General features: G+C 42.9%; 1 protein-coding gene, 1 long non-coding RNA gene and 1 pseudogene across 5 annotated transcripts; all 3 read left to right on the plus strand.

Moving 5' to 3' along the window:
* The first annotated feature begins 5,473 nt into the window (after nucleotides 1-5,473).
* LOC139761703 (fumarate hydratase, mitochondrial-like) lies at nucleotides 5,474-34,553 on the plus strand. 4 transcript variants are annotated; one of them, XM_071686067.1, is made up of 12 exons: nucleotides 5,487-5,642; nucleotides 18,083-18,115; nucleotides 20,285-20,419; nucleotides 20,655-20,819; nucleotides 21,436-21,561; nucleotides 23,062-23,217; nucleotides 26,204-26,380; nucleotides 28,964-29,183; nucleotides 31,268-31,412; nucleotides 32,219-32,366; nucleotides 33,668-33,829; nucleotides 34,060-34,553. In XM_071686067.1, the coding sequence occupies exons 1-11, from the start codon at nucleotides 5,547-5,549 to the stop codon at nucleotides 33,797-33,799; spliced, it is 1,533 nt and encodes a 510-aa protein (XP_071542168.1). In that variant the 5' UTR covers nucleotides 5,487-5,546; the 3' UTR covers nucleotides 33,800-33,829; nucleotides 34,060-34,553. The 4 variants fall into 4 exon arrangements, with proteins under 4 accessions (XP_071542169.1, XP_071542170.1, XP_071542168.1 ...); XM_071686066.1 differs by having other exon boundaries at nucleotides 5,488-5,642; nucleotides 34,078-34,553; XM_071686068.1 differs by lacking the exon at nucleotides 18,083-18,115 and having other exon boundaries at nucleotides 5,474-5,642; nucleotides 34,078-34,553.
* Nucleotides 5,762-6,500, plus strand: LOC139761704 (uncharacterized). The gene is made up of 2 exons (XR_011715597.1): nucleotides 5,762-5,892; nucleotides 6,328-6,500. It is a non-coding gene; the product is annotated as an uncharacterized lncRNA (long non-coding RNA).
* Nucleotides 34,554-37,715: 3,162 nt separating the features above from the next.
* LOC139761705 (uncharacterized) overlaps nucleotides 37,716-71,168 on the plus strand; it is a 311,982-nt pseudogene continuing 278,529 nt past the window's right edge.

The following is a 71,168-nucleotide window of genomic DNA, read 5'->3' on the forward strand; positions in this document are numbered from 1 at the left end:
ATGCATATATATACATCTGCTGAAGTTCAGATGTTACCTGGTGTTACCCGGGACCTCTTTCTAAAATCTTTTAAAACCCAAGGTTACGCTACGTCCAGTAGCAGGGAAATGAGGACTTCCTTTGAGAAAGTTCTTTGGAGAGACTTGAACTCCTAATGATATAAACTTTTCACAAGCAATATAACCTTGAGCATGCGGAGTCTGGCAACACCTCGATGATGTTATACAACAGTCTGCTAGCGAACAGAAACGAGGGCTGGGCAGACCAATCAGAGCGCAGGAAATTTGAAATCGTGCTTACGTATCTCGGAGAACATCTAAAGCGTCATAGGCTACCTAAACATCCGCCTCAAAGACAACTCTTACCCACATTGCTGACGTATACAAGTGTAGTCCACGCCATCATTATTAGGTGGCATATACAGTGTTACCTCGGTGTCGGGCGGAAGGCTCTCGTCCCTTCTGCAGAATCGGCTGGTCTCATACACTGTTTCCGTCGGGCGTCGAACACGCTCCACCCTTGGACCTATACTCGGACAAGCCACTAAATCTCCGACTACTGACGGGACTCCAGCACCGCCTTCTTCAGCAGAAATGATATGTGACTCCTGTTTATCCTTCCTCTTGCTCGAGCTCCGTGGGACTAAATAGCCACTTCCCTAGTGCAGCAAAACCACATACCACTAGCATCGCCTCTCCCTCCTGCAGCGCTGCACGGCCTCCTTCCTACAGTGGCTGCACGAAACCTCAACAAATTACCACACTAGTCAGTGAGATCAGTCTGTAGGTGGCGGATCTTCCGGGGTCTTCTTTAAACATTTGCCCTCTTTCAAAACATCACCACTTTGCCTTAACCCAGCGACATCTTGACGCAAGATTTCACGTGGTTTTGTCAAGTGTATGTAAACATACCTTCAGCACATCTGGAGATATATATCATCAGGACCATGGATCGTGTAAGACCCTTTGGTATCACGTTTCTCTTTCGTAGGTATTTTAGTGCTTTCCATTACCTCCAGAGGCCTCTTCCCATCTGACTGGTGTTGTGGCTACAGTACTTTACACTACAAAGACACTTGCAAACTTGTCATCCAGTTCCTCGCATATCCTTACACCCACCATTAGAATCTTCCTTTTGAATTCCTAAGCCTGATTAGCTGCTCTTTAACTAGCAATTTACTCCTTATGAATCTGCTAGAATTTTGCACTATCTTCTGCTTTTTCTTCATTGTTTTATCTCAAGGTTTTTCTGTACCTCCATTCATATCTTTCTGTTCTCGTTCCTTGTTCCTCACTTGTACCTCACAAATACTGGCTAGATAGGATGCCACCTACATCTTTTCCACATCTGGATATTCCATTGCTTTATGACATCTTTTTATCGAGCCATTCCTACCTCATTCTTAAACTTCCCTCTGTGATTACGCCTAAAAGCTCCCATGTTCCTTTTTCTTCGTTTGTACATTTCATCGGACCTTTCACCACTTTTGCCCTAATCCTTAAATACTAAACTTCATAACCAAGTCTATCACAAAAACTGAGTTTAGTTTCTACGAAAATGTCTTCTCTTTGAATCTTGTCACATCTCTGTTCTATTTTTCGTCCATCCTTATTTACCAGATGATTAAACTCAAGCATTACAGGATCTCTACAATTGGTGATGTATGGTATTCTTGATTCCCTGTCATTATGAGTGAAGACAAGATCTAGTCATGAGGATATTTCAGTCCCTGTGATTCAAGAGTGTTGATAGGCTTGGTGGTATAGGACATTTTTTCTTGTGTACGAGGAGCTTGCGTCTCCACAAGGTTCCAAAGTGCCACTTCTTTCTCCCTACAGTTTAAAATCTCGCATTATTTGTGCTTTACCATCTCTAAGAATTACGTCTTTTACTGCATCACCTTCCATCTTGATTGTTCCCTCCTTCTTATCTGTGAATGTTTATTGCGGTTGAAATTCTCTGGAGGCTTTACCTACTACTACTATTATCAACACCACAACAAACTTCTTTCCTCCCGTTCTCCTTCCCGTTTTTTTTTTTTTATTGAAAATGGGTCATCCTCCAATATTCCCTCAAATTTGAGGCTGTCGCTTATCAGGAAGGACAGTTCTCCTTACTCTTCTTTTCCCCTCCTTGGTATGATGTACCCCTCTGGACAGACCAAGTGCCATCTCAGGTCTTTCTTCAGCTTTATCACCAAAACTCCAACAGTAGCTGGTCCATATTCCATAGACCTGTCCTTGAATTCCAGTGCTTTTACCATCCACCACCACTCCATCTGCACTTGTATATATATTACTTTCTGTCCGAACGTTTCCACCACAATATTCATGACCTCTCCGTGCTGTTGGTGTGCGCCTATTCCAGTCTATACTTAACCTGATGTCTCCCGTTCTTGGCTCTCTCTCTCTCTCTCTCTCTCTCTCTCTCTCTCTCTCTCTCTCTCTCTCTCTCTCTCTCTCTCTCTCTCTCTCTCTCTCGACTCCTAGAGGTCACAGACATGCCAAGTGCCATTTTTGTCGAGAGAGAAACGAGGAGCATTGGCAGCTATAGTCAAGACAATAAAGGAACGACAAGTCGACAAATAATGATGGATGGTTAGGTTCGACTTGTTGCCATGTCACCTGGCAGTACCGGATCTCAAGCTAGGCTTCGAAACTTCAAGACTTTTAGAGGATTCCAGGAAGGTTCTCAACAGACGTGCCCCGGGGAAAAAGCGAGAGTTCTTCATACGTACGACAAGATTTTTGCCAGAAGGCCCGACTAACTGGAGGAACTCAACTCGGGGGGGAAATCGCGAGTTACAAGGGACGGGGTCGTGCGAGTTACATGATGTCGTGTTGTGCGTGAGACACGGAGACTGTGTTGTGGATGAGGCAGAGAAAGAAGACAGCAGTCTGGACCACAAGAGGTGATACTTGATATCAGTGAGCCACTGGTTCAGTTGTGTTTTTCGACAAGTCCCACATAATACAACAACCATTTTTAGCCTTTCCTTTTTATGTAGAGGCTAGTGGTTAAAAAAAAAGAATTGGCACAAATCTCTTTGATTTCAATCAGTTTGATGAAATAATGATAAGAGGTGAACATTCCTCACGATAGGTTAGTTCCAAAATATTTTTGTCGTTGAAGTTGTCCTTTTCTTTGCAGTGGTAATCTTCCTTGCTTTTTGTCAGCATTTGTCTATAAACTTTTAAGTATAACTAAGTTTTCTTGCAATATCATAACTACGATCAACTTCGTCTTTTAAGAATGATTGCATATGCTGAAGACCCTAAGAAAGATACTGGTAAAGCCAAAATTTTGACAAAAATCGTGATGGTCTCAGAAATGAAGAATGAATGCCTGAACCTGGGTAGATTAGCTATAGATTTTGAACCTAAAACCCTTACCTGATTTAGCATCAGTCTAAAAAGGGCAAGGAATTACCGACTTCCTCTTCCATTTTGAAAGTTGCAGAGGGAACCAAGTTATTGTTTTTTCGAAAAGTATCCTAGTAACGACACTGGTAGGCCATATATATAAGATATCATCTACATATCTATATTATGATAAACTAAAGGTGCAGGTTTGAGGAAATAACCAAGTTTCAAATAATCCCATAATACAAGATTGAAATAATACGTGGGAGGGAATTATCCATTGCATGTCCAAATATTTGTTTGTAAAATTTGTCATTAACTTTGAAAACGTTGTCCTTTATACACAATCATTGAAGTCTAAAGAATTATTCTAAGACTAGCTGGAAGCTTTGATCAACATAGCTCCCCTATGTCATAATTTAGCAAATTACGTATAGGGACTGTCGTGTAAAGAGAATTAACATCGAAATAAAAAAAATTGAACAAGGAATATAAGATGTCTATTCGTTCCATGTAATTTCTGTAATCATATGTATATTGTCCAAACGTGTAAATATTTAAAGGAGAGGATTTAACACTATAGATATCCTGTTAGTACAGCCTTGGATTCACAGTATCAAAGACTGTATTTAAACCAAAGACTCTGGCTATAGGGTCTTCGATTTAAACGTATGAAAGATCATTCACGTTCAAGGAATTGGGGCGAGTCAAACATTTCCAAGTGGTTGTTCTTATTAGTTTATTAGAATGGTGTAACCTAGATTGTGATACAGCGGTGCTCTATTGGTTAAGGTGAAATAATCCAGGGGCAATGAGCTGCTGACGGCGCAGGATTATAAAAGGAAAGGAGAGGCCAATTGCAGCAGGTTGGCGTTACAGATGAGACACCATAAAGAAATCCTGCCGGGAAGATAAGCGTCAGGAGTTATGCAAGGGACTTCTACTGACGGATGAGGCGCCCTTAGGCGATTTGAGTATTCGAGTCACAGGCCCAAGACTTGAGGCACCGAAGTGCTTGACTGCCCGCCCTCCTCCTTGGACGTAGGAAGCAGGAAGGTCAGGTCAAAGAGAATATTGGAGACTTCGCAGTCAAATGTCGCAAGGTCTGACCTCTCCATGTTGTTGAATTGAGGTTATGTTCGTAAGAAGGGCTCTTGCCATCCAAAGAGTCTAGTCATCAATTCAATGGAATAATTACAGCAGTAGCTTTTGACCTGCTACCCCAGAACATCAAGTAGTAGGTCAGATGAGGTCACACGCCGTGATCTGCCTCCAAAAGTCGAGGCGCAGTCACTAAGTTGACACCGTGAGGCGATATCGGGAACCCAGTATTGCTTCAGTGGTTTAACCTTGTTTGTCACCGATAGAGAGGCTTATTATTGAATCCTCTCTTATCAAACTTAACAGAATCATAAACATGATTGAAGGAATGTAAGAAATAGATGATATTTTAATGTAATCATTGTGAAATGTGGCAAAATCAAGAAAGCAGTAGCTGAATTGACGTCCTTTGCCCGTTAAGAGGGATGGGTCACTTTCCCGTTCTTGTGAACTGTTCTTTCTTGTAGATCAACTGTTCCTTATTCCCTAGTCTCTGGTGAAGTCTGGTTTTGTATATATTCTCTTGTCTATCCATCTATCCTTGAAAATGGCTTGAAATACAGTCGAAAGCTGTGTATATATTTTTCCAGAGTGTTTAACCCGTTCCATTACATCACAAATGAGGTATTGTAAGGTCTGAGTTGGAAGAGTTACATAAACATCACGAATGAACTATAAACGAAAATGTAAAACCGTAGTATGATGGAGAATTGAAAAGAAGGGGTTTATAGTGGTAGCATTCCTTTACCCGTATCGTGTAAATATACTTGACATTATATATTTAGATGTTGAAGAAACCCAAACCAAGTAAGATTTCCAAATACGTCTTGACTAAGCTGACACTGAAATCTTTAAGTATCATCTTTAAGCATTAATTTATTGTCCTATTTGTATAATGTCCTTGTATTCAAATCATATTTTACCTTATTGATTTTAAGGCCATATTGATCGTAATTGATGAGGCTCGCGCACAATATTGGCAACTATGTACGATTTTTTTTTAAGGGTAACACTTCCTAGCAACACATTGGCAACAGTGTAAGACTCAGGGTTGAGTGTTGGCCGAATATTAAATTGTTACCATGGCTGCTTTACGAATCTCATCAGCACGTCTGGGGACTAGCCTCAAGGGAGTGCTACCTACCCAGACCTTAAGCCTGTCGACATCCTCAGCCATGGTAAATAACTCTGGTGAATTAATATATTTGTCGTAATGTGTTCAGATAACCATGTCGTCTGCAGGTGATGGCCGGCCCCCTCAGCGCCGGGTTTTAACACATCTGAACTGATGGGTATCATTTTGTTGGCTTAATACTGGATGTGGTGGCAGCTGACATTATCAGTGTGATCACACTTACACCTATATGAATCAATCAAATTTTACATATTTAGCATATCAGACCCGACTGACACAAAACAGGTTTTACGGTAAACGAGAATATGTAAAGGGGGAGGGGCTCTGTTGTAGACAATATGTAGGTCATAGCAGGTCTTTTTCCTTTACTGTGTCTTAATGTTTTCGTAGAATGAGATTGTGAAGGAGTTTCACTTCCATAGAACCAATGGCCTCTCTGTTGGGGGAAGCAAACAGCTACGGTGACCGACATTGTACTTTCATATTTTGTGAAAGTCTTGTCTTCCATATTGCTATTAGGTCTGTAGATAATGAGAGGTCTTCTTCAGCAATGCTAATGTAGAATTTACAGAATGCAGTAACAGTTAAAGGGCATGTGAGTTATCTTTTATTGTACGATGATAAATAAGGTGTTAGTGCTTCAGGGAAAATGTCGGGTTGATTCATGCAAAAGTAGGTAATGGACTTAAAATAAATCAAAAGAACTAATGAAAACCTCATCCCAACAGATGTCTTGTTCAATGGTCTATATGATATATCCCAGCCACATTCATGATTGAGTACTGTGTAAAAGAGGCAGTCAAAAAGTGCATGACTGTGAGTGGCCGTGCGATTCCCAGCAGAAGAGAGATTTAGTGTTGGTATATTTCTGCCATTGTTTGGGCTACTGGATGAGATTAAGGTTGGTTTTGATAATTTATTAAAAAGTGAATTCGTGTTCAAGTTGATAGGCTTTGACAAAAGTGGTACCATTCTTTACATTGGAGCTGATACAGAGTGTCGTTTCTTAGCTGTAGCGTTTTCTACTCCCACTGGTTGAAAGTCCATAAAGTGGGCAAGGCTGTGAAATTGAGGAATAAACTACTCTGTATTAAGTGTTCAGAAGGGAAGGAAAAGATTAGTACCACTAGAATGTACTGACTTGAAGAAGAGGAATACCTATGGGATCCCAAAGTAGTTTGTGTTTGACGGACACGAAACATCTACCTAGTGTTTGTTCTGGTTCTACAGAACATTACTTATTTTGTAAATCAGTTCACAAAACAATGGGCACCTGTTTAGAAGGGAAAAGGTCACCTAACTCATGGTTGGTTATTTTGTTTGTGACCAGCAATATAGCATTTTTGTTTTCAAATTCACTTCAGTGCTATGGTGTTTGTGAACTGTGTTGTCTTACCAAGCAGTTGGTATGCCAAGAGGAAGAGAACTAATGTTCTAGTTGTGGAGTGGCCTCCACTGCTTAGTGCTTGAATATATAAAGGCAACCCTCGCAGACTTTTGCCATGGTGAAGTGCTGCAAATTGTGCGATCATTCATAAACATTTTATATCAGTTGTGTGGAAAATAATGAATATTTGTCAATGACAAATAGTTATCTAACCATCTTCTTAAAGAAATGTAATCCAAATCCATTTGGACATTCCAGCCTTAGATAAGAAACTTATTATGTATATGTAAAATAGCAAAATAGCAAATGATGAAGGTATCAGAAGCTGTCTGAAAGAAAAGGTACTGATTTGTGTTTATAGAGATCTGCAGCAGTCAGTCCACTGCCATCCCAATGGTTCATTCTTCCTTTAGGACTGGTCGATAAAATGAGGCAGAAATGGCTGAGAAGCAGCACTGGAGTCTACTAGTTATGCTGGAGAGTAAAATGGATGAGTGATTGAGGGTAATGGCACTAGATGTAAATGGGATGTCTGGTGAGAATAAAAGGAGGCAACTTGTGGAGAAATGTAAAAGCTATAGTTTGGATGTGCAGGGGACTGGGGAAATGCATCTCCTTGGGTAGGGTGTGTGGAGGGAAAATAGAAATGATGAATTTAAGTTATATGGGATGACATGGGAGGAGTGGTATAGACAGTCTTGAATGAATGAAAATTTTTCAAGGAAGAGGGAAGGAAGGATATCTCTGACAGTATGGGAGGGGTGTTACAGAACTTGGATGGAATGGATCAAGAATGGTGTAGGTGAAAGGAGAGACTGGAATATTGAAGTATGTACGTGTGCCTGTGAATATGAAGTCTGTGTGAGATAAGGATGAAATGAAGCATTTCTGGAGAAATTTGAGTAATTGGGCAAGTGATTTTAAGATGGAGAGAAAGGTGGTTGTAAAGGGTGATATGAATGTGAAGGTGTGATGAAATTGGTGAGATAGCTGGTAAATGGGGAGTGCTTGGAGTAAACGAGAATGGAAGTTATCTTGTGGATCTCTGTGCATAGAAGGGTTTATTCCTAGCAAACGCCTTTTTTCAGCTCAAGATGATCCATAAGTATACATAGATGAGAATTGATGAAAAAGAAGAGCAGAAAGGCTTGCTTGACCATGTTGCAGTGGATGACGGGTCGAGATAGGCTGTGCTGGATGCTAGGGTTGTGAGGGGATCCTTTGGAGACTGACCGTTTCACAGTTCTTGTGTTGGTGAGGATCAGGGAGAAGTGGAGGTATGGTGTAAAGAAAAATATGAAAGGAGCGTGACCAAAAGTTTAGGTGGAGGTGCATTAAAAGTAGGGCTGCTGTCATTGGTGAATGAGGTGTTTAAAATGTTTAGAGGAAGACTGTTAAAGGTTGTAGAATTAGTAGTTGGATACAAGATCAAGTGATAGAAGAATAAAAAAGGAAATTCATGGTGGATGGATGAGATTAGAAATGCTGTGGGAGAGAAGAAAAAGGCATTTGGTAGACTGTTCGAAATGAATGTACCAGTGGAACTTCAACAGAGGAGGAGGAAAGAATACAAGACGTGTAAGTGGAATGTCAAGATGCTGATAGAGGAAAGCAGGTAAAGAGTAAATGAAGATTTTGGAAGCAAGTTGAGTGAAAAGTTTAAGGAAAATAAGAAATTTTACTGGAAAGAGTGAAAAAGGAAAAGGGTAGATGTAAGAGTGGAAATGTTAAATGTGAAAAGTAAGAAAGGGGAGAATGAATGTGGGCACATGCTGCCTTTCTTTGTCTGCTCCTGATGTTGCTGTCTCACTAATGCAGAAAATGGCAATCATGAATGAATGTATATTTTATTATTTTTGCATTTTATTTTATTATACTTGATCATTGCTTCCCACATCAGCGAGGTAGTGCCAGAAAACAGATGAAGAATGGCCCATCCACTCATATACACATATATATACTGGAAAGGGAGCTGTGGTTTCGGTGCATTATTACATGACAGCTAGAGACTGTGTGAATGAATGTGGCCTTTGTTGTCTTTTCCTAGCGCTACCTCGCGCGCACGAGGGGGGAGGGGGGTGAATTTGAATGAATGAAGGAAGACAGTATGAATTATGTACATGTGTATATATGTATATGTCTGTGTGTGTATTTATATGCATACGTTGAGATGTATAGGTATATATATTTGCGTGTGTGGACGTGTATGTATATACATGTGTATGTGGGTGGGTTGGGCCATTCTTTCGTCTGTTTCCTTGCACTACCTCGCTAACGTGGGAGACAGTGACAAAGCAAAATAGATAAATGAATAAATATATATATTTTTTTTTTTTTTTTTTTTTTTTGCCGCTGTCTCCCGCGTTTGCGAGGTAGCGCAAGGAAACAGACGAAAGAAATGGCCCAACCCACCCCCATACACATGTATATACATACGTCCACACACGCAAATATACATACCTACAAAGCTTTCCATGGTTTACCCCAGACGCTTCACATGCCCTGATTCAATCCACTGACAGCACGTCAACCCCGGTATACCACATCGATCCAATTCACTCTATTCCTTGCCTTCCTTTCACCCTCCTGCATGTTCAGGCCCCGATCACACAAAATCTTTTTCACTCCATCTTTCCACCTCCAATTTGGTCTCCCACTTCTCCTCGTTCCCTCCACCTCCGACTCATATATCCTCTTGGTCAATCTTTCCTCACTCATTCTCTCCATGTGCCCAAACTATTTCAAAACACCCTCTTCTGCTCTCTCAACCACGCTCTTTTTATTTCCACACATCTCTCTTACCCTTACGTTACTTACTCGATCAAACCACCTCACACCACACATTGTCCTCAAACATCTCATTTCCAGCACATCCATCCTCCTGTGCACAACTCTATCCATAGTCCACTCCTCGCAACCATACAACATTGTTGGAACCACTATTCCTTCAAACATACCCATTTTTGCTTTCCGAGATAATGTTCTCGACTTCCACACATTCTTCAAGGCTCCCAGGATTTTCGCCCCCTCCCCCACCCTATGATTCACTTTCGCTTCCATGGTTCCATCCGCTGCCAGATCCACTCCCAGATATCTAAAACAGTTTACTTCCTCCAGTTTTTCTCCATTCAAACTTACCTCCCAATTGACTTGACCCTCAACCCTACTGTACCTAATAACCTTGCTCTTATTCACATTTACTCTTAACTTTCTTCTTTCACACACTTTACCAAACTCAGTCACCAGCTTCTGCAGTTTCTCACATGAATCAGCCACCAGCGCTGTATCATCAGCGAACAACAACTGACTCACTTCCCAAGCTCTCTCATCCACAACAGACTTCATTCTTGCCCCTCTTTCCAAAACTCTTGCATTCACCTCCCTAACAACCCCATCCATAAACAAATTAAACAACCATGGAGACATCACACACCCCTGCCGCAAACCTACATTCACTGAGAACCAATCACTTTCCTCTCTTCCTACACGTACACATGCCTTACATCCTCGATAAAAACTTTTCACTGCTTCTAACAACTTGCCTCCCACACCATATATTCTTAATACCTTCCACAGAGCATCTCTATCAACTCTATCATATGCCTTCTCCAGATCCATAAATGCTACATACAAATCCATTTGCTTTTCTAAGTATTTTTCACATGCATTCTTCAAAGCAAACACCTGATCCACACATCCTCTACCACTTCTGAAACCACACTGCTCTTCCCCAATCTGATGCTCTGTACATGCCTTCACCCTCTCAATCCATACCCTCCCATATAATTTACCAGGAATACCCTACAAACTTATACCTCTGTAATTTGAGGACTCACTCTTATCCCCTTTGCCTTTGTACAATGGCACTATGCACACATTCCGCCAATCCTCAGGCACCTCACCATGAGTCATACATACATTAAATAACCTTACCAACCGGTCAACAATACAGTCACCCCCTTTTTTAATAAATTCCACTGCAATACCATCCAAACCTGCTGGCTTGCCGGCTTTCATCTTCCGCAAGTTTTTACTACCTCTTCTCTGTTTACCAAATCATTTTCCCCAACCCTCTCACTTTGCACACCACCTCGACCAAGACACCCTATATCTGCCACTCTATCATCAAACACATTCTTCAAAATACTCACTCCATCTCCTTCTCACATCACCACTACTTGTTATCACCTCCCCATTAGCGCCCTTCACTGAAGTTCCCATTTGCTCCCTTGTCTTACGCACCCTTATTTACCTCCTTCCAGAGCATCTTTTTATTCTCCCTAAAATTTACTGATAGTCTCTCACCCCAACTCTCATTTGCCCTTTTTTTCACCTCTTGCACCTTTCTCTTGACCTCCTGTCTCTTTCTTTTATACATCTCCCACTCAATTGCATTTTTTTCCTGCAAAAATCGTCCAAATGCCTCTCTCTTCTCTTTCACTAATACTCTTACATATATATATATATATATATATATTTTTTTTTTTTTTTTTTTTTAAACTATTTGCCATTTCCCGCATTAGTGAGGTAGCATTAAGAACAGAGGAATGGGCCTTTGAGGGAATATCCTTACCTGGCCCCGTTCTCTGTTCCTTTTGGAAAATTGAAAAAAAAATAATGAGAAGGGAGGATTTCCAGCCCCCCGCTCCCTCCCCTTTTATATATATATATATATATATATATATATATATATATATATATATATATATATATATTTTTTTTTTTGTCGCTGTCTCCTGCGTTTGTGAGGTAGCGCAAGGAAACATGAAAGAAATGGCCCACCCCACCCCCATACACATGTATATACATACGTCCACACACGCAAATATACATACCTACACAGCTTTCCATGGTTTACCCCAGACGCTTCACATGCCCTGATTCAATCCACTGACAGCATGTCAACCCCGGTATACCACATCGATCCAATTCACTCTATTCCTTGCCCTCCTTTCACTCTCCTGCATGTTCAGGCCCCGATCACACAAAATCTTTTTCACTCTATCTTTCCACCTCCAATTTGGTCTCACACTTCTCCTCGTTCCCTCCACCTCCGACTCATATATCCTCTTGGTCAATCTTTCCTCACTCATTCTCTCCATGTGCCCAAACCATTTCAAAACACCCTCTTCTGCTCTCTCAACCACGCTCTTTTTATTTCCACACATCTCTCTTACCCTTACGTTACTTACTCGATCAAACCACCTCACACCACACATTGTCCTCAAACATCTCATTTCCAGCACATCCATCCTCCTGCGCACAACTCTATCCATAGCCCACAACTCGCAACCATACAACATTGTTGGAACCACTATTCCTTCAAACATACCCATTTTTGCTTTCGGAGCTAATGTTCTCGACTTCCACACATTCTTCAAGGCTCCCAGGATTTTCACCCCCTCCCCCACCCTATGATTCACTTCCGCTTCCATGGTTCCATCCGCTGCCAGATCCACTCCCAGATATCTAAAACACTTTACTTCCTCCAGTTTTTCTCCATTCAAACTTACCTTCCAATTGACTTGACCCTCAACCCTACTGTACCTAATAACCTTGCTCTTATTCACATTTACTCTTAACTTTCTTCTTTCACACACTTTACCAAACTCAGTCACCAGCTTCTGCAGTTTCTCACATGAATCAGCCACCAGCGCTGTATCATCAGCGAACAACAACTGACTCACTTCCCAAGCTCTCTCATCCCCAACAGACTTCATTCTTGCCCCTCTTTCCAAAACTCTTGCATTCACCTCCCTAACAACCCCATCCATAAACAAATTAAACAACCATGGAGACATCACACACCCCTGCCGCAAACCTACATTCACTGAGAACCAATCACTTTCCTCTCTTCCTACATGTACACATGCCTTACATCCTCGATAAAAACTTTTCACTGCTTCTAACAACTTGCCACCCACACCATATATTCTTAATACCTTCCACAGAGTATCTCTATCAACTCTATCATATGCATTCTCCAGATCCATAAATGCTACATACAAATCCATTTGCTTTTCTAAGTATTTTTCACATACATTCTTCAAAGCAAACACTTGATCCACACATCCTCTACCACTTCTGAAACCACACTGCTCTTCCCCAATCTGATGCTCTGTACATGCCTTCACCCTCTCAATCCATACCCTCCCATATAATTTACCAGGAATACTCAACAAACTTATACCTTTGTAATTTGAGCACTCACTCTTATCCCCTTTGCCTTTGTACAATGGCACTATGCACGCATTCCGCCAATCCTCAGGCACCTCACCATGAGTCATACATACATTAAATAACCTTACCAACCAGTCAACAATACAGTCACCCCCTTTTTTAATAAATTCCACTGCAATGCCATCCAAACCTGCTGCCTTGCCGGCTTTCATCTTCCGCAAGTTTTTACTACCTCTTCTCTGTTTACCAAATCATTTTCCCCAACCCTCTCACTTTGCACACCACCTCGACCAAGACAACCTTTATCTGCCACTCTATCATCAAACACATTCTTCAAATTACTCACTCCATCTTCTCATATCACCACTACTTGTTATCACCTCCCCATTAGCGCCCTTCACTGAAGTTCCCATTTGCTCCCTTGTCCTACGCACTTTAATTACCTCCTTCCAGAACATCTTTTTATTCTCCCTAAAATTTAATGATACTCTCTCACCCCAACTCTCATTTGCCCTCTTTTTCACCTCTTGCTCCTTTCTCTTGACCTCCTGTCGCTTTCTTTTATACATCTCCGACTCAATTGCATTTTTTCCCTGCAAAAATCGTCCAAATGCCTCTCTCTTCTCTTTCACTAATAATCTTACTTCTTCATCCCACCACTCACTACCCTTTCTAATCAACCCACCTCCCACGCTTCTCATGCCACAAGCATCTTTTGCGCAATCCATCACTGATTCCCTAAATACATCCCATTTTTCCCCCACTCCCCTTACTTCCATTGTTCTCACCTTTTTCCATTCTGTACTTAGTCTCTCCTGGAACTTCCTCACACAAGTCTCCTTCCCAAGCTCACTTACTCTCACCACCCTCTTCACTCCAACATTCACTCTTCTTTTCTGAAAACCCATACAAATCTTCACCTTAGCCTCCACAAGATAATGATCAGACATCCCTCCAGTTGCACTTCTCAGCACATTTACATCCAAAAGTCTCTCTTTCGTATATATATATATATATATATATATATATATATATATATATATATATATACACTGACCTATACATATATACAGATGCACATATTCATACTTGCTTGCCCTCATCCATTCCTGGCGCCACCCCGCCCCACAGGAAACAGTGTAACTATTTTTTTTTTATTTGCTTTTTCTTGCATCAGCAAGGTAGTGTTAAGAACAGATGACTGAGCCTTAGAGTGAGAATCCTCACTCAGCCCCCTCTGCTGTTCCTTCTTTTGGAAAAGTAGAAACTGGAGGGGAGGATTTCCAGCCCCCCACTCCCATGTGTGAAAGCATGGAAAGGTCTGTGGGGCCTGGATGTGGAGAGGGAGTTGTGGTTTTGGTGCATTACACATTACAGCTAGAGACTGAGTGTGAATGAATGTGACCTTTTGTCTTTTCCTAGCGCTACCTCGCGGGGGAGGGGGAGATGCCATTTCACGTGTGGCAGGGTGGCGATGGGAACGAATAAAGGCAGCAAGTATGAATATGTACATGTGTATGTATGTATATGTCTGTGTATGTATATATATATATATATGTATACATTGAAATGTATAGGTATATACATGCCTTGCTTCAATCCATAAAGGTAAGATTACTGACCAAAAACACTCGCATGCAGAAAACAAAATCTGGATTTTGGATTAATGGTAATGCTAAAGAAACTCAGTAGTCACTTTTAATGTTATTTTTTGGTATGACTTCCATCTTAGGATCTCAAGATTTCTAAAAAGTAACAGGCATTACTTTACAATGTGCATTTTCCTACATAGGATGTTGCCTAGTCATTGTGCTTTTGCTGCCTAGTATAATATAGTGCATGAGTAATGCTATGTATATTATGCAATACATATATGTGGAAAGGCTCTTCACACTCTGAGGGATGATCAAATTATAGATTAGTTATTTCGATAACGGTAAATTCTTTATTATTAATACAAAGCCTTCATAGTTGTTTACACTTCAGAATTATTTGCGGATTATACAAATGATGGAAAAAAAAGAAGAATCCCTTTTGTGGATATAGTATCCTTACATATCCTGGTTCATATCATTTGTGTTTTTTGATGTGTGACTTCTTACATGAGTTGATGGGAAGTATTTTTGATGTTTATATATCACTTTTAATGCCTACATAAGTTCGTGTATGAGTTGTTTGTAGCTGATCATGAAATTTACTTTAGATGCAATATACAACACCTATAGTAGAATGGATTGTAGATTTATTGAAGGATGACCAGACTTGTGCATGTGATAATCCCCTTATAAGTCATTGGAAGTGATATTAAAAGTTGTATAAACCAAAATTATGTGAGGTATTGAAAGAAGGCTCCTTGGCACTCACAATTTGGGGCAATAACCCAAGCATGTACAATTCTTGGCTATGACCCAAACAGCTGTGCTTTTGGAATGTTTCTACCACCTGAATAGATAGAAAAATTCTCAGATTTCCTGGTTCTGAGAGGTGGTTTAAGCAAAATATTAACATATTTGTTTCTTTATTTTGTATAATTATTTGTTCATTAAGATATCCTGTTTTACATTATCTTTAGCTCTATGGTGCACAGATGATTCTTTGAGAGAAAGCAGTGAACAAAATGCTGCTGAAGCCAACAGGATAAGCACATGGATGAGCAAAGACCAACCCAAGTGTTACTTTACCTCACCTCACCTTACCTATCTGCTCCAGTACTAATGTAGGGGCTCCAACAGTCAGAGAGTGTGGCAATGTTGTGGGGCAACTACATGACAATGGAGGAAAATAAGACTAAACTTATTTTTTTCAATATGACATCAGTATCAGTAGGGCAAGTAATTCAGGAGGATGTTTGGAGGGTTGTCACTGACCTGGACAGTGTGTTCTGGCACATATTTTTGAATACAAAGTTTCCAAAATTTTCTGTCGTTGATAGTGGACCATCAAGCCAGTAGGTTCTGGCCATGTCTTTAGGCCTAATTTTTGCAACCAGGATAGTTACAAAATTGGTGGCTCTAGCTTGTAGCCCCTGTGGGGAAGATGGATCAAATTCATACCTACTTGAAAGACTGACTTGTGTATGCAGACTTGCTTCAGGAATGTCCAGAAATTCTTGAGGTAGTGCAAAAGTCAAGAGACAGTTTTAACTTCTTACAGCAAAAAAATAAGTTAATGGCTCCCTTACAGATAGTAGAATCATAATATCTAGATTCCCATCCAACAGTTCATTCAGTTTAATTTCATTAGTTTGCATTTATTAAGGAATTGATCATGATATTCCTTTATTAATTAGTCACCATAATGTTGATTTTTGGCTGGTTTTTGTGTTGTTCATACTTTTTTTGATTTACTGTAGATGTACATGAAGATTCTTGTTGAGATATCCAGAATGAAAATCCAAATTGTTTCCATTGGAGATTTGGTAGGCAGCCACCGTCTAGGGAGGTATTACTGATACTACCCGCCAGGGTATTAGATGGGTTAGTGATGGCTGCATAGTGAGCCAGCACTTCACTGGTTGTCTAGTTGTACTCCTCTGACCCAGGTATCTATCTTTGCTTTCTGCCACAAACATATGGCCTCTCCTTGTTACACATGAGACTTGATTACACTTAACTCACACAGCTCATTCTCTGTGACTAGATTTTTTTCACTAAGTGCTATGCACTACTCCTGCCCTTTAGTAAAGTGGTAGGTGCAATACATTAAACTAGTAGGTAGGAATATTAGATAGGAGCGTTTATGTAGAAACATTAGGTGGAAGTAGTAGTATGACCATTTAGATGAGAGCATTAGATAATAGTAGTTGGTTGGAACATTAGGTAGAAGTAGTCAGTAGGAATGTTTGGTTGGAGCCTCTAGAAACATTGTGCTAAGTTGCTCTTTGCCAGTGGCCTGTTAAGGGCAAGACACTAAAAGGCTGAGAAGTTGCACTGGAGTTCACCAATTATAGAGACTTTTGCTGTGGTCACCCCTTTAAGGGAGTTCCTGAAGGGAATGGGTGTCAGAGATATAGATAGATAGGATATGATCTTAATTAGGAGGATATTGATTACAACAATATTACTGTAGTGTCTTAGTAATTTTATGCATATTTTCTGTAGCAAACTTGACTGAAACATAAAAAGTTAAAATTTTAGGAACCATATTGTGACTATTTAAAGATGTAGTTGGCAAGGATGTTTTTAGGATTGTGGTAACAGTAGTTAGATCCATGAATTGGATTAAATTGAATATCATGTACAGTATTTAATAGATCATGAATTAACATTTTTTATATCAGAGTTAGTGTATAAAACATATGTCAGTAACCTATATTATAAACACTTTAGTGCCAAACAGACCGCAGGAAGTTGGTGGATATTAGGTTGGTAACTGTAGATGATACACTGTAGATGTAAATCTCGTTATAAATTTTGTTCTTAAGTGCTCTTAGACACTGTATTATGCCTTGTAAAGTATATTTTATTTGAAATGAGAAATGTCATCTGTGCTTGCTTTTGTGTAAATTTGTTTCTGGTTTCATGAAAGTAGAATTCCATACTATCATTACCTGTAGCCAACCGTAATAATCTTTGTCCTTTACTTCAGTTTTTAAAATATAAGTTGTGTATCTTAGAGCTAACTGCCTTATATGGCTGTATTAGAGAAGAGGAGGTGAAGGATGCATTTTGGAGAGAACTTGAACACAATATGGAGATTTGTTCAAGGGAGTTTAACTCATTTTGATGGGTTAGAAGAGACTTATGGAAGGTGGAATGTAAGAATGGATGAAAACAATTAGTAGATACATGCACCATGTATACAGTAACATCAAGCCATAGATATTGTAGAAATAACTTATGTTTCATGTTTGTTGGTTATTAACATTTATCACTAATTTTGATGATTAATTATTTGCACTTTAATTTCTTTGCCAGAAAACAAAAGTAGGGAAAGCCAAATTCAGGAAGGTAAGATTTTTCTCATTGTCTGTAGAAATAGTATCAGACGCCTGAAACTTTATCATGCATGAACTGGGTGACTGTGTATTTCACAGATGATACTTCTTGCTTGAAGTTTCATAACTAATCTTCCTTAAATTCAAGGAAGAGGAAATTTCTGCTTGTTTGCACAAAATTATGCACAGCACACTTTTTAATTTACTTCTGGTTGGTGCTCTGTATCTAGTTGAGACCACTGTAGTATTTGATTTCGCACACAATTTCAAAAAGATTTTTATGTATGTGAATATTAAACTGAACTGATGTTGTGTTTTGGTCTTTTTGAAAGATGGCCCTTAGTACTGCTGGTGCTCTGCTGTCCAACTTTGTATCCACTCTGTTAAATGCTTTGCTCGAAAGTTTTCTCGCTTCTGTTTATCCTATTCAATTGCAGTTAATGCATATACTGTGATGATAATGACCTGAAAAGGTTACCTTTCCCTTTTTCAAATTCAAAGTTAGGGGGATAAGGTTACTGATGCCTTGATAAATGGGTCAGTCATATGTCTGGTAATGCAGTGCTGGCTGACAAACACAGCACTGTCTTGACTTTAAGATAAGGTGTTGAGGGGAACTTTTTATTGAAAAAATAATTATTTTGGTAACACTACATTGATAAAGTAAAACTCACAGCTTACAGAATAACTGATTTACTGGACCTCATGTGCATGCAATTAAGAAGCTGCACTCATTTCATTGTTGGCATCAAAGCTGACGGTTTGAAAGAAGTGTGAAAAGATTTGTTTACCAATAGATTTAACTTGCATATCAGAAAAATGATTCAGAATATATGGGAGTGGCATACTAAAATCATCCTAAATTTTTAGTTGTGAAAATTTATCCTTGTTGCGTACGTACTTTTCAGAAAGCAGTTTAATTTACTTGTTCTGATGGATGTTTGTTGGTATCACAGAAGATGAAAAATTCAGTTAGAAATGCTCCTAGGAAGAGAAAAATATCATGTTTTGATATCATCTGTTACACTTCAGCATTATGTAAGAAAACTGATATAATATGAAAAAGCTTGAAACAAAAGGCTGATGTTACTAAGCGTATAGAGGAAATAAATGCAACAGAGGATATCTTGTTGTTAGAAACTACGTAGAGATGGAATTTTTTGACAAATCTGATTTATAAAAGAGTAAATGTGATTTCATTGGCTATTTGAAAATAGTTTTTTCTTTTTTCAAGGCTTTATAATTGCAGTTGTATAACCTTTGTTCATTCATAGAAGGTGCACAGTGAATAGAAAAGAAAGATTATACTCAACATGTTTTTAGCATTTAGAAATAGTTTCCCATGATTAAAGCTATAGTAACCTTTTCCTTCTCTGTGGTGTATTATTGCTGTGACAGATTAGTGTTTGCACACCATGTCTGGGAGTTTGTTCCAAATTGCAAAAGACGAAATCAGATGTCACTAGTTTGAAAATCAAAATGAATTCTGTGAAAAATCTAACAACCTTTAACTTTTCATATTTATCAGATGACAGGTGGGTGTTTTTATTGACAAGTCTTTTAAAGTTGATTTCCATGTTGGTATGCCATTCTCTGAGTGGAAAAAGGTATCTGCTATGTGGTTACAGTGAACAGTGCTTTTTATTTGGGTGTATTTACAATAAAATGATCATTATCAAGCAGGTGTTGGAAAAGGTAATTAACACTGATTTGTGCATTGTCAGTGAATGATGGCAGTTTTGCTGTGTAATGGCGGAGGAGGATAATCCTCCAACCTACTGTATATATTTTAGGATAACTTAAACTTTTGAATTTCATTTCCTAAAATCAGTAAGTGTGATTAGTAATTTGATGTGTAATAAGTACTGTCATCATTTATACATTTCTGAGATATTTTATATTTTATATCTAATGTGATTCATGTACAAGTTCAGTTCCTTTTTATTGCTATATATTGGTTACGTATAATTAGCCTCTTTATCAGTTCAGGTGTATATCATTGGTTTGGAGTTTTGGCTCTAATTTCTATTATGCTGCATGTCTCATCAAACAAATTAGGACAAAGTTTGTGCATGTTCTAATAAGGGTATAATTTATGTTTATCTTCATTCATGGGGAGTGATTATTCCATTTTATGCACCTAATTTCTCTTAGGATTGAGATGTATCATGAATATTTTCAGAGTAGTAAAGAAGGAGTGAGGAAGGAAACTGATACCTTTGGTGAATTAGAAGTCCCCAACAGCAAATATTATGGAGCTCAGACTGTACGCTCTGTTATGAACTTTCCAATTGGTGGAGATACTGAACGCATGCCGGTTAGTATTTCATAAAGCATCATATATCTTCTAAAAATGATGAAAAATTCAAGAAAGTTGCCTTAAAATTAGTACATCATTGAATGATATTATTTCTGTACTTGTAAAAGATTTGATAGTTTGAAAATGTACATTATGGCTTCAAAAAGCAAATAATATATAGTATTTGGTCATATGTAATGAACATGTGGAGAATAGTATTTCTCCTTTTGTTAATTATGTTTGAATATTAAAGTTGCCAGTGATCAAGGCCTTCGGAGTATTGAAGAAGGCTGCTGCTGAGGTGAACAAGGAATATGGTCTTGATGCAACTGTTGCTGAAGCTATATCTAAAGCTGCAGATGAAGTCATTAGTGGTGAATTGTATCATGAACACTTTCCACTTGTCATCTGGCAGACGGTTAGTTGTGAATGTTTTTTTTTTTTTTACATCCGAGTTTGTGTGTGTAATTACTTGTTTGTGAAATCTGGCAAACTAGTCTTAACACTCCTGGTTATCCATCTCTTGTCTGTATTATCTCACATCATTTGTTTGATTGAGGTGGATCTGCAGGTTGTGCTGATATTTTTCAGACATATGAAAAGGATGAATGAAGGGAGATGAAGTGAGGGAGAAGAGGAAGACCAAGGAAGATTCGGAAGGATGAGATAAATGAGGCTTTGGGCATCAGGGCTTGAACATTTGAAGGGCCAGAGGTTTCCACTGGAGAGAAAGAATTGAGCAATGTTATGTATTGTGGGTGATGCACCATGAATGGGCTGAACCAAGGCATTCTAAGTGGTCAAAGAAAACCATGAAGTGGTTCATGAGGCTTGGCAGTGGATGTTGATCTGTAATTCATGATAGATTATACATGATGGCTAGGGATAAGATTTGTGCAAATGAGGATGTTGTTCATCAGTTTTTGGTACTACCACATTAGATTAGGAAAGGCAGTTGGGGATAAAAGATAATATTGATAGCACTTGTATATTGTTGAAAGATCCTATGTACAAATGATTTTATCTGCTTTCAGGGCTCTGGGACACAGTCCAACATGAATACTAATGAGGTAATTGCCAACCGTGCCATTGAACTCTTGGGAGGAGAACTAGGCTCAAAATCTCCAGTCCACCCAAATGATCATGTCAACAAAAGTCAGGTAATGTGATCATTGATTTTGATTGAGGCTGCATGGCACCAAATTCTTCCTTTGTATTTTAGATTATTTGTTGGTATAGGCATTTTGTAATGTTAGTGTATTTCATGTCTTCGTATGTTAATAGAGTATGATTGTAAATTGAGTACTGGTTTATTATGTTATCCTTTGAGAGATATTTTATGGTATGGATGTTGTTAAACATGGAGGTTAATGAAGTTATTAGCCATGTTTATGGAAGGAGGGAAGATAGTTTTTGATGAATATGTGGAGACAACACTGGACGAGACAAGGAAAGTTATTCAGAAATTTCTTGATGTACAGCTTTTGAAGTGTGTCTAATAATGGAAAGTCCTAAAGGAAGAGGAAGAGGTACATACCATTCCTTGCCTTCACTTTTATAAGGATTTGAGGAACTGCATAATCAGTTACAAGTTGATAGCTCACTGAAAATTATTATGGGATGTTGGTTAAGAGAAAGGCCCAGGGTCATCAGAGGTGTTGCAGTACAGTACAAAGGGTCATAGCTTTATCAGAAGGATAAGGAGAAGGCTTGTTAGGCAACATTTATTGATTTAGTAAAGGCATATGATAGCATTAATTGAGAATAGATGTGCAGGATGTTAAGAATGTTTGATGTGGTAAGGTGATACCCACTGTAAGCAAACTGTTGACAGTAACACTCTGACATATAGAAACTGTGCACCTTAGATCGTCCTTTGATTAACTTTTCTTGAACACTAATTTTTCATATCTTTTGACAACTCACTTGGTGTTTTTTGCTGTTTTTAGATGGTGGATGCCATCGTGTAGCTTTACTTAATGTAATCTTCCAGATGGAAATTCACAATGCTAATAAACAAAAAAAAAAAAAAAAGGAGAGCAACAGACACAACCACTTCAGATCCAAAACAGAGCAAAACTGTACTGAGTTGATGCAAAAATATCCAGGCTGAAGCATTCCCCAGACAGCGGAGGAATGAGTTCTGCAGATGTGCACCATTTCATCTTATGTGCACCAAAGTATGGAAGTATATATAGATTTACAGGATATAAACTGTGAACAGATTTTGATTATAACCCAGTCAAGCCACAGCACCTGAACCTATCCAACATCAGGCATTGTTGTGGGAAACCAAAAGAACTGAGTGGTTTGAACAAATAAACTCCCTCCAAACCCTTCATGGATCTTGTCTCAGAGCTTCTAGTATATATTCAAGAGTCTCACCTCCAGTCTCACAGGGTTTAAAGTATTTTAGTGCTTGTCTGGTTGACAGTATTCCATAAAATTCATGTAGATATGATTATGCTTTGTCTTTCAGTTTTTGAAGTGTTTAGTACCAAGATATTTTCTTTAATTTCTCTTGTCTCTTTTCATGCATATTGTCAATATTTTTCTTCTCTTTCTAATTTATATTGATTAATTTCTTCAGTCTTTCATGATTATTATGTGATCTGTGCATTACCTTTCAGAATTTATTATCTGATTATTTTTACTTTCAGAGCTCAAATGATACATACCCTACTGCAATGCACATTGCAACTGCTGTTGAAATTAACAATACGCTGTTGCCTGGTCTTGAGGCCTTGCATAAAGCTTTGGATGACAAGGCCAAAGAGTTTGCAGATATCATCAAAATTGGCCGTACTCATACCCAGGTGAATTTATTTGAATTTTCTTAACAAACATAACTTTTGTGCTAAATTTTACCTTGTGTAGACTGAGTGAAAAAATTTACATCTCTCATCAACATAGCTCCTTGCTTCTTTTCTTCCCTGTAGCTAGATATGCAAGTTAAGACATGAAATAGATTTGATACTGACCAGATACTTCAAAAGTGCAATCAATCTGCTTACCACTTATCATTGATTTCATTCCCAATTTTCATAGTTGCGTCAAGTACATTCAGCCTTTGAAATCGCTCATAGACTTTCCCAACTCATGACCCGTGTCTTAAAGTGAAACATGGATGTTCCGTGATGTAGAGGTCAGTGTTCCTGACAGTGGCACATTCACAGGCTGCCTAAGGTTAAGCGCTTAAGTTTCAATCCTTGTTGCAGCAGTCAGGCCACAGTCAACCTAGCTGTTCATCCACCCCTGGGAGTGGTTGATAAGATGGATACCCAGTTCAGGCTAGGGTGTATATGAATAATCATGTATATTTTTTTCATACTTGATTGCCATTTCCCATGATGGCAAGGTAGTGCCAAGAACAGAAGAAGAAACCCCACATCCACTCACATCCATTCCCTAGCTGTCATGTGTAATAGACTGAAACCACAGCTCCCTATCCACAGCTAGGCCCCACAGACATTTCGTTAGTTTACCCCGAAAGCTTTACATGCCCTGGTTTGGTCCATTAACAGCACATTAATGAGATGGCCTTGAATAGGGCCTCTAACAAAAAAAATGTACATAAACACATCTTGATTGTTCACTCTGCAGACTAAGAGATTGAATTTATTCTTACATAAACACATCTTGATTGTTCACTCTGCAGACTAAGAGATTGAATTTATTCTTTTGTTGCATCCAGTCCTCAGTTATTCCTCCTACATCTTTCTTAGAAATATCCTCAACTATAATAAGTTCTTTCATTGTATCTGTCCTGCTCTTTTGGAGCCAACACCATCCTTCTTATAACTTTACTACATATATATCCTTTGACTAACCTATCATCTGCTATATGATCTACATGGCCTTACTTCCCTTTCTAATGATTTTTTGACTCCAGATATTCCAACATCCTATTCTTTAGTCTTTTTTTTGTTCTCCTAATTCCAGCCATGTTATGCAGGTTATCTATCTTTGTTACTCTTATTACTATCCCAACATACATGCACATAGGTTTTACCTTTTTTAATTTTTTTTTTTTTTTTTTTTTTTTTTTTTCCCCAAAAGAAGGAACAGAGGGGGCCAGGTGAGGATATTCCCTTTAAGGCCTAGTCCTCTGTTCCTAACGCTACCTCGCTAACGCGGGAAATGGCGAATAGTTTAAAAGAAAGAAAAAAAAGGTTTTACCTCCATAAATCAGAGTTGGGACAGGTACCTCTTCATGCGAGCTTCTAGTAAACTTATTCCTGAAATTATTTCCATTTACCAGAGCTTTTTTGCATCCTAATTTCTCTCCCTTGCAGGACTACCTTTGAATTCAATTTTTCCACTATCATTATAATGGAACTTTTCTCCCAAATGTTGAAATTTTTCCTCTTCTTCCACTACTTCACCTTGGAGCTTGATATTACACTCAAATTTCTCATCCATTTCAAAAACTCTTTTTTAACACATACTTTCCCAGCTTCTTCATCATATATAAATCATCTCTTACTCATCTACTAACAACATAGCATCATTTGTATAAGCATTTGTGGCAGCTGCCATTATGTTTCTCTTTTGATAAGTATTACAGCTGCCTGGGATTCATGCTGATTAGTGACAGTGGTCCATTAAGCCAGTTATGCATGGCTGTCTTGTTTCCCACCCTGTCCCAAGTTGTTCTCATTCAGTTCTGCCTCATATATGTATGGGTTACTGGAACTATATCCATAATTTTTTTTAATCTCTTACATAACACTCATCAACGTGTAATTCATGCAATTATTTATCCTTTTTTTTTGTACATGTTTGCCATTCCTCCTGTGAGTGAGATAGCATCACGAATAGACGACTGCTGCAGAGGGAAGAATCCTCAGTTGGCTCTTTGCTCTGTTCCTCCTTTTTGAAAGTAACATAGGAAGGGAGGATTTCCAGCCACCTGCTCATGCCCCTTAGTTGCCTTCTACAACATATTCCCAAACTTAGGGATAAATTATGATTATTTATCCTAAATAGACTTTTTGTTCTTAGAGATAGGGGAGTAAGAAAACCACTCCTGTATCTCTTGCATACTGTAAGAGGCTCTTAAAAGGTTGGAGATGGGTGCAGGACACTTTCCCCTAAGTGTATTATCACTTTCCAAAAACAGGATTGAGCCAACTGAGGATTTCTCTTCAATGCATTAGGCTGGGAAGCTTCAATATGTCTGGATGTAACAAGAGTGAACGAAAGGGTGAGAGGTTCTGTGTGGGATGGTAGGAATCAAGAACATCTGTCTCTGAGAGAAACTAAGTTGAAGGGGAAGGAGTTAAAATGGCTCAGGAATGGTCAGGGGGTGAAGTTTAGGGTTAGTATGAGGGCTAGAGTAAAGGATGACAAAGATGGCTTAGGAGTGTGTTTAAGGGTGTTAGGAAGGGAGCTCTTCATTTTTTTGATAATGAAGAAGTACTTTATTTATTGCTTCACTCGAGACTATGTGTTAGGATATTTTGATTTTTTCTGTCCCCACCTACATTGAGGGAAGGGTGCTGTTTTCCATGCCTACAGTGAAAGGATTAATGTAAATTTTGCTTAAAACAGTCAATCAATTGATTTGAATTTTTGTTGCTGCCTTGACTGCATAATGTTTTTGTACTACTCTCTCAGACATTTTGAGGATAACTAACCTGTTGAAGGAAAAATAAAGTGGTATAAGAAGATATAGCTGGTAGGATGGATTGAGTCAAAGAAAGTGCTAGATGACTGTGGTAATTAAGGCAGAATGTTAATATGGTAGTAGTCTACTCTGATACAAGTCCATTGGATATTACCTTATTTTCATGACTGCAGGATGCTACTCCCCTGACCCTTGGCCAAGAGTTTAGTGGTTATGTCCAGCAAATAGACTTTGGTATCCAGCGAGTGAAGGCTTGTCTGCCACGCGTTTACATGTTGGCAGCTGGCGGCACAGCAGTTGGTACTGGACTGAACACCAGGATTGGCTTTGCTGAAAAAGTTGCTTCCAAGGTAAGTGGTGTGTATAACTCTGAATGGAAAGGAGTGACTACAGTCACCCTTCATCAAGTGAACCTTTATTCATTCTCATATTGAGTGTACCACATCTGGGTTAATTTAAAAGGGCCAAGTATCCTTAGAGAAGAAAATGAAAATTAGTCATTATAATGGGGTTCTCTTTTAGTGATTGTGGTACTATCATCCGTTATCACCCCTTTTTTCTTTTTTTTTTTGACTCTAATGATAATAGACACATTATTGAGATTTCACCTGTTAATGCAACTTCTGTTCCTGTACTGGATAGCTTGCTGTGGTACTGAAGAAGAGACATGATGTTTCTCTTGTACATTGTTGATTCAGTGAGCCAGAAGCCAAGGTTAAGTTGAACAACAGAAGGAATGTAAGTTTGGGCAGATATTTGAGGAATGCAGTAACCAGGATGTTTAAGGAATATTTTGTTCGAACCATTTTGATTTATGTTGGTAGTAGTTATTATCTTTTCATACAACTGCCCTGGGACCCCTTTCTTGAAATGCCCCTGGAATCATTATCTGTAGGTGGATATTGTTGCTTAGATTTTCACTCCTTTCACTCACCTTCCATTTTAATGTATTCATATTACACATTCATATTCATAACCTGCTCTTTTACAAAAAAGTGACCATACACACTACAAACTAAAGTGCACTTCAGGTTTAAAAGATATTCTTGTTGTCTACCTCAAATATGCATACTATGAATTTTGTAGTGTATAGCAGTACTTGTGGTATTTATGTCTCATGTACATTCATTAGAAAATAAGATACACTGAGCAATCTCAGTTAAATTAATTATTAGGAACTAGTTTACAGCTTTCATTCATACTAGTTCATTATATGACACTTATTTTAAGATCCTAAAAAGTGACTGTATTGTTGACTGGTTGGTAAGGTTATTTAATGTATGTATGACTCATGGTGAGGTGCCTGAGGATTGGCGGAATGCGTGCATAGTGCCATTGTACAAAGGCAAAGGGGATAAGAGTGAGTGCTCAAATTACAGAGGTATAAGTTTGTTGAGTATTCCTGGTAAATTATATGGGAGGGTATTGATTGAGAGGGTGAAGGCATGTACAGAGCATCAGATTGGGGAAGAGCAGTGTGGTTTCAGAAGTGGTAGAGGATGTGTGGATCAGGTGTTTGCTTTGAAGAATGTATGTGAGAAATACTTAGAAAAGCAAATGGATTTGTATGTAGCATTTATGGATCTGGAGAAGGCATATGATAGAGTTGATAGAGATGCTCTGTGGAAGGTATTAAGAATATATGGTGTGGGAGGCAAGTTGTTAGAAGCAGTGAAAAGTTTTTATCGAGGATGTAAGGCATGTGTACGTGTAGGAAGAGAGGAAAGTGATTGGTTCTCAGTGAATGTAGGTTTGCGGCAGGGGTGTCTGATGTCTCCATGGTTGTTTAATTTGTTTATGGATGGGGTTGTTAGGGAGGTGAATGCAAGAGTTTTGGAAAGAGGGGCAAGTATGAAGTCTGCTGGGGATGAGAGAGCTTGGGAAGTGAGTCAGTTGTTGTTCGGTGATAATACAGCGCTGGTGGCTGATTCATGTGAGAAACTGCAGAAGCTGGTGACTGAGTTTGGTAAAGTGTGTGAAAGAAGAAAGTTAAGAGTAAATGTGAATAAGAGCAAGGTTATTAGGTACAGTAGGGTTGAGGGTCAAGTCAATTGGGAGGTGAGTTTGAATGGAGAAAAACTGGAGGAAGTGAAGTGTTTTAGATATCTGGGAGTGGATCTGGCAGCGGATGGAACCATGGAAGCGGAAGTGGATCATAGGGTGGGGGAGGGGGCGAAAATCCTGGGGGCCTTGAAGAATGTGTGGAAGTCGAGAACATTATCTCGGAAAGCAAAAATGGGTATGTTTGAAGGAATAGTGGTTCCAGCAATGTTGTATGGTTGCGAGGCGTGGGCTATGGATAGAGTTGTGCGCAGGAGGATGGATGTGCTGGAAATGAGATGTTTGAGGACAATGTGTGGTGTGAGGTGGTTTGATCGAGTAAGTAACGTAAGGGTAAGAGAGATGTGTGGAAATAAAAAGAGCGTGGTTGAGAGAGCAGAAGAGGGTGTTTTGAAATGGTTTGGGCACATGGAGAGAATGAGTGAGGAAAGATTGACCAAGAGGATATATGTGTCGGAGGTGGAGGGAATGAGGAGAAGAGGGAGACCAAATTGGAGGTGGAAAGATGGAGTGAAAAAGATTTTGTGTGATCGGGGCCTGAACATGCAGGAGGGTGAAAGGAGGGCAAGGAATAGAGTGAATTGGATCGATGTGGTATACCGGGGTTGACGTGCTGTCAGTGGATTGAATCAGGGCATGTGAAGCGTCTGGGGTAACCCATGGAAAGCTGTGTAGGTATGTATATGTGCGTGTGTGGACGTATGTATATTCATGTGTATGGGGGTGGGTTGGGCCATTTCTTTCGTCTGTTTCCTTGCGCTACCTTGCAAACGCGGGAGACAGAAAAAAAAAAAATGTTTCTGAATTATTTGGTACTTTTGTTGTGTTACTGTCTCTGCAGACTTCCTGCAATTTTAAATTTGATATTGCAGGTCTCAGAACTTACTGGTCTACCGTTTGTGACTGCACCCAACAAATTTGAAGCTTTAGCTGCACATGATGCTATGGTGGAGGTTTCTGGTGCATTAAATGTGTTAGCATGCTCTATCATGAAGATTGCCAATGACATAAGATTCCTTGCATCTGGTCCTCGCTGTGGTTTAGGGGAGCTTTCATTACCGGAGAATGAACCTGGGTCATCAATCATGCCTGGTAAGAGTTTACGGAAGTATTGAAATATTATTAATGAGAGATGTGAGAAAAGTATACTACCTTTCTTTCCAAAGAGATGTTATGGTAGAATGTCTTTTGAGCTTTAATGGATTGTTTTTTGAATTTGAGAATTAAGAATGAATGCAATTGTCAGCAGATTATTTTACACTGATCATGATCTGCTTATGATGAAAAAATTATAATTTATTTTTTCATTGTCACTTATTCTTTGGTGAGGTAGCATCGCGAACAAATGAATAATGGTCATAGTTCACAGCCACTTTAACTGTCATATACAATGTTCTAAAACCAGCACCTTCTATTCAGAGTGTTGTATGGATGCAAGCTGTAGGCTACAGGTGAAAAAGTGTGGAAGAGGTTGGATGTATTGGAATTAAAATGCTTGAGGACAGTATGTGGTATGAGGAGAATTGAACAGATATGATAGAGCAAAAAAAAGGATGTGGCAGTAAGAAGAGTATGGTTGAGAGAGCTTAATTTGATATGAGATGGTACAGGTAAATGGAGAGGATGAGTTAGAATAGACTGACTTTTAAGTTGTACATGTCAGAAGTGGAGGGAATGAGGAGAAGGGGAAGACTGAATTGGAATTAGAAGGATGGATTTAAAAATGCTTTCAGTAAATGAGATCTGAACATATAATAGGGTGTGAGGCAAGCACAGATAGAATGAATTTGAACAATGTGATATATAGGGAGTGACATGTCAGTGGTCTAAACCAGGGCATTTGAAGTGCTTGAGGAAACATAGAAAGGCCTTAGGGGCCTGGATGTAGGTTGGAGACTCTTTTTTATGATGGGTAGAGATTGGACTTGAGCAAATGAGGATGTTTTTTGTCTGTTCCCAGCACTACCTTGCCACATGGGAAATTGCAAACAGGTATGAAAAAATTGTTTTTATAATTGTAGAATATTGTTTTTATAATGATATCTCTGGGGTTGGAGAGAAAGAACCGTACACTCATATCTGATATGTATCTTAAAGGTTGACTAAGAGGGTTGGGAATGGGATTGGAAAACCTTCCCTTCTGAATTATTACTTTAACGAAAATAGGAGCAAATGGAGCTAAGAGATGATTTTTCGCAATGGCTTTGTCATCGTTTTCTGATGCTGCTTTGCTAAGGCAGGAAACAACAAATAGGCATAGCAAAGAAATCAAGATTGAAAAGAAAATATTAATGCTTCAGCCTTTAAAGATGGTAAAGCCCCATGTTTGTAAAAGAATTGTTTCATTTCATGATAAAAGTTATTGATATATGTCTATAACATACTTAGGGATTGAGAGAAATACCACCCTCGTATCTCCTGGTTGTTGTAGAATATGACTGAGTGAGTTGAGAGCAGGAAGCTGAAAATTATCCCCTGTAGTATTATTACTTTTCTTAAGGAACTTAGGAAGGATACCAAGTGAGGGTATATCCTTTAAAAGGCACATTTGTGTGTTTGTGACAACGTTGCTAATGCAGGACACATTGAACAAGCATAAAAGAAAAAACAGACAAGTTTGAATACCTTGTGAATATAAGCTTGTAAGAGAGGTATGGCTCCTCCTACTCCCACTGCTGTGTGCTTGATATCATGAGGGCTTTACCATTCTCATTAGTCTGATATTTACTGTTTTTGAAATGGTTTGTTTTGATAATTCAGTATATCCTTCATATGTTGATCCTATGTAGTATTCTCTCCAAAACACCTCTTTTTCACTTTCTCATATTTCTTATAAATCCATGTATATCTGTTTATCTATCTGTATCTCTGACACCAGTATGCAAATGGAACTCCCTCAAGGGGGTGACCATGGCAATAGAGTCTCTATAACTAGTGAACTTCAGTCCTGTTTCTTAGCCATTAGTGCCTCATCTTTAACAGGCCATTAGAAGAGGGCAACTTTCACATAGTGTTTGCAGAGGCTCTTTCCTAATGTAATCTATGTATATTCTAAACTCATTTCCACATGGATTTCCCAGAAGAATAAGATAATTTGTATGATTCTATTACGTTATCATGTCAGTTTACCTAAACTGGACATGATGCAATTGCAGTATACCTTTAATCACTTCCAGGTAAGGTGAACCCCACCCAGTGTGAGGCTATTACGATGGTGGCAGCCCAGGTGATGGGGAATCATGTTGCTGTTAGTGTTGGTGGCTCAAATGGTCATTTTGAACTCAACATCTTCAAGCCCATGATGGTAGCCAATGTTTTGAGGTACAATATGTTGGGTGATGTATCCCTGATAAGATTTATAGTAGAGCTTTTGTTCCTCTTCAGTCCTATGGAGATTCTGTGATTCACAAGCGTTTGTGTTCATGATTATTAGGAAATTTTGCAATCTATTTGTTTATATCTTGTAAGAATATTTCTGTTGTATAACAGGGAAACTTGTATGTAACCCAAAATCTACTACACTTATCTATACATTCTTTCATAGTCTCTTGCTCTTTATTCATCATCCATTTTACTTTAAATCTTCATTTATTTACTTGAAACTCATCTCCTGCAGATACATTTTCTCTTGTAATTCCTCTTACATCTTTTATGTAATGGTTTGGGATATGTGTATGTGTCTATTGTCAAAGGGAATTTTTGTTTTTCATGAGCTTCTGTCTATTTGGAATAGAAAGAAGTGTAGTGAAGATGAGGTTGTTGAAAAGATGAGTTTATTGTAAAAGTCGGGGTGAGTGAAGATGAGGGTGTAGTGAAGGTAAAGGTGTAGCAAAAATGAGGCTGTGAATGTGAGTGAGTAATGAAGGTGAGGATATATTGAAGAAGGTCTTTTGTGGGAAATGAGGCAGTCCTTCTTTTCACACATTGTACTGCATTTATGGCACACAGTTGGCTGGAGCTAGGCCAAAACAGTATGTAGAATTCATATATGAATTATTTTACTTTGTTGTTAGAATTTTGACCCTTGATGATGTGGATATGGCTGGTGGGAACTGGTGTGTTATCTGAAAATTTGAGAATGATAGTGATATGCGTGGTTAGGTGAATTATTTGTTTTTTCTTGCCAGGTCCATTCGACTCCTCGGAGATAGCTGTCATGCTTTCGTGAACAACTGTGTGGTGGGCATTGAGGCAAATAGGGAACAAATTCACAAACTTCTCCACGAGAGCCTTATGCTTGTCACTGCCCTCAACCCACATATTGGTTATGACAAGGTATGCAATTATAAATTCTAATGAATCACAGTGGTAGAATTCTTTTGTTGAAAATTGTTCATGTTTTGGTTACGTGCTGCAAAGCAATCTTCCAGTTCATGTCTTCATAGAGTGTCAACTTATTAGCATCAGTTGTTGAACATTAGCTCTGCCTAGGGACTTCAAGCTTTTTTATTAAGGGTATGATTACTCATTTGTTTCAGCTTCCTTTCAGAAGAGACAAACACTGCACATTGTTATGCTTTTTGTGTCCTTAAAATGAATTTTTGGTCACAGTTATTGTAAATTATTGTGAATTATTAGACTTCTTAATTATACAAACATCGTGAATATCTGTATATTATTAGTAGCTTGACTTATATGTATTGTATTTTTTCAAACTTAATATGCTATTTTTATGGGATTCACTATGATCGTATAGATGAATATTTGCCATGCTTTTCTAAGTTAAGAATAATGCATATAGGAATATTGAGTGACAAAGGAATACAGAAGAAATCAAACAGCAACAGCATTTCTTTAAGGCTTTTTATGGTAGTAGAAGAAATCAGAAACTGTGTAGAGAAAATATGCAAACGAGTAGATAGTATAAAGAGAAATGCCAGAAACTGTGGGTTGTAGGGATATCCTGTGCATGTTAAGCCATGTCTTGTTACAGTATTAGACATAGGATGTGCGCATATGAAGCCATTGTTTGTTATGGGCTTGCCCTTTCTAAAGTAAGATAGGCTGCTAGTTTTGAAAGAAAGCTAAGAGTGTCCCAGGGTCCAAAGGCCAGTTTAATTTTATCTTTCTTCTTTCTTTCAAACTATTCGCCATTTCCCGCATTAGCGAGATAGCGTTAAGAACAGAGGACTGGGCCTTTGAGGGAATACCCTCACCTGGCCCAATTCTCTGTTCCTTCTTTTGGAAAATTAAAAAAAAACCGAGAGGGGAGGATTTCCAGCCAACCGCTCCCTCCCCTTTTAGTCGCCTTCTACGACACGCAGGGAATACGTGGGAAGTACTCTTAATCCCCTATCCCCAGGGATATATATATATATATATATTTTTTTTTTTTTTTTTTTTTTTTATACTTTGTCGCTGTCTCCCGCGTTTGCGAGGTAGCGATATATATATATATATTTTTTTTTTTTTTTTTTTTTTTTTAATGTGGCACCTGACCTGTACAGATAGGAGTATGGGTCCCCTCCAGATCTTTTTATGGGTGCAGGTAGATGCAGACAGGTTTGGCTGGAATAGATGGAGATGTGCCTAATTTTATTTCAATTTTTTCAATAGATATTTTGGTATTTTCATAGGCTGCAAAAATTGCTAAGACGGCCCATAAAGAGGGAACAACACTAAAAGAAAGTGCCCTTAAACTTGGTTACTTGACTGAAGAGGAATTCACAAAATGGGTGCGACCAGAAGACATGCTTGGGCCTAAATAAATGAAATACCAAATAGCTTCTTGGAGAAAGGTAGGATGATTCAACTTTTAGCCCTATATTTTTGCAATAATTTGTTATAGATGAACTGATACATTGTACCAAAGTGAAATTTTTGTGATAAATCTTACCCTAAATATTTGGCACATATTTTCTGTGATGTACTGAACAGTATTTTAACTGTGCGTGCCATCTGTAGTACGTAGTTTGAAAAAGGTTGTATCATAAGGGTACATTTTTAGTAAACTGATTAATTTTTTTAGGATTTCCACTTTTTTCAGGATGAATTGACCCTGCTTTCTGTAATACACAAGGAAACCGAACAGCCATAAGTGTCTCAATTGTGATGTGGACATGTGGAATTAGAAAAATTCAAATTTGGAGTGACAATAGGTAAAATTATTAGGATGTAGATTGATGGAAAATTGATTAGATTCACAGCTGCCCAAAGAATGTATTTAAGATATATTCATCTTTGAGGAAATTAATCATCCACGACATACTTAGGGAAGCCTGCATTTTATGAGAAACCCATTTACGGTAATATTAATGTTACTAGATTTTATATTTGTATCTTTATTTTCTTATACATGTATAATAAAGTCTATGATGAAATATGTGTTAAAAATTCTCTTTTCTTTCTATAAAGATGTAATTTCATACTGATTTACCACGAGCTTTGTACATAATGATTGTTGAGACCAAAACCAGGAATTTTGGATCTACCCATAATTGTTTAATAAATGAATACAAAACATATTGCAGATTTGATATTAGATCCTTATATTGTTAAGGTGAGAATTACTGATAGTGAAATATGTATGTATATGTATCTGGATACATTTGTGATACTGCAGAACAGCTGGAAAGGAAATAGTTATAGAAATGATTTCACAGTTGTGAGTGTGAAGTTAGAAGAGTGGATATTGAGAAATGATGTAAAGAGAAGGTATGGGTTAGAGAAGGGATCTGTTGAGTGAATTGATTATTTGACTTTAAGATGATATGGGGATTTGAAAATATGGACTAAAGCAGCTGGGAAAAACCATAGAAAGGTCTGTGGGGCCTGGTTGTGGATAGGGGTCTGTGATTTCAGTGCTTTACACTTGACAGCTTGAGAATGTGTGTGAGCATATGAGGCCTATTCTTAGTTTGTTCTTGGCATTACCTTGCTTGTGTGGGTAACAGCGAATGTATATGAGAGAGAGAAGATGATGATGACTTATTATACATTTCATGTAAAAAACCCAGGACTGCTTTCCAAGAAGGGTCCTGGTTTTACCCTGGACCTCTTTCCTGGAGTTCCTGCAGCCCAAGGGTGCACTATTTCCCACAACAGGATAATTTGGACACCTTTGGAGTAAGTTCTTTGATGAGTCTGCACTTCCAATGATGCTGCCTCACTAGAGGTGACATTTCATGTATGATGCAACCCCAAGCAGACAGAGCCCTGATAACACGAGTGAGGCAAAGGGATGGAGGTGAAGAGAAAGACCAAGGGCGAAGTGGAAGGATAGGTGGATGAATAGGGTTGTATGATGCGACTGTATGAGGACTGAGATACATGGAATTGATTCTTTATGGCCACCATACTGAACAATAAGAGGAGACTTTTCAAAAGAGTAATTCATTTTTGATACTTAAGATCATATTTATGAAATAGATTAAGGTATTATAGAGAGGTAATCCATGATCAACCATGAATGCAAGTACATCAGGTACTACCATCACATCATCATACTTATGGGTTACTTAAAAGTCTCTTTGAGGGGGATTTTTAATAGAATAAAGACAAACTAAGTGATAAGAAAACCTCAATAATCATCCGGCATCAATAATTAAGAATAATGTAGTTGTGAACGTAACTCCTGAAAACTCATCTGTAGATGATTAAAGTTGTAATTTTAGAACTGCCTGAAAGTACTAGGTTTCCCAGTGACTAGGGGATAAACTCTCGTATTAACTTACGTTAGAACCCAGCATCATAGGCAATAAATTCTAGTTTAGGGATTACTTTCGAACGGTAATAAACCAGGATTACATGAAAAATGGAATATTCAACACATTACTCAAATGTCTAGTCGAAGAATCAAGATGTATCCTAATGAGTCAACTGCTGACACAGTGAATGAAAAATAATGGTGTAATTGCTGGTGCATAGATAGAATTCTTATCTTCCTCAGACACCAAATGCGACCAACTTCAGACCCCTTACTGACTCAGTCTAACTGAAACAAGTAATGAAGTTAGGTGAATGGTAAAAATATCCCTAACTCAGGCTTCTTTGTTACTGCAAATGAGACAGTTCATCAGGCAGTGTGACCTGGAAAAAGTGATCATTGCTTTGAAAGTTTCTGCACTAGCAGACTGCAGCTGAAAACAGTTGTTTCACCTTTTTGTCACCTAAACACAGAAAGCATTAGCTCAATGGTAGGTTTTATGTGTCTATTTAAATCTATATCTATCTACCTATACCTATCTATATCTATATTCATGATTGCTATATTCAGGACCTTCATCCAGCAAAAACTGCAAGAAGTATAAAGGAAATATTGGTGATTAAGCCACGTGGAATTTTCACTGTAAATGGGTGCCAAGTGACAGTGAGGAAGCCTTGCATACTGCTGTAATATGTAGGTAGTATTATATAGCATACCTAAAGGCTTAGTCATCTGTTCTTTACGCTACCTAGCTAACGAGAGAGATGGCGAATATGTTTGAAAAAAAGGATTTTTTCCTCAAGGTATGAGTTACGGTGTTACTTGTGAAATATGCCAGACATCATTAATGCATTACATTGTAATTTTTATTATTGCATCATGTTTTGTAAGCTCACATGAAAATAAACTGGATATTTAAAACAGCTTCAGTATGACTTTGAGACACCAAAGACGAGATGAGCTATGTAGTGAATTATTATATCCTATTTACAGCAAATATTAGAAATATATCTTATGGCGATATACTAAATATGGTGAATTACCACTTCAGAAAGTCGTAAAATGGGAGATGATTTAACAAAGGTGTTTGAGTAGCTGAAATGAATGAATAAGATGGACATCATTAAGGAAATGAAATTAAGTATTCAAGACAGAAATTTAAACAATAGGCGCAGAATGAGAGATGGTTTAACAAAGGTGTTTACGTGGCTGAAATAAATAAAGAAGATAATGAAATTGAGTATCAGGACAGAACATGAAACTCTGTATTTTCTAGATACAAAAAGATTAAATATCAAATGGTTTGGAAAGTTGCTGATGAATGACGGATTACCAAATTATATAACAAACGCAAATAGGTTAGCGAGGTACATGAGTGAACATGGATGGATATAGTTAGATCAAAAGCAGCCATTTATGCTCCCCATAGGCCTTAAGGATTTAACTCTGGGCAACAAACGACCTTTGAGCAGTCTGAACCAATTCTGCAGCCAGGTGTATAGCAAGAATCGCTTACTTTTGGTTACCCTATGTTGTGTCACATCTGCTGTCAATATACCCAATCATGAAGTAATTAGTATTTTAATCTGAAGAGAATTGTGTGCATAATGTTCAGGCCAAAGAAAGGTTGTCAGCGATATCTAGTATGCCCGACTGTTTCTGCACGTATCCACTGGTCATTTAATTAAAGTCCAGGGTTGGTTTTAAACTCTTCAACTTTTATTCGTGAACCATCCAAGGGTGTATGGTACATTTCAGCGTAATATAGCAACCAATTAAGTATGATTTTTCCGGTCCGTATTCGAAGTAATCAATGATTACTGACAACAGAATGCATAGATGCCACATGTCACCCTTAACTGTACTTGCCATCTAAACCATCAACAAGGCCAGTTACCCACATGGAAGCAAGGTGGTGGGTAATATTCGCTCTATTTACCATTCCTCTGGCCTTTAGTATTAACAAAAGACAGTGTGTGTGGTTCATATGATGCCGGGAGACCACGGAGAGTGATTCTGAATGTGACAGAGGAAGACTCGACTCATAAGCAGATGGAGGTAAGTTAAGAGAAGGAGCACATGTTGGTGTTGGGTAAACACTGGATTTAAATGGCGGCGGTGCGTGAACATTTTTTTTAAAGGTCTTGGCAGTTCGTCAGCAATTGGAATGTCTTTAAGGCATTGATATTGGCTATGGTTGTTTAGATAGCTCATGATACTCTTTTTTCCCCCCCACGTATCTTAAATTATGCTAATATTCTACCTTCTGCAAGAGACATTTTTTTTTTTTTTTTTTTTATCAATGTGCCGTTTTAAAGGGGGAAAAGTGGTGTATGATTCGGTATTTTTCTAGTTTACTCCCCACAGAAGTTAAGAAATTTGTTATAAGCATTTGATAGAGCTGTATTTAGAAAACCTAGCTAGGAACACTCACCTCCTAGATTAGGTTAGGTTAGGTTAGGTTAGGTTTATTTGTTAGGTTTATTTGTTAGGTTTATTTGTTAGGTTTGGACATATACCACCGACCAATGGAAAATCTCAATGGGGCTAAAACTGTAAAGTTACATATGATTCAACCTCAACCTTATGCATAGACTTCCACATAAGTTATATTTCTGCAATGACCGATGGACCAAAGTGATAGAATGTAACTATAGTTTCGCATTACAAGGTTATTTAAGTCTCGTATTGTATAGATAATTGGAATGGACATTCATCTATTCATTTGCATTAATCATGGGGAAGATGCTTACAATTTGTATAATACCATGAATGAAATGTGCGATATTGTATCATACAGAAGCTAATGTGAATGACTGACAGGTCATTGAACTTGAAGAAGGCTTTAAACAACTATGTATACACGGCTTAGAAAGCTTTCAGTCTTCACTCAGCCCAGTAGAATAGATTTGAACATGGTTTTACTCAGCAGACCCTCCTCCTGGAACTTCAAGAAAGTTTCTTTGTAACAACAATGTAGTTTAGGCCAAATGCAGCCCATATGACATTACCTTAATGCACGTATAGAATCTGCGTACACACGTATGTTTGAGCTGTGAAGTTTAGGCCAAACACAGCCCATCTGGCATTATTGAAATACACTTATAAGACTACGTACGTATATTTGTACATTGCATTTAAGGCCTAACACAACCAGTTTGACCGTCGTAATGCGCTTTTAGAACTATGTACGTATGATTATAAACATGGTAAATCGTCTGAGAGAATTTATATATCACACTTATTGGTTTTGGCTACCACCTACTGTCATTGCATGTAAGTCCTTCATTGTAGAAGTGGATCATGAATATATAGGATTGCAGGTTATTTTCTTGAGATATGTAAATGTTCATTGGTTCGTGAGGGTGTTGAAACGATTTTGTGACCCAAGGTGATGAAAAACCTGTTGGTCTGGTAGAATGGTCGTATGTTGGCCTGGTAGAATGGTCGTATGTTGGTCTGGTAGAATGGTCTTATGTTGGTCTGGTAGAATGGTCGTATGTTGGTCTGGTAGAATGGTTGTATGTTGGTCTGATAGAATGGTCGTATGTTGGTCTGATAGAATGGTCGTATGTTGGTCTGGTAGAATGGTCGTATGTTGGTCTGGTAGAATGGTCTTATGTTGGTCTGGTAGAATGGTCCTATGTTGGTCTGGTAGAATGGTCGTATGTTGGTCTGGTAGAATGGTCGTATGTTGGTCTGGTAGAATGGTCGTATGTTGGTCTGGTAGAATGGTCTTATGTTGGTCTGGTAGAATGGTCGTATGTTGGTCTGGTAGAATGGTCTTATGTTGGTCTGGTAGAATGGTCGTATGTTGGTCTGGTAGAATGGTCGTATGTTGGTCTGGTAGAATGGTCGTATGTTGGTCTGGTAGAAGGGTCGCACGTGGGTCTGGTAAAATGGTCGTATGTTAATCTGGTAGAATGGTCGTATATTGCAGTGTAAAGGCAAGTGGGGGAAGGGTTGGACAAGAAGGAATGCTCGAATTACAGTCATAACGCTGTTGAGTACACGCTACCAGTATAGTGTATTGGTTATTGGTGACTTGAGAGGTCGGTGGCATGCATAAACCATCAGACTGATTGGTTGATGGATGGGTTATTTGGTCTTTAAGTCGGTCCTCTGCCAGGATCAGTAAGACCCTTAAGGTCAAGATATGATAACCACCACTTGAGATGCCTTTTAACCTTTCACAGGTGTTTAAAGATGATTGTAAGCTTCACCCTGTATAGGACCAATGACACAATCAGCTAAGGGAAGCGGGGTGGGGAGAGTGTGGCCTCAGGAGAGGGGAAAAGTTCGAGTTCTCATAACCTTTGTGGATAGTTTGTACGTTCCATTCTCCCGACCTCCCTGGTAGATTGTTTCTAAATTCTTTTGTTTGTTGATTTTGGCAGGATTGATTTTACACACACACACACACACACACACACACACACACACACACACACACACACACACACATATATATATATATATATATATATATATATATATATATATATATATATATATATATATATATATATATATTTTTTTTTTTTTTTTTTATACTATTCGCCATTTCCCGCGATAGCGAGGTAGCGTTAAGAACAGAGGACTGGGCCTTTGAGGGAATATCCTCACCTGGCCCTCTTCTCTGTTCCTTCTTTTGGAAAAAAAAAAAAAAAAAAATATATAAGGTAAGGTTATTTAATGTATGTATGACTCATGGTGAGGTGCCTGAGGATTGGCGGAATGCGTGCATAGTGCCATTGAACAAAGGCAAAGGGGATAAGAGTGAGTGCTCAAATTACAGAGGTATAAGTTTGTTGAGTATTCCTGGTAAATTATATGGGAGGGTATTGATTGAGAGGGTGAAGGCATGTACAGAGCATCAGATTGGGGAAGAGCAGTGCGGTTTCAGAAGTGGTAGAGGATGTGTGGATCAGGTGTTTGCTTTGAAGAATGTATGTGAGAAATACTTAGAAAAGCAAATGGATTTGTATGTAGCATTTATGGATCTGGAGAAGGCATATGATAGAGTTGATAGAGATGCTCTGTGGAAGGTATTAAGAATATATGGTGTGTGAGGCAAGTTGTTAGAAGCAGTGAAAAGTTTTTATCGAGGATGTAAGGCATGTGTACGTGTAGGAAGAGAGGAAAGTGATTGGTTCTCAGTGAATGTAGGTTTGCGGCAGGGGTGTGTGATGTCTCCATGGTTGTTTAATTTGTTTATGGATGGGGTTGTTAGGGAGGTAAATGCAAGAGTCCTGGAAAGAGGGGCAAGTATGAAGTCTGTTGGGGATGAGAGAGCTTGGGAAGTGAGTCAGTTGTTGTTCGCTGATGATACAGCGCTGGTGGCTGATTCATGTGAGAAACTGCAGAAGCTGGTGACTGAGTTTGGTAAAGTGTGTGGAAGAAGAAAGTTAAGAGTAAATGTGAATAAGAGCAAGGTTATTAGGTACAGTAGGGTTGAGGGTCAAGTCAATTGGGAGGTGAGTTTGAATGGAGAAAAACTGGAGGAAGTGAAGTGTTTTAGATATCTGGGAGTGGATCTGTCAGCGGATGGAACCATGGAAGGGGAAGTGGATCATAGGGTGGGGGAGGGGGCGAAAATTTTGGGAGCCTTGAAAAATGTGTGGAAGTCGAGAACATTATCTCGGAAAGCAAAAATGGGTATGTTTGAAGGAATAGTGGTTCCAACAATGTTGTATGGTTGCGAGGCGTGGGCTATGGATAGAGTTGTGCGCAGGAGGATGGACGTGCTGGAAATGAGATGTTTGAGGAAAATGTGTGGTGTGAGGTGGTTTGATCGAGTAAGTAACGTAAGGGTAAGAGAGATGTGTGGAAATAAAAAGAGCGTGGTTGAGAGAGCAGAAGAGGGTGTTTTGAAATGGTTTGGGCACATGGAGAGAATGAGTGAGGAAAGATTGACCAAGAGGATATATGTGTCGGAGGTGGAGGGAACGAGGAGAAGAGGGAGACCAAATTGGAGGTGGAAAGATGGAGTGAAAAAGATTTTGTGTGATCGGGGCCTGAACATGCAGGAGGGTGAAAGGAGGGCAAGGAATAGAGTGAATTGGAGCGATGTGGTATACAGGGGTTGACGTGCTGTCAGTGGATTGAGTCGGGGCATGTGAAGCGTCTGGGGTAAACCATGGAAAGCTGTGTAGGTATGTATATTTGCGTGTGTGGACGTGTGTATGTACATGTGTATGGGGGGGGGGGGGTTTGGGCCATTTCTTTCGTCTGTTTCCTTGCGCTACCTCGCAAACGCGGGAGACAGCGACAAAGTATAAAAAAAAAAAAAAAAAAAAAAAAAAATATATATATATATATATATATATATATATATATATATATATATATATATATATATATATATATATATATATTTTAATTTTCCAAAAGAAGGAACAGAGAAGGGGGCCAGGTGAGGATATTCCCTCAAAGGCCCAGTTCTCTGTTCTTAACGCTACCTCGCTATCGCGGGAAATAGCGAATAGTATGAAAATATATATATATATATATATATATATATATATATATATATAATTTCTTTTTCATACATATTCGCCATTTCCCGCATTAGCGAGGTAGCTTTAACAGCAGAGGACTGAGCCTTAGAGGGAATATCCTCACTTGGCCCACTTCTCTTCCCCCCCCTTTTTTTTTGGAAAAGTGAAAGAGATGGGAGGATTTCCAGCCCCCCGCTCCCTCCCCTTTTAGTCGCCTTCTACGACACGTAGGGAATACGTGGGAAGTATTCTGTCTTCCCTATCCCCTCACTGACTTCCAGTAAGAACTCTTGGCCATTTATGAATGATTTTTTTTTTTTGTATCTTCTCCTTGGCTTGAGCTCAAAATCAAACTCTAGTAACAGGAAGAGAGTGAGAGAGGTATATATATATATATATATATATATATATATATATATATATATATATATATATATATATATATCATCCCTGGGGATAGGGGATTAAGAATACTTCCCACGTATTCCCTGCGTGTCGTAGAAGGCGACTAAAAGGGGAGGGAGCGGGGGGCTGGAAATCCTCCCCTCTCGGTTGTTTTTTTAATTTTCCAAAAGAAGGAACAGAGGGGGGGCTAGGTGAGGATATTCCCTCAAAGGCCCAGTCCTCTGTTGTTAGCGCCACCTCGCTAACGCGGGAAATGGCGAATAGTATATATATTTTTTTTAAACTATCCGCCATTTCCCGCATTAGCGAGGTAGCGTTAAGAACAGAGGACTGGGCCTTTGTGGAATATCCTCACCTGGCCCCCTTCTCTGTTCCTTCTTTTGGAAATGTTTGTTCTGTAACTGCCGTGTTTACACCATTTGGTTGTGGGTTTGTCAACTCCAGAGGTAATGGACGACCCCCAGCGCCCTCCCGGCCTGGTATCAATGTTTGTTGACGTCTCGTATCAGTACATAGACGAGAGAGGCTGGCTGTACACACACACACACACACACACACACACACACACACACACACACACACACACACTCACCAGAAGACGAGGACTTTGATAAGAAAAGAGAAAAACATGGATTTCCAAGCAGGCATGAGACCTGGTTTACCTCTCTGGTTCGAGAATTACCTTAGCGGAACGGAGTCCCACGGGCGGGCCCGACGGACACGAGGGCCCCCCTCCATCACAGCTCAAGTTAGTTCTGGAGGGCGGCGCCCCCAGAACTAACAAGCCCTCTCGATTACAGCGGCCCTTCCCTCGGTAGGATTTTGCCACTTATACCTAAGGTTCTTTAGGGCGATTGAGCCCCTCACTAGCAACCATCCCGAGCCCTGGCTAATATAAAGGACCCTCAGTGACGCCCGGGGGCCTCTTGCTACCGACGGCGAGGTCCTCGACCAGCGTGGCGGCAGGTTTAAACTACATCTCGACCAAGGAGAAGCTCCCGGCGCGTTTTGATTGTCATGAAGACAGTGTGCCAGCCTGACGCATGACACTTCCTGATCCCGAAGTCTTGATCCTGCAAGACGTCAGCGTTGAGTGACTTTTTGAAGAATACGTAATTTCAAAATTGGTAAAGTCTTTTCAAAAGCGACTGCCGATGGGGTGAAATAATTTTAGCCCGGTAATGACAATAAGACTAATCTCTCCCCTACCATCACAGCCATTAATTAAGAGAGTCATTAACTTGTCATTACACACTTTCAGGCCACAAATTAATACGGCTTCTGGTGCAAAATTGATGATTAATGGTGTAGAAGGGTAATAATAAACCAGTTTATTATAACTCAGGTTTCGAATCTCGTAATGAATTGATCCACTGATATTGCTTATAGGTCTTGAAGGCAGGAGTTAGTCCTTGAAACACACACACACACACACACACACACACACACACACACACACACACACACACACAACGGTATAGAAACACCTATGAACAACACACTTAAGTAAAACATAGAACACAGGTTAAACAACCACAGAGGATGTATGAAGCAGTGTGGATGTATGAAACAGTAAATGATGTTTTGTTCCTCACACTGTGAAGAAAACGTCACTTTAATAAAGTCGTCTCCAGTTACGGTAATAGGATGAATGAAATATATAGATGGTGAATGAAGTCTCGACATTTCCGAAATCCTGGACATACCTCTGTCAAAGAGCAGGAACTCCTGGACATACCTCTGTCAAAGAGCTGGAGGAACCGCTTCTGGCAGCGTCTGAATCTCGAGGGAAATTTGTACACAAGACTCGCTATTATTTTCCTGGTTACTACGCTAGTCTGGAATTGCAATTAGGCTCGTCGTCTTCTCTGGTATGTGAGAATGTTGAGCGAGACTCGGGTTTGAAACATGTCTCGAAACAGCGGATATGATCGCCCTGAACCATGTTTCTCTGGTGGTTCAAACGTTTTGTTTCATTTTGCGTGGTGATAGAAAGGATGCTGTTCGTTCCTACGTAGTGAAGTACGAGTGGAAGATCCACCTAGTGGAGTATGGGTGGAAGATCCACCTGGTGGAGTACGGGTGGAAGATTTAACTAGTGGAGCAAGGGGTGGAAGACCCACCTGGTGGAGCACAGGTGGAAAATCCACCTAGTGGAGCACAGGTGGAAGACCCACCTGACAGCGCGGTTGGAAGACATCCACCTGGTGGAGCACGGGTGGAAAAGACCCACCTAGCGAGCACGGGTGGAAGACACCTAGCGAAACACGGGTGGAAGACACCCACCTGGTGGAGAGCACGGGTGGAAGACCCACCTGGTGGAGCACGGGTGGAGCATCCACCTGGACCAACGTGCCACCGGTGTACACGTCACAATCCTCGGTGATCCTGAGAAATGAACGCCAGACGCGAGACTAAGCTGGGGTTTAACCTGGCCAGCTTATCTACCGAGACACCTCCCTAGGACGTGGCAACACATGCAACACAGGTTCATTCACCCTGTGCCGAGGGTGTTGCACACACACACACACACACACACACACACACACACACACACACACACACACACATATATACACACACACACACACACACACACACAGCTTCGAACACCAGATATGCAATACTCCTCAAGCAAAACACACGAAAAATGTCCCGTTATATATATTTCACTGTTAATGTTTCTGGTTCCTTTCACTGTTTTTCTGTCCTTTTCTTGTCTTCACAGTTCACAGTCCGAAAGGTTCTTCTCAGAGTGGGTCATGGATGGAGTGGGTCAGTCAAAAAGGGATTCGATCTCGAGTTCGATTAGCCTAGTTCGACGTGAGGGGGTCAGTCGAAAGGGATTCGATCTCTTGAGTTCGATTAGCCTAGTGTTTATAGTGTTTACAGGTGACGGTGTTACATTGGCAGTAACGGTGTCACGTTTGACACCAGCGTTGTCATACTTGACAGTTTCTTTGTCAAATTGACTCTTCATAGCGACGGGTACCACAATAGATGGGACTCGAATCATCCAGTTGCTTCATCTCGAACATGAACTGGTGTCATCTCTTGACACTCAAATGGTGCCATTTTTGACATGAATAGGTATAATTTGTAACATAAGATGGTGTCATCTCTGACAGTCAAATGGTGTCATTTCTGACATGAAATGATGTCATCTCTGATACGACATAGTGCCATCTCTGTCAATAGATCAAGTACGTTCCTTCCCTCGCCAGGAAACATGCCCACGAAGTCTGCTTTGTGCTCGCTTCTTAAAGACAGATCCAAGACGCTGAGTGTGTGTATAGTGTCGCCCAGTGGTGTAGCTTTGATCAAATGTGTCCCTTTATTTTGTATTTGATACGATGGATGATTGAGCTCTGACGGGAGGGAAAACATTCGATTGCCAATTATAGATTTTCATCGCCTGGTGTTGCTAGGTTGGCCAGAGTTCCGTCGGCAGCCATTCGGTTTTGGTTAGGCTGGAGATGAATAGGCTACAGGTATACACATGGGTATGATGGTAGGGTGAGTGTGTTGTCATGAGTATTATAATACCCATTATGGTATAATACTCATTATGGTAATGATGATGATATCAATAACGTGAGTGTAAAGATTAGAATGATGTTGAATTAGTAACAAGTGTGATAACGGCGTATTTATACATATTGCTCTTGATTCGTTATGTTGTTATTGTTAATATCATGGTTGATTTAACTGTATTTGCTCTCATCATCGGTATTATCAAACATTAATACGCAGCTGTTACCACCACCAACACTACCACCACCACACTTCTGATCTCTGAAATACGAAACGTCTCTCTTGTATTGGGGATGTGGTGGGGCGTCAGTCCGTCACCATAACAAAACTTACCTCACCTTATGACATGATTTTCACTTGGATGTGTAAACGCCGCCTTGGATTGTAACCAGATACGAGAGTTTAGGGGATTTATATGTTTTCTTTCGTACTGCTCACACGGCGGTCAGGAGTTGGTAACACCGAATGAAGGGCTTTTTATAAAAGGACCTTATCCTCACCATGACGTAACCTCTGATGGCGAAGGTTCGGCCCTGGAGCACGACGGTACGATTCTTCAACATGATGGTACGACTCTTGACCACGACGGTACGACCCTTGACCACGACGGTACGACCCTTGACCACGACGGTACGACCTTGACCACGACGGTACGACCCTTGACCACGACGGTACGACTCAAACACGACGGTACGACCCTTGACCACGACGGTACGACCCTTGACCACGACGGTACGACTCTTGATCACGACGGTACGACTCGACCACGACGGTACGACCCTTGACCAAGACGATATGATCCTTATGCACGATGGTACGACCTGTGAACACGAAGACAAGGCTTTTGAGCACGACTTGTGGTATAACCCTTGAACACGACAGTGTGGCACCTTGCGTACGAGTGGGCGGCAGGGTCTCAGAGCACGACGATACGACCCCTGGCCTGTGACCTGACCTCCCTCAGCCACACACGTAAATCAGATGACCAACGATTAATCTAGATGCCGGAAGATAAAACCCCCTTCCCCCGTCTCACTAACAGACCTCCACGATCACAATGGCGAGTATGGTGATGAATGATACGAGACCTAAGCCTAAATAAGATAAATGAATAACCAATGGTTTATCGGATGGAGACAACCATTTGGCTGACAGTACATTGGTGAGGTATTACAGCTATTACAGAAGTGGTAGGCCATGATACATACTAGTTAACGAACTATACAAGAGCTTAACATTAGGGTGAGCTGTGCAATGACCTTCGTGGCCGGGTAAGGCTAGTACGCTCGTATGGTCGTCCAGGACACACCAGGTGTGCGAGTGCCGTCAGAAACACGTCAATGCGAGGATACGTTTTCTCCTTCAGAGACTTTGATCACAGAGGAGTGTAGAAAGGTCTCTCGGGAGTCCTCAATCTCCGTTTACCACAGAGCGTATATTTCGCTGGGTTACCTTCGTCAACATAAAACGCTTCGGGATCTACGAGGCTCAAGGTCTGTTTGGCTTTCTCCAGCCGAGTGGGTGGAAATTAAGCTGCCGCTCCTGGTCTCCGTGACCCGCCACGTCGCCTGGATGTGCTTTGGTATACACAGACAACCATGGAAATATGACGAGCAGCATTATCTTCCCCCGTGAGGAAATATGACGAGCAGCATTATCTACCCCCGTGAGGAAATATGACGAGCAGCATTATCTTCCCCCGGGACAGTAATGTTGAGGAGTGAGTCATATTAAGACCATGACGTCTTTATAATGTTTACGAAGATGAGTCGCCCCGGTTGCAAAATGGGAACAGTGGAAGGAGCCAGGTGAAGATTTATTCCCCCGAAGGTTCAGGAATAAGCACACACAATAGCCAATATGCCATGGGAACAACAGACAGGTATTTATTTATTCTTTTCGGTCAAAAATTAAGAAAAAAAAAAAGATTAGAAATTGAAATGAGCAGTGATCAGTGGCACGGGCCCCCATATCAAAGTGAGATATATTTTTAAGAAGAAAATGTAGTTATGTGAAACTGGATGCAAATTTAAGACTGCCTCTACAGCAGACCAGAAAAATAAAGAAAATGGATATTGAAGTATGTGGGTGGGTGGGTGGGTTGGGCCATTCTTTCGTCTGTTTCCTTGCGCTACCTCGCTAACGCGGAAGACAGCGACTAAGTGTATTGAAATAAAGTAAATATATTAAGCGTAACTGAGATGGCCCGTGCTGTCTTAGCTGCCAAGAGAAAAATGTTTATACTGTGTGTGTGTGTGTGTGTGTGTGTGTGTGTGTCATTTCATTAAGCATAATGCTGATGATCACAGCGATGACCCTTACTTATTTACCCTCTGATAATTAGTTAACCAACAATTTTTTATTCACTGTTTACACTTTGGGCCCCCCAAAATGCATCATTTATCATTTTACCGTCGTGCTCAGGGGTCGTACCGTCGTGCTCATGGGTCGTACCGTCGTTCTCAAGGGTCGTACCGTCGTGTTAAAAGGGTCGTACCGTTGTACTCATGGGTCGTACCGTCGTTCTCAAGGGTCGTACCGTCGTGCTCAGGGGGTCGTACCGTTGTACTCAGGGGTCGTACCGTCGTGCTTGGGTCGTACCGCCATGCTCAGGGGTCGTACCGTCGTGCTCAGGGGGTCGTACCGTCGTGCTCAGGGGGTCATACCGTCGTGCTCAGGGGTCGTACCGTCGTGTTCAGGGGGTCGTATCGTTGTGCCCAGGGTTCGTACCGTCGTGTTAAAAGGGTCATACCGTCGTGCTCAGTGGTCGTACCGTCGTGCTCAGGGGGTCGTACCGTCGTGCTCAAGAGGAAGCCAAGAACCATACGACCTCATGGTCGTCCATGTGGGCGGTGAGAGAGAGAGAGAGAGAGAGAGAGAGAGAGAGAGAGAGAGAGAGAGAGAGAGAGAGAGAGAGAGGTGACCCCAGCACAGTGTGGATCGATGGCTTTATTTCGACTGTCATGGCCAAGATTCTTGGTTAACCCCCCTGCAGCAGGGAGGGCGACCTGTCCAGGTACGCGCCAGGGAGGAGAACACAGGGCACCAGGGAGGACATAGGAGATCAGGGAGAACACGGGAGATCAGGAAGGAGAACATGGGAGATCAGGGAGGAGAACATGGGGCGCCAGGGAGGTCATGGGAGATCACGGAGGACACAGGAGACCAGGGAGGACACGGGAGATCAGGGAGGAGATCACGGGGCGCCAGGGAGGTCATGGGAGATCAGGGAGGACACGGGAGATCAGGGAGGAGATCACGGGGCGCCAGGGAGGACACGGGAGATCAGGGGGGAGTACACTGGGCGCCAGGGAGGTCATGGGAGATCAGGGAGGACACGGGAGACCAGGGAGTACACGGGAGATCAGGGAGGAGATCACGGGGCGCCAGGGAGGACACGGGAGATCAGGGAGGAGAACACTGGGCGCCAGGGAGGTCATGGGAGATCAGGGAGTACACGGGAGATCAGGGAGGAGAACACGGGGCGCCAGGGAGGACACGGGAGATCAGAGAGGAGAACACGGGACGCCAGGGAGAACATGGGAGATCAGGGAGGAGTACACGGGAGACCAGGGAGGACACGGGAGATCAGGGAGGACATGGGAGATCAGGGAGGACACGGGAGATCAGGGAGGAAAACACGGGGCGCCAGGGAGGACATGGGAGATCAGCGAGGACACGGGAGATCAGGTAGGAAAACACGGGTGATCAGGGAGGAGAACACGGGGCGCCACGGAGGACACGGGAGACCAGGGAGGAGAACACGGGACACCAGGTATAACAACACGGGACACCAGGTAGAACAACACGGGACACCAGGTAGAACACGGGAGACCAGGAAAGAGAACACGGACGCCAGGGAGAACATGGGACACTAAGGTGAACATAGACTCCAGAATCCACAGAACACGGACTCAAGAGACCACGTAGAACACAGACATATACATATATACACATGTACATAATTCATACTGTCTGCCTTTATTCATTCTCAGTCGCCACCCCGCCACACAGGAAATGACAACCCCCTCCCCCCGCATGTGCGCGAGGTAGCGCTAGGTAAGACAACAATGGCCACATTCGTTCACACTCAGTCTCTAGCTGTCATGTATAATGCACCAAAACCACAGCTCCCTTTCCACATCCAGGCCCTACAAAACTTTCATGGTTTACGCCAGACGCTTCACACGCCCTTGGTTCAATCCACTGACAGCACGTCGACCCCGGTATACCACATCGTTCCATTTCACTCTATTCCTTGCCCGCCTTTCACCCTCCTGCATGTTCAGGCCCCGATCGCTCAAAATCTTTTTCACTCCATCCCTCCACCTCCAATTTGGTCTTCACTTCTCGTTCCCTTCACCTCTGACACATATACCCTCTTTGTCAATCTTTCCTCACTCCTTCTCTCCATGTGACCAAACCATTTTCAAAACACCCTCTTCTGCTCTCTCAACCACGCTCTTTTTTATGACCACACATCTCTCTTATCCTTTCATTACTTACTAGATCAAACCACCTCACACCATATATTGTCCTCAAACATCTCATTGCCAACACATCCACCCTCCTCCACACAACTCTATCTAAAGCCCACACCTCGCAACCATATAGCATTGTTGGAACCACTATTCCTTCAAACATACTCGCCTTTTACACATTTTTCAACGCTCCCAGAACTTTTGCCCCCTCCCCCACCCTGTGACTCACCTCCGCTTCCATGGTTCCATCTGCTGCCAAATCCACTCCCAGATATCTAAAACACTTCATCTCCTCCAGTTTTTCTCCATTCAAACTTACCTCCCAATTGACTTGTCCCTCAACCCTACTGTACCTAATAACCTTGCTCTTATTCACATTTACTCTCAGCTTTCTTCTTTCACATACTTTACCAAACTCAGTCACCAGCTTCTGCAGTTTCTCACATGAATCAGCCACCAGCGCTGTATCATCAGCGAACAACAGACTGCATACTTGCCCCTCTCTCCAAAACTCTTGCATTCACCTCCCTAACAATCCCATCCATAAACAAATTGAACAATCATGGAGACATCACACACCCCTGCCGCAAACCTACATTCACTGAGAACAAATCACTTTCCTCTCTTCCTACACGTACACATGCCTTACATCCTCAATAAAAACTTTTCACTGCTTCTAACAACTTGTCTCCCACACCATATATTCTTAATACCTTCCACAGAGCATCTCTATCAACTCTATCATATGCCTTCTCCAGATCCATAGATGCTACATACAAATCCATTTGCTTTTCTAAGTATTTCTCACATACATTCTTGAAAGCAAACACGTGATCTACACATCCTCTACCACTTCTGAAACAACACTGCTCTTCCCCAGTATGATGCTCTGTACATGCCTTCACCCTCTCAATCAATACCCTCCCATATAATTTACCAGGAATACTCAACAAACTTATACCTCTGTAATTTGAGCACTCACCTTTATCCCCATTGCCTTTGTACAATGGCACTATGCACGCATTCCGCCAATCCTCAGACACCTCACCATGAGCCATACATACATTGAATATATATATATATATATATATATATATATATATATATATATATATATATATATATATATATATCGTAAGTTTTACCTTATAGGATTAAGCCTCCTCTTACTCACATGTCGTTGAAGGTTCTTAATAAGAAGCCAAGGGCGACAATCCCAGAGATGTTGAAGCGTCGTGGACGCTGGGATCTCTCGTGTGTCACTTTTTTTTGCCCCAGGTTGTAAAAATAGCCCCGGACGAGCAGTCAACTGAATACTGTCAGCTCCGCTCTGATTGGCAGAGCGAGTGCATTCAGGTGCACCGGAGTGTCCCAACCCATCAGCTCACAACCAGTCAGTCAGCCACGGGTCCTGTGAGGGGCGCCCTTGCGACTGGCTGGTAGAAGAACAGGTGTCTCCTGTAGGAGAATGGGTTCCAAGGGCTTCCTAGGACTCAACAGTATTAGGCGTCAGCAGGAACCATTGGAGGAAAAACAAATATCAGTCACTGAATGGAAGACACGAATCGTATTTTCCATGTTGTCCTCCACCATCTGTTGGGATCTGTGCGTTTGTCTTAATTTGGACTCTACGTGGTGTAGCGGTTAGCGTTCTTGACCGTGACGCATTCACGGGCTGCACCCAGGGTCGAGTGTATAGGTTCCAATCCTGGTTGTGGCTGTCGGTCCACTTTTAACCCAGCTGTTCATCCATTCCTAGGGTGTTGGTCAGTAAAGTGGGTACGTGGCTCAGGCTAGGATTCTCTCTCTCTCTCTCTCTCTCTCTCTCTCTCTCTCTCTCTCTCTCTCTCTCTCTCTCTCTCTCTCTCTATATATATATATATATATATATATATATATATATATATATACATATATATGTAGCGTTAATGAAATGGCCTTGATTAGGGCCTCAATTGGCCATTCCCTCTCAACAAACTTAGAAAAGACGAAATGTATTCATAGTAATTCGTAAAACAGTTAAAACATAATTAAAAACATAGTGATTCGTAAAACTCTCACGAGTGACTATTTCCAGTGTGGTACATTAGACAAGGAGAAGTCAGGTGTTTAACGACTGTCATGTGAAGGTGTGCCGTCCTGGTGGTGGTGCTGCGGAGGCTCGCCTGGGAGAAAAAAAAAGGGGGAGGGAAAGTCGTTCGAAAATAACTCCGTGGCGGCAATATGTAGAATGTCGACAGGACAGTAGATGGAGTGACACCTGACGAGAGTCTTTGGTATCACTTATCTGTTGAGAGAGAGAGAGAGAGAGAGAGAGAGAGAGAGAGAGAGAGAGAGAGAGAGAGAGAGAGAGAGAGAGAGACTCTCTCCTGACTTTTGGATGTTGAAGTGATGGCCGGAACCATCTTCGAACCCTCCGTGTCGGAAATTCTTGTCTTACTTTCTCATTAAGAGAAAGCGCCTTGGCCAGACTTTTAAAAGTTTTTTTTTTTTTCCCCCAACAGACACCTCTTTTCCTTAGTTCCATCTGGTGCATTCAGTCTTTCTCACCCACTGGAATGAATAACTTTACACGTTTTCAAGCACACACACACACACACACACACACACACACACTCACATCTCGGGTAATGAGGAGTCCAAGTAGAATATTCGCTGCTGATGATATAACTTGGCAGCAAGGGATGATGTCTGCATCTTCTTGACGAAAAAATGAGGGACAGATATATATAAGAGTGAGTGCTCAAATTACAGAGGTATAAGTTTGTTGAGTATTCCTGGCAAATTATATGGGAGGATATTGATTGAGAGGGTGAAGGCATGTACAGAGCATCAGATTGGGGAAGAGCAGTGTGGTTTCAGAAGTGGTAGAGGATGTGTGGATCAGGTGTTTGCTTTGAAGAATGTATGTGAGAAATACTTAGAAAAGCAAATGGATTTGTATGTAGCATTTATGGATCTGGAGAAGGCATATGATAGAGTTGATAGAGATGCTCTGTGGAAGGTATTAAGAATATATGGTGTGGGAGGCAAGTTGTTAGAAGCAGTGAAAAGTTTTTATCGAAGATGTAAGGCATGTGTACGTGCAGGAAGAGAGGAAAATGATTTGTTCTCAGTGAATGTAGGTTTGCGGCAGGGGTGTGTGATGTCTCCATGGTTGTTTAATTTGTTTATGGATGGGGTTGTTAGGGAGGTGAATGCAAGAGTTTTGGAAAGAGGGGCAAGTATGAAGTCTGTTGTGGATGAGAGAGCTTGGGAAGTGAGTCAGTTGTTGTTCGCTGATGATACAGCGCTGGTGGCTGATTCATGTGAGAAACTGCAGAAGCTGGTGACTGAGTTTGGTAAAGTGTGTGAAAGAAGAAAGTTAAGAGTAAATGTGAATAAGAGCAAGGTTATTAGGTACAGTAGGGTTGGGGGTCAATTCAATTGGGAGGTGAGTTTGAATGGAGAAAAACTGGAGGAAGTGAAGTGTTTTAGATATCTGGGAGTGGATCTGGCAGCGGATGGAACCATGGAAGCGGAAGTGGATCATAGGGTGGGGGAGGGGGCGAAAATTCTGGGAGCCTTGAAGAATGTGTGGAAGTCGAGAACATTATCTCGGAAAGCAAAAATGGGTATGTTTGAAGGAATAGTGGTTCCAACAATGTTGTATGGTTGCGAGGCGTGGGCTATGGATAGAGTTGTGCGCAGGAGGATGGATGTGCTGGAAATGAGATGTTTGAGGACAATGTGTGGTGTGAGGTGGTTTGATCGAGTAAGTAACGTAAGGGTAAGAGAGATGTGTGGAAATAAAAAGAGCGTGGTTGAGAGAGCAGAAGAGGGTGTTTTGAAATGGTTTGGTCACATGGAGAGAATGAGTGAGGAAAGATTGACCAAGAGGATATATGTGTCGGAGGTGGAGGGAACGAGGAGAAGAGGGAGACCAAATTGGAGGTGGAAAGATGGAGTGAAAAAGATTTTGTGTGATCGGGGCCTGAACATGCAGGAGGGTGAAAGGAGGGCAAAGAATAGAGTGAATTGGAACGATGTGGTATACCGGGGTTGACGTGCTGTCAGTGGATTGAATCAAGGCATGTGTATGGGGGTGGGTTGGGCCATTTCTTTCGTCTGTTTCCTTGCGCTACCTCGCAAACGCGGGAGAAAGTGGCAAAAAAAAAAAAAAAAAAAAAAAAATATATATATATATATATATATATATATATATATATATATATATATATATATATATATATATATGTATATATATATATATATATATATATATATATATATATATATATATATATATATATATATATATATAGCTCTCTTGATGGCCATTACGTCAGCAGCAGTGGCTGGGGTAGAGTAAATACTTACCCTTAAAAAAAAAAAACCCAGTTATTGTTACCTGTTCCTGGAACGTCTGTGGAAAGGAAAGGCAGAAGGAAGTAAATTTGGTCTTCAGTGATTGGTATGGGATTATATTCTTCGTTCCAGTAACGAAAATGGAATTGGAATGATAGAAGGAAGTAAATTTGGTCTTCAGTGATTGGTATATGATTACATTCTTCATTCCAGTAACGAAAATGGATTTGGAATGATAGAAGGAAGTAAATTTGGTCTTCAGTGTTTGGTATGGGATTACATTCTTCATTCCAGTAACGAAAACAGACTTAGTGTTACCCTCTACGTGTGTATAAAGGTCGGTGTTGTTGCTCTGAAAGAGGAGGTGAGGAGGTGATTTATGAGGCGTATACAGGGACAATATTTGCCTCATTTCGCCCTTATTTCCCTTGGGAGGCAACGACCCGGGTTAGGGCGGAGGCCGCCCCTATAGATTGGACGACAATGTGGGCCGCATTCCCGTGATGGACGACCACGGGGGTCGTACTCCCACGGTGGATGACTGCGGGGGTCGTACTCCCAGGGTGGATGACTGCGGGGGTCGTACTCCCAGGGTGGATGACTACGGGGGTCGTACTCCCTCGGTGGATGACCACGGGGGTCGTACTCCCTCGGTGGATGACTACGGGGGTCGTACTCCCACGGTGGATGACTACGGGGGTCGTACTCCCACGGTGGATGACTACGGGGGTCGTACTCCCTCGGTGGATGACCATGGGGGTCGTACTCCCACGGTGGATGACGACATGAGCCCCACTCCCAGGGTAGACGACCACGGGGGTTGTGTGTCGTCTCGAGAATGGCACATGATACCCTCCAACAACCATATGTAGAGTGATCAATGCGGTCGTCATATATGCTGTGAAATGATCAATGCTGTCGTTAATTGTACTGTAGGATGATCAATGCTGTCGCTAATTGTGCTGTAAGATGATCAGTGTTGTCGTCAAATATGCTGTAGAATGATCAATGCTGTCTTCATATATGCTGTGAAATGATCAATGCTGTCGTCAGATATGTTGTAAAATGATCAATGCTGTCGTTGATTGTGCAGTAAGATGATCAGTGCTGTCGTCATATTTGCTGTGAAATGATCAATGCTGTCGTCATATATGCTGTGAAATGATCAATGCTGTCGTTGATTGTGCAGTAAGATGATCAGTGCTGTCGTCATATTTGCTGTGAAATGATCAATGCTGTCGTCATATGTGCTGTGAAGTGATCAATGCTGTCGTCATATATGCTGTGAAGTGATCAATGCTGTCGTCAAATATGCTGTGACATGGTCAATGCTGTCGTCATATATGCTGTGACATGGTCAATGCCATCGCTAAATGTGCTGTATAATACCACGGCTTCTCTACCGTAACAAATAGAAACCCCCCCAGGAAATTGGGAGTTATTGGAGGTAAACACTATGGGTAGTTTTCAAACTTTGTGTTGTGATGGAGTGCGTCCCCGGGTGTGGGCGTCCTGGTTGGTGTTGTGATGGAGTGCGTACCCGGGTGTGGGCGTCCTGGTTTGTGTTGTGATGGAGTGCGTACCCAGGTGTGGGCGTCCTGGTTTGTGTTGTGATGGAGTGCGTACCCGGGTGTGGGCGTCCTGGTTTGTGTTGTGATGGAGTGCGTACCCAGGTGTGGGCGTCCTGGTTTGTGTTGTGATGGAGTGCGTACCAGGTGTGGGCGTCCTGGTTTGTGTTGTGATGGAGTGCGTCCCCGGGTGTGGGCGTCCTGGTTTGTGTTGTGATGGAGTGCGTACCCAGGTGTGGGCGTCCTGGTTTGTGTTGTGATCGAGTGCGTACCCAGGTGTGGGCGTCCTGGTTTGTGTTGTGATGGAGTGCGTACCCAGGTGTGGGCGTCCTGGTGCACCCCCAAGGCGTCCCCAGGAGGAGGCTCCTCCTCGCTCAAGTTGTGTCTGGTCGTGCCTTTAGGTTTCGTCAGGCAGCCGTTGCCTCACGACACGCATCTCCGTCCTGTGCCATCATGATTAACCTGGTTCCTTTCTTACTTTAGGCACATTTCATGCCGTTAGTGCTGGTTCTAGACCCTTCTCGTATATCCCAACGTCTCTTTGTGTTATCTGCAGTCGTTGATTCTGGCAAGCGAAGTGTGGTGGTGTGGGATGTGGCGAAGCGAGTGGCTGGCTCCCCCCCCCATAGTGTTCGTCGCAGCCACCACTGCCGCCCACCTCCCTACTTCACCACCTAATATCCGTCACCACTTGCCACTGACAGCCTGGACGCGGCGTCAATACCCAGTTCATTAATATACGTTTGATAATAGAACACGTCTTGAGAGGAATGTTGACTTCATTCACACGCCAGACGCACCTATAGCGGCGTCTTGTGTTGTGTTAGAGTCGGGGCAGTCTTTACCTCACACGCACGCACACTTGCACTTATATGATATATATATATATATATATATATATATATATATATATATATATATATATATATATATATATATTCCTATGAGTCCACGGGGAAATGAAACACGATAAGTTCCTAAGTGCACTTTCGTGTAATAATCATAGCATCGGGGGAGATACAAGAAAAAAGAATATAAGTCAGTTGATGTACAACGAAGAGTGTATATATGAGTGTTCAGACTACAGGATACCTGTTGGGTGTACCCGGTAAGTTGTATGGGAGAGTAATGATTGAGAGGGTGAAGGCATGTACAAGAGCATCAGATTGGGGAAGAGCAGAGTGGTTTCAGAAGCGGTAGGGGATGTGTGGATCAGGTGTTTGCTTTGAAGAAGAATGTCTGTGTGAAATATTTAGAGAAAAGATGGATGTGTATGTGGCGTTTATGGATTTGGAGAGATGCTTTGTGGAAGGTCATAAGAACGTATGGTGTGGGTGGTAAGCTGCTAGAAGGACCTGAGAAGTTTTTATCAAGGGTGCACGGTATGTGTGCGAGAAGTAAGAGAAGAGAGTGATTGGTTCTCAGTGAAGGTTGGTCTGTTTATGGATGGGGTGTTTAGAGAGATAAATGTAAGAGTTTTGGAGAGACGGGCGAAATGACAGTCTGTAGCTGGTAAGTGGGCCTGGAAAGTGAGCCAGTTGTTTGCTGATAGAGCGTTGGTGGCAGATTTGTGAGAGAAACTGCAGAAGTTGGTGACTGACTTTGGAAGAGTGTATGAAAGGAGGAAGTTGAAAGTATATATGAATAAAAGACAAGGTTATGAAGTTTAGTAGGGATAGGTTAGATGGGGTTTTGAGTAGAATGGAAAAAGATTTGCAGGATAAGAAGTGTTTTAGATACTTGGGAGTGGATGTGGTAGCAAATGGAACTATGGAAGCGGAAGTAAATCATAAGGTTGGGGAGGGGGCGAAGGTTTTAGGATCATTAAGGAATAGTTGTCTGGTAGGGCGAAAATGGGTATGTTTGAAGGCATAGATATCCCAACAATGTTGAATGGATGCGATGAGGGTCGATGTATTAGAAATTAGGTGTTTGAGGATACTGTGGGATATGAGAAGGATTGAAAATGATGAAGGGGTAAGAAAGAGGGTGTATTGAAATGGTTTGGACATATGGAGAGAAAGAGAAAAGACAGGTTGATAAAGAGAATTTATTTATCAGACGTGGAGGGGACATGGAGAATGGGGAGACCATATTGGAAATGGAAGGATGGAGTGAATAATGTTTTGAGTGATTGGGGCCTGAACATGCAAGAGGGTGAAAGGCGTGCACGGGTTATAGTGCATTGGAGCGATGTGTTTGTTATGCAGGGGTCGACGTGCTGTCAGTAGACTGAACCAGGGCATGTGAAGCGTCCGGGGTAAACCATGGAAAGGTCTGTGGGGCCTGGTTGTATACTATGGTATACTATGGTTTCCGTGTATTGCACCTGAGAGTTAGAGCGATGTGAGCGAATGCGACCTTTCTTCATCTGTTCCCTGTACCCACCTCGCTGACGCGGGAAACGGCAAACAAGGATATATATATATATATATATATATATATATATATATATATATATATATATATAAATTTTCTGGAGTTCGAAGATAGGAGGTATATGTTTGTGCGAACTATTTCAGTTACGATGAGTCAAATTGAGTCAATTTGGGTGTGATTAGGGTGAGTTAAATTGGCTAAATTTAGCGACCAGAACCAAACTTAGCTGTCAACAGCGGCTTATGCTGCATAGGACCACAGAATTCCTCGCTCCGACCTGCAGGGAAGAACACTATGTACGAACCTCGGCTTCGACAGCTCTCTCGTGTAGGACGGTGGATAACACCGCTTATAAGTAGCGGAAAGAAGGTAAGGATTCCCAAATATTAGTATTTCAATATAACCGCAGGACTCCTTTCAGAGGGTGTATAGAGTTTCGAAGCTGCTCTCCATGCAGGAGCAGGGAATGATGGAGCTTTCTTTGGAGCGAGAAGGTCCTTCACGTGAGAGTACGCCATCCGTCCATTGATTGTAGTACTTCGTCAGAGGTAGTAACCCTTTGCTTGTGGGGTGACCTTTTGAAGGCAGACTTAGGTAACTCGTATCTCCTGACCTTTGGCATGTATAATTCATCTTCTTTTCCTTCTTTTAAAGTCCTGTATCTTGTCAGCATTGGCGATTCAGATCACTGTACTTCACTCGGTCAATGCTCTTAAAACACGAAAGTGCTTCTTGACATCAGTGTTAAGGAGCTTATATTTTCTCCTTATAAAGCTGGTTATGGTCTCTAGTTGTAGATGGTAGTTGAGACTGGTGAGGGAGAGGTGTGGTGGGTGCGTCAGTGTGAGGGAGAGGTGTGCTGGGTGCGTCAGTGTGAGGGAGAGGTGTGGTGGGTGCGTCAGTGTGAGGGAGAGGTGTGGTGGGTGCGTCAGTGTGAGGGAGAGGTGTGGTGGGTGCGTCAGTGTGAGGGAGAGGTGTGCTGGGTGCGTCAGTGTGAGGTGAGGTGGGTACATCAGTGTGAGGGAGAGGTGAGGTGGGTGCGTCAGTGTGAGGGAGAGGTGTGGTAGGTGCGTCAGTGTGAGGTGAGGTGGGTGCGTCAGTGTGAGGGAGAGGTGTGATGGGTGCGTCAGTGTGAGGTGAGGTGGGTGCGTCACTGTGAGGGAGAGGTGAGGTGGGTGCGTCAGTGTGAGGTGAGGCTGGGGTAGTGTGGAGGACGGTCCCCAGTGCATCAGCAGAAGCTGCCTCACTGTGGCGGACGTGTGTGTGTGTGTGTGTGTGTGTGTGTGTGTGTGTGTGTGTGTCTGGGGAGCACCCAGCCAGGGCCGGGGGCCTACCTCGGGTGTGAAAGCTGTCACCCGATACGCTACTGTGGTGTTGACCACCCTAGGACAGCAGAAGCCCTCCTTCCCCACTCGTTAATTTCCTCATGTAAATGTAAATTGCGACAGAAATTGGCCCAGTGTGTGTGGTGTGTGGGTGTGTGTGTGTGTGGGGTGTGTGGGTGTGTGCCATTTTACCAAGTTAATTTTACCAGCGTCGCAGTTGTCTCTTGTGGGGAACGTGTTTGTGGGGCAGGTTCTGTGGGTAACAGGGAGGACCGTCTGTACTGTCAGTAGACTTCTCCTCCGTCAAAGATTATGATTATGGCCAAGTAGATAGACGCTGGGTCTGGCCTGTGTTGTATGAGCTTGTCTCGGTACCTTTCCTGTTGTCCTGTTGGTGGCTCTCCTGTTGTGTATGGCTTGCCGTTATTGCTGTTCTGTCTCCGTTGTTGGGTGTTGTGACATCAGAACAACCCCCTTCTATAACATGGCGCGCCATCAGTGTCCCTTCTTATATACAGTGTTGCCTGTATAACTGGTCCTGTGGTTCATTCCCTCAAAGAGAAGAGCCTCACGCTAACCCTTAAAAGGTCAGGTCAAAGGGCAAGCTGTCACATTTAAGGGGATGGGGGGGGCCTTCTCGTCGCACTCAAGTGTCGTCTTGTCGCACTCCAGAAGTAACCTGAGTTGTGAGGACGGTTGTGAGGACGGGAGACTGTGTGTGCCCACACGTCTGTGTGTTGTACGTGTGGGGTCGTCTTACTGAGGCCTTTGGTTATACGTCTGGCGTCACTGGAGACGTTGCTGTGTGTTACCTCCCACTGGCTCACCTGTGTGTGTGTGTGTGTGTGTGTGTGTGTGTGTGTGTGTGTGTGTAATAGCCTATTTGTTCGACGCATGGGAGAGGGGGTTCGACACTCTCCTGGCCCCATCCTTGTGTGGGAGTGTGAGATTACGAGACAGTTTACGCACAGGTGTTGGAGGCCACACGAGTGTACACTTCTCTGACCGAAGAGGAGCAGCGATGCCTCCCGCTAAGTGTAGCAGGACATGTCACACAGTCGTGTCCTCTCCCTGTTCTACACGTCCCCTCCTCCCTCGTGACCCGCGCTGTCCTCCATTATTCCCTCCCTCACTCCCCTGGGCGTGTGGGACATTTGATGGTCTCCCGCCGCTGGTCTTTGCCTCATGAGGGTCCTTAGAGTGTGAGGGATGGTAGCCATGGTGCCCCCTCCTCACACCCTGATGGTCATGGTGTGCCCCTCATACCCACTCACTGTCCATACCTCACACTCACATGTCTGATACAGTTGGGCCACACGTCAATATTCCATATTAATGTCCCGACCAACACACAGACGTCCGTGGTTGCCGAAATCGGAAGGTGCCACTGGTAGCTTGAGTTGTGTGGGTGTGGGGAGGAGGGTGAAACGTCTGACGCTGGTGTGTGGGGGGGCCAGTGTTGGCAGCCTTACTGGTGCCCGCATCAGTTAGGGGCCAGTGTTGTTGGCAGCCTTACTGGTGCCCACATCAGTTAGGGGCCAGTGTTGTTGGCAGCCTTACTAGTGCCCACATCAGTTGGGGCCAATGTTGGCAGCCTTACTAGTGCCCACATCAGTTGGGGGCCAGTGTTGGCAGCCTTACTGGTGCCCACATCAGTTGGGGCCAATGTTGGCAGCCTTACTGGTGCCCACACCAGTTCACTACACTGTGCCTCCTGACACGTACCCTCCACCAGACGGTGTGTGGCAGGAACACACTCGCTTACTCTCATTTTTCCTTTAAGAATTATCAAACGCATTCCTCCTGTCACGTCTCACGTCTCCTTTTGAGTCTGATTATTGTACATATTTTAAACGTATCGTAAAACGTCAGTTTAGACGGAAGACATAAACACGTTACCGTCAAGGGTTACACTGAAGCCAGGCTTCGATCACAGACCTTTTGGCAGTCGATAGGGAGACTTGTGTGTATACAGACCCCTCCAAGGCAAGACCTGTCTTTCCTCGCCTCCGGCTGTTGGACAGCACCCCATCATACTGGTCGTAACGAGGGCACCTGGAGCCATAAAGAACAATTTCTCCACTGTGTAATGGCTCATCTTAAGAAGCATATACCACTGCCAGAGCCACAGGTGGAAGGTGGTCGCGGAGCAATGAACATCCTCTTAAAGGATTGGATCCTACCTGGGGTGCAGTGCGACAACATGTCCTTCGTCACCAAGACCCCTGGGTTTGTACCCTGTGGGACGTCCTGGTTGTACGTGGGACTGGAAGTACCACTGGTGTGTCCTGTGGGACGTCCTGGTTGTACGTGGAACCTGACGTACCACTGGTGTGTCCTGTGGGACGTCCTGGTTGTACGTGGCACCTGACGTACTACTGGTGTGTCTTGTAGGACGGACGTCCGAAGCTTATATTCCTGGTTGTACGTGGGACCGGAAGTAGCATGGGTGTGTAGCGGGAACGTCTTCAGATCACGATCGAATCCCCTCACTACGCAGGAGGAGGAGGAGGAGGAGGAAGGAAGATGAGCAAGGAGGAAGAAGAGGACGAAGGAAAGGGAAGGAGAGAAGACAAAGAAGAAGAAGGGAAGAAGGAGAAGGGGAATGAGAAGGATAAAGGGTAGACACACCAGTACTGGAACTGAAGGCTAAATTCCCTGAGGTGCTCTCGTCTGATCGCTGTCTGTCCATATTTCCAGCCTCGGGTTTCAGCTGGAATGCATTAACTTGACGCAGGTCCGTTTGGCGCTACAGTACCATTAGATGTAACATCACAGTACGACTTACAAGGAACTGCCTGAGGTAGGTGTATGGTCACCCCCATTCTTCGTCCACTCATTTGCGAAGGACTTTCAAGATGTTGAACCTTCAGTCCAGCAGCAGGAGAAATATGGGGAATTATCCTTGGGACAGTTTGTCTTGTGGTTCATGTGGCACCGGCCACTCCGTGGGGGCCTAGTGAGGGTGGCTGGCCCTGACCTGATGCCCTTCTCCCAGTGTCTGATCACCAACGCGTCACCTGCCGAAGGTACAGTGAGAAATCGCCCCTGGTCGTGGTAGCCACACCAAGCGTTCGCTGAGACGAGAGAAATCATCTTCATCAGTTCTCTGTGCTGTGGAGTATAAATGCACATTTGACACTCTTCAATTTTCTGCTTCATGTTAGTTATTTTCTTGAGGAGAGGATGACGTAGATCCCTGCAATAGATCAACTGGATCAACTGACTTTGTTATAGTTATCTCTTTTGTCTCCCCTGATGATGTGATGATTACGCGAAAGTGCGCTTGGCAACTTATCGTGTTTCATCTCCCCCGAGGTAGCGTTAAGAACAGAGGACTGAGCCTTTGAGGGAAAATCCTCACTTGGCCCCCTTCTCTGTTCCTTCTTTTGGAAAAGTAAAAAAAAAAAAACGAGAGGGGAGGATTTCCAGCCACCGGCTCCCAATATATATATATATATATATATATATATATATATATATATATATATATATATATATATATATATATATATATATATATATTGTTTTTGCACTATTCACCATTTGCCGCGTTAGTGAGGTAGCGTTAAGAACAGACGACTGAGCCTTTGAGGGAAAATCCTCACTTGGCCCCCTTCTCTGTTCTTCTTTTGGAAAATTAAAAACGAGAGGGGAGTTGGGAGTTCCCTGGAAAAGGTCGCATCAACAGCAACATTTTTTTGTCCTCTGCAGTGGTTGGTGTGCGCGCGTGGGTGAGGCACAGACGCCTCATACATCTCGTCCCTCACAATATCCTACGCGGGATTTGGTTTACTGTGTGATTTTCCCCGCGAGTGGCTCCCAGTTGGGGGCCTCCTGCTTCCCTCGACCACTGGGGCGTGAGGCGGAGGCGCCAGAACCTGCCAAGTGGTTGCTGGGGCAGATGCATGACCCAGGCACCTAGCCCCAGGAGAGGTCATTGTGTTGTGTGCGTCTCAGGTTTCCCGCAGTGTGTGTGTGTGTGTGTGTGTGATCACCGCTCGTGTATAACAGGGAGGGAGAGTTTGACACCTGTGTTGCCATGTGTCATAAACTAAGTGTATATACCGTCTAAGCCACCCACTGTCGGGCTCAATATTCAGAGCATGTCAGATTTATAGAAAATGTCAAGGTGCTCCTCAGGCTCGACATTTGAGTTTTCATCTTCAGTGTACGAAATAGATATATGACCAGTCATTGTGTGTGATGTATTCAGCGCACACTCAGGCGGACGCACAATTTACCCGGCCCCCGATCAACTGAACGAACACTCGGTGCAGAAACGTCTTAGAACGAAAGCCAGCAGTGTAAGGTCACTTTAACCTGGCCATAAGCAAGTTTATCCCTTTCCTCGTCAAGGCAAACACGGCATTACGTTCCTCCCTGCCCATAACTCGTTTAGTATAGGCAGTTTATGCCCCAACTGACGTACAGACGACGATCGTATCCTTTACCCAGACCAATTTCGTCTCCAGTAGCTGTTCAAGTCAGGTTACCTGAGCGGGGTGGATATACCGTCCCACAGGCAGCTCTCCTGATCCTTCCATTTAGGGTTGATATAGGCAGCTGGGAGACCCTGAGCCAGGGACGACGGAGACCCAAGTTGCATCGATCGTGCACGGAGGTCGGCGCCGTGGACCTATGAGATGGGGAAGTAAAGGAGAAAGTGTTCGGTTCAACTCCCAAGATATTTTTCCTCCCCTCGTTATGGAGAGGCTTTACTCCTCCAAAAAGAATTTGAGTTATGGCGTCAGTCGTCGGTACTCAGGACACACTGTGGCTGTTTGGAGGGGCACCGCCCCTGGGGAGAATGACGCTGCTCACTTGGTCGTGGTGGACGCCAGAGGGTCGGGTTGGCTACGTCGTCCCCAGGCTCCTCACAGACAGTAACTGAGGTCCCTCCCTCTTTTTTTTTAGTACAGTCAGTACCTCTCGGTCTTTAGTTACGTTCGGGTCTTTGCCACTTAGCATCTTCCTCCCTGGGTAACGAGCGAGTTGAAAATTTGACAGTCTCTTCTGTGGGCCACTTAGTCCCACACTGTGGCAACGTAAGACCAACTGACTGTGGGCAATGTCAGTGAAAACTCGTGTCATGACGTGTGTCGTTTGGTCATGTGGATTAGCAGTGTGCGTCACAAGTTCCTCTGCTACAGAGCGACAGGTGTTGATGGCCATGGCCCAGAGAGGAGAGAGGGTGTCGAGGGGAAAGTTCTCTCGCCCTGAATGTGATGTTCAACATGTAGAACACCTTCGTGGACTGTGGGAAGTGTCAGCAGGTGTTCTTGTGGTGTAGAACACCTTCGTGGACTGTGGGAAGTGTCAGCAGGTGTTCTTGTGGTGTAGAACACCTTCGTGGACTGTGGGAAGTGTCAGCAGGTGTTCTTGTGGTGTAGAACACCTTCGTGGACTGTGGGAAGTGTCAGCAGGTGTTCTTGTGGTGTAGAACACCTTCGTGGACTGTGGGAAGTGTCAGCAGGTGTTCTTGTGGTGTAGAACACCTTCGTGGACTGTGGGAAGTGTCAGCAGGTGTTCTTGTGGTGTAGAACACCTTCGTGGACTGTGGGAAGTGTCAGCAGGTGTTCTTGTGGTGTAGAACACCTTCGTGGACTGTGGAAAGTGCCAGTGCCTTTATGAGGTACGGCTGGTAGTGGTGAGGTTAGGATATGGTAAGTGGTATGAGGCAGAACTGGGACGAGTCATGATAAACTGGTGTGGCTGGGGACCAGGAAGAGTGGGTTGATACTGTTGGCCGGAGCGTGAGGGAGAGACTGTGTATCTGGAGTGTAGATTCTCCTGCAGTGGTGCGGGTCGTGTTCCTGTGGCGTCATCACGCTGCGTCAGGACGAAGGGATCAGCCTCTGACATTTATACGCTGGCCATCTAGGGTGAAGTAAGAAGCGGATTATCAGGTAGAGTCAGGATAGGGAGTAGGCAATGGAGTCACTGATGTTTGTAGCGCGGCTGAACGCCTGCATCAGCGGGGGAACTCCAGCAGGGGCTGATTGGTTGAACGCTTAAAAGCACCTCCCGGTTCGTCTGTCGCGGCAAGCGTTTTTGCTTGGGGCTGGGCTGCGTGTGAGGTGATCGGGTCGAGGCGAGAGGACAGGCAGACCTGAGGAGGTACTCCTGAGGAAGAGGAGGTAGTGGGCGGAGGGGCGTCTGGCTGGGAGGTGAGGAGGTGAGAGGACAGGCAGCCCTGAGGAAGAGGTAGTGGGCGGAGGAGGGGCGTCTGGCTGGGAGGTGAGGAGGCGAGAAGACATGCAGCCCTGAGGAAGAGGTAGTGGGCGGAGGAAGGGTGTCTGACTGTGAGGTGAGGAGGCGAGAGGACAGGCATCCCTGAGGAAGAGGTAGTGGGCGGAGGGGCGTTTGACTAAGAGGTGAGGAGGCGAGAGGACAGGCAGCCCTGAGGAAGAGGTAGTGGACGGAGGGGCGTCTGACTGGGAGGTGAGAGGACAGGCAGCCCTGAGGAAGAGGTAGTGGGCGGAGGAGGGGCGTTTGACTGAGAGGTGAGGAACATGCAAAGTGGTACTGTCGTGTCCCCCACAGGAGGGTCTGAACCTCGTGTTGGTCTGTGGCGCAGCTGTGTGAGGACCCCGAGAGGTTCGAAGAGGAAGGCCTCAGTTGCTCAAGAATCAGAGCCAGATTCAGAAGGTTGTAAACACAGGAGAAAAAATATGGTTTAGAAAGGATGCTAAGAGCCAGACCAGGCCCTAGTCTTATGGTCAGGGCCAGGGATGGTTAGGGTCAGGAATGGTCAGGTGTCAGGGATGGTCAGGTGTCTGATACTATGAAACTACTTGATTTCCATAGATTTTTTTTTTAAAAGAAGTTTTCTTGTTTACTCTCTTGTTCCTGTGAGCTGTGGATGAGCTTTCTCTCGTCTCTTAGAGAACTTCTCGACTGTCTTCAATGCGTGCCAGCTCGACTTGGAAACTGGAAGGTTGTGTGGTCGGGTCTCCTTACATTCTTACCACCATAAAGTACAATGTAATAGTCCTCGAACCTCTCCATGTAGCTTACATCTTCGCCATTTTATACAGGTATACCTTCATGTTTCTCTGCGTTAGGTGAACAAACCTGAAATGGTTATTCTAATTCACCTCTGAGCTGTCGATGGTTTACTGCACCTCTCCTAATCCTCCACATATTTAGATGTATTTGTGCTATTGTCTAATTGGCAGTTTGCCTCCTGACGAAGGGGCACGTAGCGATGTGCTGGGTACAATGTCTATCCCAATGCCTCTCTTACACACAGACTCATGTGGCTTGTTACCTGCTCAGTTGAAGTCGCACCCACACGTTCTCTCGCCATGTCCCATCTTCGTGGCTTCGTATTTACTCCAGGTGAACTTCATCACCCGCGTATCAGACCCAATTTGGAGAAAGTCTCATCCCCTTTGTAAGGTGATACAAGCCTTGTTGATCCTTCAGGTTTGAGTCCATATGTATTTACACAGTTCAGGAATAGCATCGTCCCCAAGACGCACCGTTGGTAACTCCAGCCCACTCAGACTTTGTTCCTTTCATGTGTTGTGTCGTCTGTTCTCCCTCAAGAAGTGCTCGATTCATCTAAGGAGTCTTTCGCTTGGATTAGAATCCAGCTTCTTTTTCCCATCACCCTGCGTAGGAGAGTGTGTCAAATGCTTTCTGGTAGACGAAGGACTCTCGAATCCACCCCCCAACTCATCTCTTCTGTCTTCAAAGATAGCTAGTCTGTTACAGATAACGAGTAGATGTGTTTCGCTTAGCCTCATTTCTCTGAGAACCCCTGATGTCTCTCAAGCATTTTCTCCTCTTTGGATAAATCATTCATTTGCTTTCCGATTGCCTCTTCTAGACATTCACAGGCCAAACCTGTTAAGAGACACCAGTCTTTAGTATCGCCATCTACTCTCGTAAAAAAAGGTACGACATTTGCTGTTTTCTCCTCCCTCTGGGCACTACTGCACCGTCTCCCAACAGTCTTCCACACAAAAGTTTCAGGGACCTGCCAAGTGCCAGATTTCCCCAGTACCGGGTACCGTGTGTGTGTATCAAGACCCCTCAACACACTGTTCATGTCTTCTATTACCAGTTTCACTTCCTCCCTCCCTCCAGATTCTCCTCATCCACTCTCGCTGGTGTTGGGGTTATACAAGAATGCCCTTCCCTGGGAATACACTTGAACTTATCATTCAGGTCTTCCTGTATTTTCTCTTCGTCTGTCAGAACCATTTCCCTCGGATGTTTTCCAGTGTGGTTAGGTCTTCTCTAACACACATTTCACTCTTGAGAGATTTATGAAATGGCTTTGGACTGACTCCTGCCGTGTCCACAATATTTTTTTTTTAGAGTTTTTCCGTTCCTTATTTGCTGTACTCATGCCTTACTCCTTTATGCCATTCGAATGGCGACTGGTTCTCGTGTCGCACATTCTCCTCTTCCTTCACTTTTTGCCATTATTTGTCGAACAATAACCCTCCTCGTTCTCCTCTCTCAGTTCACCACCGCCCTAGGGGCACCCGTGTTCTAACCATCCTCATTATAGATTTCGCCGAACCATCAGCTATCACAATGGTCTGTGGTCTAGTTGTGGAATTTCAGTTTTCCAGTTTCCTTCGCCGAAGGTGCTGAGTGTTGAGGTCCAGTGTCTGTAGCTGGATATCTTCTCCTCTTTTCAATCTAGTTTCCTCTTTGACCTTTTTCATGTCGTCACTCACCTCGTGTATCGTATGTATCGGATGTGACAGCCGTCGTCCATGTGGTGTGGAAAGATCAGATCAAATACCGATGTCGTACCAACCCTTGCTGATTGACGTGCTCAGAGATTTGCGGATGCCGGAGTTTTTCCCCACATCGTATTCCAAGCTTTTAGCTCCAGGAGTCCTATGTCTCTGTGAGGATCCAAGCCTTCCCCCAGTCCACTTCTTTAGTATCAGACTCTATACCATTGGTATAGCTTTTGTCATTTGTCATGTTGCTCCCTGCCCCCCTCGTCCTGATTGTGCATCTATTATTCTCATTTAATTTGTTTTTTTAGGGCATTGAAATGCTCTGCAGGATGGTGGATTATCACCTTTATCTCTCTTCCCAGTTTAAATGGGATGGATTGTGTAATAACAGGCTAAGCAACGACATTCCCACATGTCCGCAATTCATACCTCGTGTATTGAAGTTATTCGTGGCCTTCTACACTTCTGTAAGTCCACACCTCCACTACTTACCTCCCATGGTGGAGCCACAAGACCCGTGTCCACACCTCCACCACTGGCCTGTGGTGGTGGTGGAAGAGCAACAGGACCCGTGTCCACACCTCCACCACTGACCTGTGGTGGTGGAGCAACAGGATCCGTGTCCACGCCTCCACCGCTGACCTGTGGTGGTGGTGGAGGAGCAACAGGACCCGTGTGCACGCCTCCACCACTTACCTGTGGTGGTGGCGGAACAACAGGACCCGTGTCCACACCTCCACCACAGTGTAGCTGACACCAGGTCTCACACACACAGTCCAGTGAGGCAACATACGTGGAGTGAGAGTGTGGTAGAGTGAGAGAGAGTGTGGTCGAATTAGAGTGTGTGGATGGCCTGCGTTCTCTTCCCCCCTCCCCTCCTCACCCTTGGCCACAAACACATCCCTTTATGGCAAAATCTCTCACCCTCGAGTGATTGAGTGAGGCGCTACAGCTGAGGGAGGGGTGAGGCGCTACAGCTGAGGGAGGAGTGATGCGCTACAGCTGAGGGAGGGGTGAGGCGCTACAGCTGAGGGAGGGGTGAGGCACAACAGCTGAGGGAGGGGTGAGGCGCTACAGGTGAGGGAGGGGTGAGGCGCTACAGGTGAGGGAGGCGTGAGGCGCTACAGGTGAGGGAGGGGTGAGGCGCTACAGCTGAGGGAGGAGTGATGCGCTACAGCTGAGGGAGGGATGAGGCGCTACAGCTGAGGGAGGGGTGAGGCGCTACAGCTGAGGGAGGAGTGATGCGCTACAGCTGAGGGAGGGGTGAGGCGCTACAGCTGAGGGAGGGGTGAGGCGCAACAGCTGAGGGAGGGGTGAGGCGCTACAGCTGAGGGAGGGGTGAGGCGCTACAGCTGAGGGAGGGGTGAGGCGCAACAGCTGAGGGAGGGGTGAGGCGCTACAGCTGAGGGAGGGGTGAGGCGCTACAGCTGAGGGAGGGGTGAGGCGCTACAGCTGAGGGAGGAGTGATGCGCTACAGCTGAGGGAGGGGTGAGGCGCTACAGCTGAGGGAGGGGTGAGGCGCAACAGCTGAGGGAGGAGTGAGGCGCTACAGCTGAGGGAGGGGTGAGGCGCTACAGCTGAGGGAGGGGTGAGGCCCTACAGCTGAGGGAGGGGTGTGGCCCTACAGCTGAGGGAGGGGTGAGGCGCTACAGCTGAGGGAGGAGTGAGGCGCTACAGCTGAGGGAGGGGTGAGGCGCTACTGCTGCGGGAGGGGTGAGGCGCTACAGCTGAGAGGGTTGAGGCGCTACAGCTGAGGGAGGGGTGAAGGCGCTACAGCTGAGGGAGGGGTGAGGCGCTACAGCTGAGGGAGGGGTGAGGCGCCACAGCTGAGGGAGGGTTGAGGCGCTGCGGCTGAGGGAGGGGTGAGGCGCTACAGATGAGGGAGGGGTGAGGCGCTACAGCTGAGGGAGGGGTGAGGCGCTACAGCTGAGGGAGGGATGAGGCGCTACAGCTGAGGGAGGGGTGAGGTGCTGCAGCTGAGGAAGGGGTGAGGCGCTACAGCTGAGGGAGGGGTGAGGCGCTACAGCTGAGGGAGGGGCGAGGCGCTACAGCTGAGGGAGGGGCGAGGCGCTACAGCTGAGAGAGGGGTGCGGCGCTACAGCTGAGGGAGGGGTGAGGCGCTACAGCTGAGGGAAGGGTGAGGCGCTACAGCTGAGGGAGGGGTGAGGCGCTGCAGCTGAGG

Source organism: Panulirus ornatus, chromosome 41 (assembly GCF_036320965.1).
Source record: "Panulirus ornatus isolate Po-2019 chromosome 41, ASM3632096v1, whole genome shotgun sequence".
Lineage (NCBI taxonomy): Eukaryota > Metazoa > Arthropoda > Malacostraca > Decapoda > Palinuridae > Panulirus > Panulirus ornatus.

Excerpts from the sequence above, each read along its gene's own strand:
- LOC139761703 (XM_071686067.1), top strand. The coding sequence starts at position 5,547 with ATGGCTGCTTTACGAATCTCATCAGCACGTCTGGGGACTAGCCTCAAG. Across the intron at positions 20,820-21,435 it reads CACTTGTCATCTGGCAGACG|GGCTCTGGGACACAGTCCAA; the intron begins GTTAGTTGTGAA and ends ATCTGCTTTCAG. Across the intron at positions 23,218-26,203 it reads TTGGCCGTACTCATACCCAG|GATGCTACTCCCCTGACCCT; the intron begins GTGAATTTATTT and ends TCATGACTGCAG.